We start from the raw sequence: 61,041 nt of genomic DNA, 5'->3' as shown, positions 1-61,041 counted from the left end.
ACTTTTCCCCGTATCACCAACACACTTTACACCCACCCTCTCCTGAACTTCTCCCCGTATCACCAACACACTTTACACCCTCCCTCTCCTCAACTTCTCCACGTATCACCAACACACTTTACACCCACCCTCTCCTCAACTTCTCCACGTATCACCAACACACTTTACACCCTCCCTCTCCTCAACTTCTCCCCGTATCACCAAGAGACTTTACACCCACCCTCTCCTCAACTTCTCCCCGTATCACCAACACACTTTACACCCTCCCTCTCCTGAACTACTCCACGTATCACCAACACACTTTACACCCTCCCTCTCCTCAACTTCTCCACGTATCACCAACACACTTTACACCCTCCCTCTCCTCAACTTCTCCCCGTATCACCAACACACTTTACACCCACCCTCTCCTCATCATCTACCCGTATCACCAACACACTTTACGCCCACCCTCTCCTCAACTTCTCCCCGTATCACCAACACACTTTACACCCTCCCTCTCCTCAACTTCTCCACGTATCACCAACACACTTTACACCCTCCCTCTCCTGAACTACTCCCCGTATCACCAACACACTTTACACCCACCCTCTCCTCAACTTCTCCCCGTATCACCAACACACTTTACACCCACCCTCTCCTCAACTACTCCCCGTATCACCAACACACTTTACACCCTCCCTCTCCTCAACTTCTCCCCGAATCACCAACACACTTTACACCCACCCTCTCCTCAACTTCTCCCCGTATCACCAACACACTTTACACCCACCCTCTCCTCAACTACTCCCCGTATCACCAACACACTTTACATCCATCCTCTCCTGAACTACTCCCCGTATCACCAACACACTTTACACCCACCCTCTCCTCATCATCTACCCGTATCACCAACACACTTTACGCCCACCCTCTCCTCAACTTCTCCCCGTATCACCAACACACTTTACACCCTCCCTCTCCTGAACTACTCCACGTATCACCAACACACTTTACACCCTCCCTCTCCTCAACTTCTCCACGTATCACCAACACACTTTACACCCTCCCTCTCCTGAACTTCTCCCCGTATCACCAACACACTTTACACCCACCCTCTCCTCATCATCTACCCGTATCACCAACACACTTTACGCCCACCCTCTCCTCAACTTCTCCCCGTATCACCAACACACTTTACACCCACCCTCTCCTCAACTTCTCCCCGTATCACCAACACACTTTACACCCTCCCTCTCCTGAACTACTCCCCGTATCACCAACACACTTTACACCCACCCTCTCCTCAACTTCTCCCCGTATCACCAACACACTTTACACCCACCCTCTCCTGAACTACTCCCCGTATCACCAACACACTTTACACCCTCCCTCTCCTCAACTTCTCCCCGTATCACCAACACACTTTACACCCACCCTCTCCTCAACTTCTCCCCGTATCACCAACACACTTTACACCCACCCTCTCCTCAACTACTCCCCGTATCACCAACACACTTTACATCCATCCTCTCCTCAACTTCTCCCCGTATCACCAACACACTTAACACCCACCCTCTCCTGAACTACTCCCCGTATCACCAACACACTTTACGCCCACCTTTTCCTGAACTACTCCCCGTATCACCAACACACTTTACACCCACCCTCTCCTGAACTACTCCCCGTATCACCAACACACTTTACGCCCACCTTTTCCTGAACTACTCCCCGTATCACCAACACACTTTACACCCACCCTCTCCTCATCATCTACCCGTATCACCAACACACTTTACGCCCACCCTCTCCTCAACTTCTCCCCGTATCACCAACACACTTTACACCCACCCTCTCCTCAACTTCTCCCCGTATCACCAACACACTTTACACCCTCCCTCTCCTGAACTACTCCCCGTATCACCAACACACTTTACACCCACCCTCTCCTCAACTTCTCCCCGTATCACCAACACACTTTACACCCTCCCTCTCCTGAACTACTCCACGTATCACCAACACACTTTACACCCTCCCTCTCCTCAACTTCTCCACGTATCACCAACACACTTTACACCCTCCCTCTCCTCAACTTCTCCCCGTATCACCAACACACTTTACACCCACCCTCTCATCATCATCTACCCGTATCACCAACACACTTTACGCCCTCCCTCTCCTCAACTTCTCCCCGTATCACCAACACACTTTACACCCACCCTCTCCTCAACTTCTCCACGTATCACCAACACACTTTACACCCTCCCTCTCCTGAACTACTCCCCGTATCACCAACACACTTTACACCCACCCTCTCCTCAACTTCTCCCCGTATCACCAACACACTTTACACCCACCCTCTCCTGAACTACTCCCCGTATCACCAACACACTTTACACCCACCCTCTCCTCAACTTCTCCCCGTATCACCAACACACTTTACACCCACCCTCTCCTCAACTACTCCCCGTATCACCAACACACTTTACATCCATCCTCTCCTGAACTACTCCCCGTATCACCAACACACTTTACACCCACCCTCTCCTCATCATCTACCCGTATCACCAACACACTTTACGCCCACCCTCTCCTCAACTTCTCCCCGTATCACCAACACACTTTACACCCTCCCTCTCCTGAACTACTCCACGTATCACCAACACACTTTACACCCTCCCTCTCCTCAACTTCTCCACGTATCACCAACACACTTTACACCCTCCCTCTCCTGAACTTCTCCCCGTATCACCAACACACTTTACACCCACCCTCTCCTCATCATCTACCCGTATCACCAACACACTTTACGCCCACCCTCTCCTCAACTTCTCCCCGTATCACCAACACACTTTACACCCACCCTCTCCTCAACTTCTCCCCGTATCACCAACACACTTTACACCCTCCCTCTCCTGAACTACTCCCCGTATCACCAACACACTTTACACCCACCCTCTCCTCAACTTCTCCCCGTATCACCAACACACTTTACACCCACCCTCTCCTGAACTACTCCCCGTATCACCAACACACTTTACACCCTCCCTCTCCTCAACTTCTCCCCGTATCACCAACACACTTTACACCCACCCTCTCCTCAACTTCTCCCCGTATCACCAACACACTTTACACCCACCCTCTCCTCAACTACTCCCCGTATCACCAACACACTTTACATCCATCCTCTCCTCAACTTCTCCCCGTATCACCAACACACTTAACACCCACCCTCTCCTGAACTACTCCCCGTATCACCAACACACTTTACGCCCACCTTTTCCTGAACTACTCCCCGTATCACCAACACACTTTACACCCACCCTCTCCTGAACTACTCCCCGTATCACCAACACACTTTACGCCCACCTTTTCCTGAACTACTCCCCGTATCACCAACACACTTTACACCCACCCTCTCCTCATCATCTACCCGTATCACCAACACACTTTACGCCCACCCTCTCCTCAACTTCTCCCCGTATCACCAACACACTTTACACCCACCCTCTCCTCAACTTCTCCCCGTATCACCAACACACTTTACACCCTCCCTCTCCTGAACTACTCCCCGTATCACCAACACACTTTACACCCACCCTCTCCTCAACTTCTCCCCGTATCACCAACACACTTTACACCCTCCCTCTCCTGAACTACTCCACGTATCACCAACACACTTTACTCCCTCCCTCTCCTCAACTTCTCCACGTATCACCAACACACTTTACACCCTCCCTCTCCTCAACTTCTCCCCGTATCACCAACACACTTTACACCCACCCTCTCATCATCATCTACCCGTATCACCAACACACTTTACGCCCTCCCTCTCCTCAACTTCTCCCCGTATCACCAACACACTTTACACCCACCCTCTCCTCAACTTCTCCACGTATCACCAACACACTTTACACCCTCCCTCTCCTGAACTACTCCCCGTATCACCAACACACTTTACACCCACCCTCTCCTCAACTTCTCCCCGTATCACCAACACACTTTACACCCACCCTCTCCTGAACTACTCCCCGTATCACCAACACACTTTACACCCTCCCTCTCCTCAACTTCTCCCCGAATCACCAACACATTTTACACCCACCCTCTCCTCAACTTCTCCCCGTATCACCAACACACTTTACACCCACCCTCTCCTCAACTACTCCCCGTATCACCAACACACTTTACATCCATCCTCTCCTCAACTTCTCCCCGTATCACCAACACACTTAACACCCACCCTCTCCTGAACTACTCCCCGTATCACCAACACACTTTACGCCCACCTTTCCCTGAACTACTCCCCGTATCACCAACACACTTTACACCCACCCTCTCCTGAACTACTCCCCGTATCACCAACACACTTTACGCCCACCTTTTCCTGAACTACTCCCCGTATCACCAACACACTTTACACCCACCCTCTCCTCATCATCTACCCGTATCACCAACACACTTTACGCCCACCCTCTCCTCAACTTCTCCCCGTATCACCAACACACTTTACACCCACCCTCTCCTCAACTTCTCCCCGTATCACCAACACACTTTACACCCTCCCTCTCCTGAACTACTCCCCGTATCACCAACACACTTTACACCCACCCTCTCCTCAACTTCTCCCCGTATCACCAACACACTTTACACCCTCCCTCTCCTGAACTACTCCACGTATCACCAACACACTTTACACCCTCCCTCTCCTCAACTTCTCCACGTATCACCAACACACTTTACACCCTCCCTCTCCTCAACTTCTCCCCGTATCACCAACACACTTTACACCCACCCTCTCCTCATCATCTACCCGTATCACCAACACACTTTACGCCCTCCCTCTCCTCAACTTCTCCCCGTATCACCAACACACTTTACACCCACCCTCTCCTCAACTTCTCCACGTATCACCAACACACTTTACACCCTCCCTCTCCTGAACTACTCCCCGTATCACCAACACACTTTACACCCACCCTCTCCTCAACTTCTCCCCGTATCACCAACACACTTTACACCCACCCTCTCCTGAACTACTCCCCGTATCACCAACACACTTTACACCCTCCCTCTCCTCAACTTCTCCCCGAATCACCAACACATTTTACACCCACCCTCTCCTCAACTTCTCCCCGTATCACCAACACACTTTACACCCACCCTCTCCTCAACTACTCCCCGTATCACCAACACACTTTACATCCATCCTCTCCTCAACTTCTCCCCGTATCACCAACACACTTAACACCCACCCTCTCCTGAACTACTCCCCGTATCACCAACACACTTAACACCCACCCTCTCCTGAACTACTCCCCGTATCACCAACACACTTTACGCCCACCTTTCCCTGAACTACTCCCCGTATCACCAACACACTTTACACCCACCCTCTCCTGAACTACTCCCCGTATCACCAACACACTTTACGCCCACCTTTTCCTGAACTACTCCCCGTATCACCAACACACTTTACACCCACCCTCTCCTTATCATCTACCCGTATCACCAACACACTTTACGCCCTCCCTCTCCTCAACTTCTCCCCGTATCACCAACACACTTTACACCCACCCTCTCCTCAACTTCTCCCCGTATCACCAACACACTTTACACCCTCCCTCTCCTGAACTACTCCCCGTATCACCAACACACTTTACACCCACCCTCTCCTCAACTTCTCCCCGTATCACCAACACACTTTACACCCTCCCTCTCCTGAACTACTCCCCGTATCACCAACACACTTTACACTCTCCCTCTCCTCAACTTCTCCCCGTATCACCAACACACTTTACACCCACCCTCTCCTCAACTTCTCCCCGTATCACCAACACACTTTACACCCTCCCTCTCCTCAACTTCTCCCCGTATCACCAACACACTTTACACCCTCCCTCTCCTCAACTTCTCCCCGTATCACCAACACACTTTACACCCACCTTCTCCTCAACTTCTCCCCGTATCACCAAGAGACTTTACACCCACCCTCTCCTCAACTTCTCCCCGTATCACCAACACACTTTACACCCATCCTCTCCTCAACTTCTCCACGTATCACCAACACACTTTACACCCACCCTCTCCTCAACTTCTCCCCGTATCACCAACACACTTTACACCCACCCTCTCCTCAACTTCTCCCCGTATCACCAACACACTTTACACCCACCCTCTCCTCAACTTCTCCCCGTATCACCAACACACTTTACACCCACCTCTCCTCAACTTCTCCACGTATCACCAACACACTTTACACCCACCTCTCCTCAACTTCTCCACGTATCACCAACACACTTTACATCCATCCTCTCCTCAACTTCTCCCCGTATCACCAACACACTTTACATCCATCCTCTCCACCCGAACTTTTTCTGCACAAACTCCTCTTGACCCACTCCTGTTCTCATCGCATACAAAGGACAACACAGCAGTAAGAACTATTGTATATGTTTAATGGCATGACTGATACAGAAATGTTAGTCAATGAATTAGCTATACATAAACAAGCCGGAGCTAGGTGACTAGGGCATACAATCAACATTCGCTATCTACATGCTATATTAATCATCAGCACTGCCAACATTGTATCAACATGATAGAAATGTACAGGCATAGATACACATTTACATTATCATACAAGTAGAGAATGTTTCCCCTCTAATACGAGGCCAATCTTCATCCTAAAGTTGCTCAATAATACCTTGGAGACACAGGACACATCATAGTTAGCTTGAATAACATTACTAACAATATCAGTTAAATCAGCTTGACCCCTTAAGTCCCGTAAGATATAAAGATTACACTGATCACACCTAGTCATCTTCGATAAATAATTGAGTGAGTTTGATATTACGCCGCTTTTAGCAATATTCCAGCAATATCACGGCGGGGGACACCAGAAATGGTCTTCACACATTGCTTCAATAAATAAAAACAATCAACAGGTAGATTTTGGTTATCTTATGAGTTCCATACCTAGCTCAGGAGGCTGCATAGTGTTAGGACTTGCATGGTATAGGGTAAATACCAGTACAATCGCGCCATTCCAGAAAGCGAACTAAGCTCGACAATCAATCAATAAGTATTGGAGTTATGAATGCCTTTGCGCTAAGATCGCTTTCTGGAATGGTGCCGAGATAAGAAATGATTTATCATGCCAGAAACATTGTTCAAAATTCAAATAAGACTTGGTGCCTAATGATTCTAGTTTTAACTGATACTTTCAGCCCTTACTCAGTCAGACTATCCAGCCAAATGTACCCAGGGTTTATTATGGAACAACAAGAGATCAATATGACCTGGAATCATGAGGATGGGTGTCTGGTTACACCAGAGGAATCCAAGAAGACGCATCACTGTGCTACAGGAGTAACTAACACCATGGGTTAAATCTGTGCTGAGAGTTGACCGATCCATCATGTCGACTCCTATGACCAGCCAAGGTTGAAGGAGACCTATGCAGACATGTAATCCACATGGGGTCCAAAATGGGGGAACAGAACCGAGGAGAATCCTTAAAACATTATTCCAGTAGTTGTAACACAACTACAATAAGTGTTGTAATACTTTTACAACAATCATTGTAAGATTGTAAGGATTCTCCTCAGTTCCATTACGCCAGCAGCCAATGATTTACTGTGGTCCATGTGACAGCCATGTTGGCCAAGACCCTAGTCTAAACAGTCACTACCTGCAGCACAGCAACGTCATAATTTCCTGCATAACATGAGCATAATGAGCACTGGCAAATCCACAGATTGTCACAGCCAAGAGGTGCTAAGAGAAAGTATTGCAAGGTTAGAAATTAAATCTGACATTTGTAAGAAATATTGAACCACGCAACATGAAGCAAATGACATAACAAGTAACAACAAGCTATGCAAGGAACATCTAAATAATCAGCCTCTCCTCTACCATTAGGCAAACGTACAGCAATAAGCGTGATATATCAGCCCTTTGGGACAATGTGTGAATGAACAATATAGGTCATAGCACCTGTCCCATCACATAGCAACCAGGGACTGGAGCAGGTTTAGTCAACCCCATAACCATGAGATATATAACACATCGGAGTAAAAGATCTGATTTTAATGAGATTGAGGATTTAGTCAGATTTAATTTCCAATCCTGTCAGGAATATATTGAAGAATGAGATAAGAAAAGAATTAAAAAAATATACAGAATAATGCACGGGGCTATGTTGGAAGATCACAGGATGGGGACATTAATGAGATAAACAGTATAAGAAATCTGAACCAAACCTTGATGCAGGGTACAGAAATAACAAACAAACAATACCGGTACACTGCTCAAACCTGTCACTGTGCTGTCTTAGCATACAAACCATTGCAAAGCCCACTGATAATGCAGGGCGTATGGAATAAAAACCTAATCCCATCCAAAATAGTATATGATTCAGTTGCTATAAAATGCCACATTGTGTCAGCAGGGAAGAAACATTTATAGTTGTTTGCTAAAATTGTGAATTTATTGAATTACATGATTATTAAGAATGTGTAAGGTTGACGAAAAGATTGGCCCACCTGATGACTTGAAGACATCATCTACTACTTCGTTAATCTACTGTAATCTAACCATTTCTATCTCACATTAAGTTTAAATTCATCATGGAGTATTTACAAATCTAGCTCTTCATGCACACGCAAACTCAGTCATTCTCGTCAACTAATAACAACTTAAATATACAACCTCTGTAGCCATCATCACTACTCCTTCCTATATACAAACCATGTACTGTGTTCCTTCCCAGGTCACTACATCGGTCATGTCTGTCCGATCTGTCATCTGTGTCAATCTGTGTCATGTCTGTCCGATCCGTCATCTGTGTCAATTTGTGTCATCCATGTTCATCTGTGTCATGTGTGTTCATCTGTGTCTGAACTGTGTGTGTGTGCATGTTGTGTGTATGTGTTGTGTTCATGTTATGTGTGTGTGTGCATGCATGTTGTGTGCATGTTGCATGTATTGTGTGTGTTGTGTGCATGTTATGTGTGTTGCATGTTGTGTGTGCATGGTGTGTGTGTTGTGTGCATGTTGTGTGCATGTTGTGTGTGTTGTGTGAATGTTGTGTGTGTTGTGTGCATGTTGTGCGTGTTGCATGTGACTGCAGTCAACATAATCATATCTTCTAACATCAGACAACACACAGCACCATACAAATTGCATATAGCACATTGAGGATTACTTTGAAGTTTCAGTGTACTGAAAAAGGTGCTCAAGACAAACAGATAATCTAATTCAGAATCCTAACGCAAGGAAAGGCTTGATAACTGCATTGCCTGATACCCGATAAAAAAGAAGTTCTGCAGGTCTTAAAGATTCTGTGATTAACAAACTGACACAGAACTCATTTTAAACACCAAGACTTCAGTCTTAATTTTACTTTGTAAATTATTTAGCATATTATTTCCTTGACACAATGTCCTACCATCTTCCTATACTGCCAGCTACCTGATGTTTGGATACTGGCAGCACAGTACACCAATTCACGATTCAAAATCAAACATAGATCACTTTCTTCCTTGCATATGTTCATTTCAGGCCAAAATAAAAGCCTTTGTTTGGGGCAACATGCCCAAATCTGCAAAACAGCTCTAACAGAAAAAAATTAATTATTCAAATTTATTTATGTACACCCCACAAATCAGCATGTCTGTCTGTCTGTCTGTCTGTCTGTCTGTCTGTCTGTCTGTAAATCATTTCATAGCCTGGATATAAAGGAAACAAAAGAAACTGCCCACTTACCTACCATTTTTTTATATACCGTATTCAACGTAATAAGCGCCCAGGGCGCTCTTATTAGAATATAATTTTGGTGAGATTAAAAAGAAGGTTGAAAGATTGTAAATTTTGTGGTTAATGCTGACAGCCTGAAATGTTATGAAAGAAGAATCTGTGTGTATATTACACGATAGATATATTTTCGAGAATTAAATTGCCCATAATTAAGGGTGCATATAACAAACGAGTGCGTATTATACACGAATAAATAAGTCTTGTGTACATTGATCAATTGGAAAGGGTGCTAACTGGGATTGTTCACTAGCCATTATATTAGCAAATAACACCATGGGCGCTTATTAGAGCGGGGCGCTTATTACGTCGAATACAGTAACTGTCATACTGCCAGAAACAGATATTTCGAATAATGGCCCAAGACGTTTTGATAACTTGACCTACACCAACCTTCCTAATTTATTTACTTAATTTTGCCAATAGATAAACACCACACTGACGGGATATGGGATATGACCCAGCAGCCAAATGTCTGATTTCAGTCATTACTCACAAGTACTGACCAGGGCCCCATTCTACAATGCGATCTTAGCGCTAAGGTGATCGTACCTCCCTTTCTTTAACATAGTCTTATGGCAATAGTAGCTCTAAAATCCCCTGTGGAAGAGGACCCTGGGCACAATTCCACAAAGCGATCAAAGTACTCTGAAAGTGGTCGGTGTGCGATACAGTATGGAGGGACAATCATCTTAGCACTGAGGTGGCCATGTGAAACACGGCCCAGGATACGGTTGGGATTTCTTTCTCACAACAGAATCAAGAACAGGACAACCAATAATGTGAGGTAGGAGGATAGCGAAGCATACACAGGGAACCTCGTTGTCAGTGACTGACAGCAACATCTTCTGGAATACAGGGCCCCGTTCCAAGAAGTGACCTTAGCCAATGATGAGCGAAGTCTCTCTTAAAGTAAACAACTTATGAGCAGCTAATTACTAAAATAGCTTCATGGAACGGACCCCTGGGCCCCGTTCCACAAAACGATCATACAGCTACGACAGTCATAAGCCTATGTTATAGTATAGGAGTTACGGTCAGCCTAGTTCTACAATCACTTTGTGGAACCGTGCCCAGGCATATTAGACAGGTTAACATGTAGCACAGACTGAGAGTTTTCATTATCACAGACCTGTCCCTTTGTACAAGGCCAAGGCAAAGTGCTGCTTCCATACATTACCCAATGGCCATCCATCCTTAAACATATATTGATTCGTCCAATCCCATAGTGGCATTTGAGAACCAGGCAAGCAGGTCAATAATAATCACATGTTTCAACTTGGACTAGACTTCTAGTCATATCACCATGACCGATTTGTGGATACAGGCTACTTTCTGAATCCTGGTAATCCAAAAGATGTTGATCGAAAACTGAACAAATGTCCTGCAGCCGTGAAAGAATCATTCGTTTTGCAATATTACATCTGAAAAGTGATGACTCCACAAAAATGAGTGGAATTAACTAATTCCACTGTTCCTCCTACCACAATCTGTATCTGTGTCACAGTCAGTGACGTGAAGTGACAAGCCTACAAACTTGTATCTGTGTCACAGCCAGTGACGTGAAGTGACAAGCCTACAAACTTGTATCTGTGTCACAGTCAGTGACGTGAGGTGACAAGCCTACAAACTTGTATCTGTGTCACAGTCAGTGACGTGAGGTGACAAGCCTACAAACTTGTATCTGTGTCACAGTCAGTGACGTGAAGTGACAAGCCTACCATCTCATCTGTGCAGTACGTTACAACACAACACTGATTCCACAAGTGGGACTTTCTGTGGTACCTACAGCCACTTCCAAATACACATCATACTGTAACATACTAATACACCATCAACTACCACCTTGTAATGCCAACGTTGTCATTTCAACATCCTAAGCCAGACCAGGCCATCTTTCTCTTTTGTTTGTTTGTTTGTTGTTTAATGCCCCACTCAGTAATATTCCAGCTATATGACGGCAGTCTGTAAATAATCAAGTCTGGACCAGACAATCCAGTGATTGATGTCATAAGCTCCTGGTTTGGTTTGTTGATTAACACCGCACTCAGCAATATTCAAGCTATATGACGGCGGTCTGAAAATAATCGAGTCAGGACCAGACAATCGATTGAGTGACATCATGATGTCATTAGCATTAGGATACGATGCCATGCATCAACCAAGTCACAGAGCCTGACCACCCGATCCTGTTAATCGTCTCTTACAACAAGCATGGATTGCTGAAGGCCAATTCTAACCCAGATCTTCACAGGCCATATTCTTGTCTTTCATAAATGAGCTGACATTAATGACGCTTTATTTCATTGAAAATATTGGCAGGAAATTAACCATGATTCAAACTCATAAACCCTTGTGTTTAGGCATCTTCTGTCTCTTGGTAAATTACACAAGAAAATCTGTAAAACTGGCAAATAATTAGGTCTGGCCTCATGAGTCAACCCTCTGGATCCCAACTTACTTAATGCACAATCAGTTTGATCATTGTTGCAATACTATATTTGTAAGCATCCAAGTGAAGAAGCACAAAGACCGCTGTGTTTCACATAGAAGCAGGTTGGAGGGGGCTTGAGAGTGACATATAACTTGCAAGCAATGGACTAGCCAAGGTATCTTACATAACAGATTCACTAGAAGTGTGAGAATAGGAAGATATTGTTCCAAGAATCAACAAATCCCAGAGTTAGGGTCATTATTCTGGTAGTTCTGAGTATAGTGAAAATTTGGGTTTCCTTTTTAAATTCGTGAACCACAAGTCAAAAACAAGCTGGAGACTAGATGGATTTAACTTGTGGTGTCTTCCCCTGAAATATACCAACACGTTTCATGTTCCAAAGCATACATCATATTGTTTATGCTAAAGACTGCTGACAACTAACATTTTCAAAGAGTGAGTGAGAGAGTTGGGTTTAACGCCACTTTTAACAATATTCCAGTTATATTGCGGCGTGTCAGCTTAATGTGGGAGGAGAGCCCGAAGTGATGCACGTTGACCACTTCTGTGGAACCCACAAGCACGGGTATGGTGCTGACAAACCTAGAAACATAATCGGGGCGAACCGGGATTCGAACCCACAATCATAGGTTTCTGGCGTGCCCAAGGGACGCAACTCTGCACAGCGAATCGCGGAGCCTTAGACGACTGGGCCACCCGTGCCCCCACATTCTCAAAGAAACACATGTTGTCTAACAGCACACTCAGCAACATTCTAGCTATATGACTGTACTCTTTAAATAATTGAGTCTGGACCTGACAATCAAGTGATCGATATTGTGAGCAGCGATCCATGCTGCCAGGGTACAAAGACATGAAATCATCCAAGTCACCAAGCCTGGCCACGCGATCCATTTGGATGCCTCTTAAGATCAGCATGGGGTGCTGGGGACATGTTCTAACCAGGATTCCCCTGAAGGGCATGATGAGACTGACGACACCTAGACAACTCAATAATCAGTGTCAAACCTGTTATAACCAATTCACCATGCTAACCTTAGCTTATCTATCAAGACCCGTGAAGATCCGGGGTAGAATAGGTCTTCAGCAACCCATGCTTGCCTTTAAAGGCGACTATGCTTGTCGTAAAAGGCGACCAATGGGATAGGGTTGTCAGGCTCGCTGACTAGGTTAATGTATGTCACCGTATCCCAATTGCGTGGATCAGTGCTCATGTTGTCAATCACTGGATTGTCTGGTCCAGACTCGATTATTTACTGACTGCCGTCATATAGCAGTAATATTGCTGAGAGCGGTGTTAATCAACAAACAAAATGTATCTTTCGAGTTTCGACATAATAGTCATGTAAAACTTACAAATCGAGAAGAATTCTCACTACTCTCTGTTTCCCGACATGTGCAAAAAATTCACAGTCTGCTTCACATCAACACTAAGGTGAACAAGAGGTGACGGGTACACCTGCACTTATGCCCTATTACCCTTGGAACAAAATCTTCCCATTTCCACACCTCGGAATGCCTGCCATATTGCACAAGAGGCTGGATTTAAACATCCGTCTCCGAATCCACCTGAGAGGATAGTTTGAACTTTGAGTCAAGTTTTGTCCTGGACTTTGGGACAGGCTGCTGCTGCCCATCGCCTCCTCCTATCTGTATCGTCCTCTCCTCCGCGGTCTTGTTCTCCCATGCATCATCGTCGACAGTGAACTGTCAGGGAAACACAGCGTTACCATGGTTACATGCAAACAGAAACATCAGCCGACTTCAAGCCAGGATAATTTGAGCTCACTTGAAAATACTTTGTGTCAAATCTTGGGGCATCTTTCAAAGGTACATCCACTGAGAGAAAGGTATGTACCCGGCACAAGATCACGCTAAGCCCTCACGCCAGTTACCTACATTTGTATAATTCGTGACAAATGCACACTTTATGTTTGTTGATACATCAATAGAAAATAACCACAGTCGAATAATGATGTTTGCAAGAAAGTTGACAGTACATTCAACATTACAAAAGACTTGGCAATAGTCTTATTACAAGTTAGATTAGTTGCAATCCATTTCCATTCCAAATATTCCTTAAGTCTAATATATTTACCATGCATCAATGCCACATAATATTCCTTAAGTCTCATATATTTACCATACATCAATGCCACATAATATTCCTTAAGTCTCATATATTTACCATGCATCAATGCCACATAATATTCCTTAAGTCTCATATATTTACCATGCATCAATGCCACATAATATTCCTTAAGTCTCATATATTTACCATACATCAATGCCACATAATATTCCTTAAGTCTCATATATTTACCATGCATCAATCAATGCCACATTATATGGCTTAAGTATCAAACATTTATCATGCACTCTTCATGTTCTGAGAGGAGTGTTGAAGTTGATACACATGTATTCATAAATAACATCAAAATCTGCAATATGAACATAATACGCTTCCTCTTGTTAACTCGGATACACATAAAGAGTTACTGATATTGACATTCTAATACTTGTGACCAGTGACAAAGTAGGGAACATACATTTTCAAACAACACAATGATCCTTCACAATTTCCTAATACTGTGTTGAATACAACAAATTATTGTAAACATATAAATCTGATGATGTCTTTGATTCTTATTCTTAATTTACAATACAACAAATGTAACAATATGACATAAATATGAAATAAATTACATGAAACTACTGTATTTACAGTAAAGCCAGACGCATTTACCATGTTTACCTGTCCAAGAGATAGCAGAACAGTTAATGATAAGTAGGATAGATTTCATAAGTGAAGCTGTCAGAGAGAAAGAGATCTTAAATGTTAAACAATAAGCAAAATTAAGCTTGCATCTTACACCAGTGAAAACAGGGTGTGCCTACAACAGGAGTCTGTGGCTACCTGGGGTTTGAACTGTTCAGCTTCATAAACAACAGCTCACACATAGGCCAATGGTGACTTGCCTTAATTAGGCTGACATACAGTTCTCTCTACAACAGACTGACATGCCTTGAGATGCAAGTCGCTATCTCCTTTTCGCCCGCAACCCATCAAAAAGATGCAAAACTGACAAAACAATTTTGTTGAATCTTGAAAAAACACAAGTATTTATCTTAATTTTCATACCTTCTCCCAAATCATGTACCTATTTCTCAGTGACCCAGTTCGGGGACAAAATTAATGACGGCACCGCAACCATGGTAACCACAGGCGCTGCTGTAGGCAGAATGTGCATACCTTAAGTCTCCAGAGGTCAACCCAACAGCAAACATGGCAAACCGGGCACCACAAATGTAACAATCAAGATGTTTCAGATATTGGTATATAAGGTACTACCGTACATTCATAACAAACAGAACTGTTTTGAGGCTGGAGAGATTACACCGCTTAACTTGACATCACAGTCTCCATGACAACTGCCTCTGCAGATGTTCCAGCAAATTTCTAAACCCTGTAACTTTTTCTTTACACCAGAGCATCCATATTCGCACCCAGATGTTTGTATAGCAGAAGGAAGAACAGATGTTACATAATCACATTTGGCATTTTCGATTTACAAAAAGGGCTGTCCAAACGGTCAAGTGTCGTAGTTGAAGGACTGAGTGATACGTAAGTCATATTTTGTTACACGGAGGGCAGAGCGCCCCTTGGCGGGCGTGTCACTGGGTTGCCCACGCCGACTTGTCGTCTTCAAACTGCATGGTCGGGGGAGAGAAGCAGAGAGATAGGTCATTAGGGTGTACACAAGTACCTACACACTCACTGTACATGCTGGCTGGGGCTAACCCGTTCACAAACACATCATGGCCCTACGACTCTTGCAGGTCAATGTTAAAGGATGGGCGTTACAACAGTCGTAGAGCTACATTTGTTTTACGAAAAGTGGTGGAGAATGTTTGCATGGCAACTCATATTCTTTCATATTATTTACAATATTTCAGACATTGCCAATCGGAATGGTTAGAAAATTAAACAGTATGATGCATCAAACACATCAAGTGTTATCTAATCTGGTGGAATTTTTTGAAATTTTCAGAAGTGATAAAAGTCGGAGGATGTTGCGTCTTTCTTCAGAAACAAATATTTTTATTCGTGACGAGGGGTAGCCGACCATTATCATTTTGGCAGAATTATTTCGTTAACAGTAAAATATATACAAATATCATAGTGGCTGACATGGCCTACCGTTCCAGCAGTGTTTCATTAAATGGCATTACTCCCAAAACCAGGGTCACCCAAGGCCACAATTTCATTAGTTCCAAAACAGGCGAAAATCCAAAAGGACTACTTGTTTTCTCCCAAAATGTTATACCACTTGTCTGAATGAAGCCGTGGACTGGGATTAACCTATGGTGTCAACAACCTCTGCTGAAAGACATACAAGATAAGAGTCAATATGTCAAAAATCCAAAATCACAAAATCTTGGAACTTAGAACCGAAAAAAATAGACGATCATTTGAAGCATCAGTGATGCATGTTCTAAGTATGTTAATTGGACAGGAAGATGTGTTTGTGCTTACATGTCAGAGTGATATATTCCAGTTATAGCCCGATAGTTGGGAATATTCCCACAACAAGCATGTACCTGTGAGTCTGGAGGGGAAACACACACATGTAGGACTCAGATCTGGGGAAGGTCTCTCATCCACGGAGGATGCCTAGCCATGGCCCAAATGTTTAATGCACAATCCCAATGGCACGAAAGTGTGTTTGTTGCTTAACGTCACACTCAGCAATATTCCACCTACATGACGGCACACTGTAAATAATCAAACTGGACCAAACAATCCAGTGATTGATATTGTGAGCAATGATCTATGCCATCGGGGTACAATGACGTGCAATTAACCAAACCACCAAGTCTGACCACCCAATTCATAAAGTCGCTTCTTCCAACCAGCATATCAAAAGTTGAGTAGTATGATAAACACTATCTAACCTTTTGTCATTGTGGACCAGGGTGCCGTTGTACAAGACAACCTTAGTGCTACGACTGTCGTAAGTCCATGTTAAGGTATAGGAGTTACGATCACCTCAGTGCGAAGATCGCTTTGTTCAATGGCACCCTGGAACATATATCTTTTCCATAGACAGGTGACCAGTGTAGATGCGGGGTGGAATAGGCCTTCAGCAACCCATGCTTGCCGTAAAAAGCGACTACGCTTGTTGTAAGAGGCAACTAACGGGATCGGGTGGTCAGACTCACTGACTTGGTTGATGCATGTCATCGATCCAAATTGTGTGGATTGATGCTCAAGATATCAATCACTGGATTGTCTGGTCCAGACTCGATTATTTACAGACCGCCGTCATGTAGCTGTAATATTGCTGAGAGCGGCGTTAAACAACAAGCCAACCAACCATAGACAGGCAGCATGCCACATGAACGAGATCCTGTTCAGGACCTGAGAGCTGCCATGGATCGGAGTCTTACATATATATTTCCACACACTAGTATTGAATACTGTATATTATATAATTTCACGACGATCAACTTCCTAGGTGACATTTCAACAAATTGTCACAAACTGTCCCAGTTGATCATCATGAAAGAAATTCTCTATCAAAGCCCTTGTGGTTTAAATTAATGCCCCATATTGAACTGAAGCGATGGTTGTGCTATACAATGCTGTATCTATGCATCAAGTAGATGGTTTTCTTACATAGAAGCTTTTTTCCCATATATAGTTCTATTGAATAGAAAAGCATGACAAAAATAATAACAAACAGTGAAGATTGTTAATGGGTTGTTCAAATTAAATTGATTGAAATGAAAGGTGCAAAATTACTCATTACATATGTTAAAACCTTTCTCCATTAAATGAAAATTACGCCCTGATCTAAAAGCAAGGGAAAACAGACCGGCGAAGCAAGATCAGCTAGGTTCAGGAGAAGATTGGATGAGGGCTTTCAACTGAATTTGCTTGTATTTTTTCTTTGTTAATTTGTCTACTTTTCTTTCTTTTCTACCATCAACTCTTCCCTCGTCCAAATCTTCCCCAAATCCTGCACACACCAAACAACACGGATGGAAACCTACCCACACCTGAAACCCCTTTCAAAGGAAAACTAGGATGTGCTTGTCAATTATCTTACCTTTCCTGGACTGAAGTCAGCGAAATTGGCAAAGGGATCACCAGCGGTGCCCCCCCCTGTTCCAGAACTTGCAAAAGGATCCGTGGCATTGGCAAATGGATCGCTTCCAAATCCAGGAAATGGATCCACCTTGGGTTTGTTGGCTCCGGTGGGTAAGGGACTCTTTGACTTGGGTGGGGCAGGCCGTGGGGGTGGCTGCTTTTTGGATTTAGGAGGAAGGGCGGGAGCTTGTCCCGGAGAATCGGTTCTCTTCGAGGACTTTGGAGCAAAAGGATCAGTACCAAATATATCGTCGCTTCCACCCTTCTGGAAGGTAAAAAAATTTATTTAAATGTTTATTGACTATCATCTTGTTAACAATGAATAATACCAAACCTTTTTGTGTTTTAACTTGCATTTATCATCAATAGCAATTGCAGTCAAGAAGACATTTAACGTGAGCAATAATATGGCTGAAATATTGCTGACGCTGACTTCTTTTACTAGATTCTACAATTGTTCCCCACAGGGCTAGATAATTGGTACTGTCACAACACTTTGTTCCCGATATTATCCCTGGAGACAGAGATAATATTGTTGGGGACTGACATACCTGTTTACTTGAGCTAGTGGCACCAAATGGGTCCAAGTTACTTTGTTGTTTTTGACTAGAATGAGATGGAGAGAAGGATCCTGCAAATGGATCTTCACTGCCAAATGGATCACTCTGAAAGGCAAAATCACTGCAGTATTAATGCTCTGATGGTGAACTTATGTTATTAAACTTGTTATTTAAAGCCAAACTCTGCAATATTCCAGCTAAACTATGGTGGCCTATAAATAATCAGGCCTGGGCCAGAGAAATCATTGATAAGTATATTCACTATGAGAACTCAGGGTCTCACACAATGCAGAAATGTGGGTCCTATACACACAAATGTATAGAATGTACACAAAGAAAAGAAATACTAAGTCCCAAGGGACCCACAACAATATTCATTGTACCAAATTCTTGATAAGAAATATAGAAGTCCTCTACTTGAAAGTAACAATCAAGTTTTACAGTAAAGTACACACCATTATGTCATTACTTTACAGAATACTCATGTTTCCTGTAAGGACCCTTGAAATTAATTATTGGGGGGACAGTTTACAAATCAAGGTAAAAGCCCTGGGAACTCCATGGGAAATTGCTATCAGGGAATCCTGATAAACAGGGGCGAGTTACATGCTATACTAAACAAGACATTTTGTTTTGTACTTCTCTGTCACTCATAAACATTCAAACTACCCCAGGTTATCTCCACACCATGAGTAAGGGAGCGAGTGAGTGAGTGAGTATGGTTTTATGCCACTTTTAGCAATATTCCAGCAATATCACGGTGGGGGACACCAGAAATGGGCTTCACACATTGTACCCATGTCGGGAATCGAACCCGGGTCTTCGGCGTGACGAGCGAACGCTTTAACCACTAGGCTACCCGACTGCCCCTTAAGGGAGCCAGTGAGTGAGTGAATATGGTTTTATGCCACTTTTAGCAATATTCCAGCAATATCATGGTGGGGACACCAGAAATGGGCTTCTCACATTGTACCCTTGTCGGGAATTGAACCTTAGCGACCCCCCCCCCCCCCCCCCCATGAGTAAGTGGTGGGGTACACCAAGTGTGGGAATCGCACAGTGTACCCATTTGAAGATCTGAGCAGGACAAGCAATCACTCGATACACCAGGCCACCCCAGCAAAACGTACACTTCCCTACAGACTGAATCTTTACTTATATATAATCGGCAGTCGATCAGAAGATGAAGCAATATAGCTGAAAGTTACCTTTGACGCAGGTTTAGAACCAAAGGTATCTTTAAATGGGTCTTCAGCAGCGAAGGGATCAGCCTGGAAGCCATCAGAGGATTTGAAAGGATCACCTGGAAAATAAATCATGAATCATTGAACTGCCTCCGCAAAGGCAAAGGATGTAGATATACATGTTTTGTTTAACTCCACACTTTGCAATATTCCAGCTATATGACTAAATAACATGTAACATGTAAATAATTGAGTCTGGGCCAGACAAACCAGTGATTGATATTATGAGCAACATCTCATGTTGTTGGGCCACAGTGACATGCAATCAGCTGCCTCCTACAACTAGCATACATTGCTTTGGAACCAATTCTAATTCAGAATCCTCACACTGCATTTGGATGATGTGTGCGACCTGTTAGACGGAATTACAAACATTCTGTTTCTCAGTGAAACATTTCAGTGATTTCCTCTCAAAAGTATATGTTTGTTTTTATTTGTTAAAAACCAGGCACAAGTTCACAAATGATGAGTCAACTGTTTAACATGTTCATCATTAAAAAAATGACCATGACATTGAAGAATCCTTGATTTTGATTGGTCAAAACAGTATCAAAATCAGGTATCAACTTCCATTTGATACCTCTAACTTAAACCTGTACATGCACAAAAACGTGTGTATGAATACATTGATCTATCGACAGCCTACATCAGTGAGTGAGTGAGTGAGTGAGTGAGTGAGTGAGTGAGTGAGTGAGTGAGTGAGTGAGTGAGTGAGTGAGTGAGTGAGTGAGTGAGTGGATATGGTTGTATGCCACTTTTAGCAATACTCCAGCAATACCGCACCAGCAGACACCAGAAATGGGCTTCACACGTTGTACCCATGTAGGGAATCCACTCAAGGTCTTTGGCATGTTGAGCTAAAGCTTTCACCACAAGGCTATCCCACCGCTCCAGATGTAATCTAGGAACCAAGCAACATAATAAAAGAAAGAAAGGGATGTCATCTGTGGACTTACTGTCTTTAAATGGGTCATCATTCTGGAAGGGGTCAGCCTGTGAGGGCGGGTCGCCGGAGTTACTGAAGGGATCCTTGCCCTTGAAGGGATCCTCCTTGAAGTCATCAGTCGTAGATCCCACACTGAAGCCGCTCAAGGTGCTCACCGGACTGCTCCCGATCTGAGAAGAGGTAGGCACATGGCAACCATGGTAACACAAACACACAAGTGTGCCGTACACTATTACCTTGCATGGTCTTGACCATTCCGCTTTTCTAAAACACTAACACTAGTTTGGTAGGTATATGTGTTAGTATTAGTAATGATAATTAATCATTCTTAATGAGAATAATATACTTTCAACACGTGTCAACATAAAATAAAACCACATTATATGAGACATTACAACTAAATCGTACTCGATACAGCATGCATACACGATAGGAAATACTAGTACTACCATTGTACAACTACTACTGAACAAAACCAAGACCTGCGTATGTAACTGATACAGATCTATCTACGTGCGGCTGCGAGACCCCAGCTACCCTTGTCCAGATGCTGCGCAGCACTGTGTCTGCAGTGACCCTCCCACTGAGGCAATATCAGTGAAAAACATTTTTAGTCCACTAGCCCTTAAAATAATAACCTATGAGTCCAACCATGAGATAAGGGACCTTATGGGGGGAAAAAAATCACATTTTGACTTTTCATTATATTTTAAAACTACAGCATCTTCAGACCACAAACATACAATTTAAAAGCTTCAATTCATATTTATTACAGATACAACACATCACACATCTTGATACTGACAGAAGTAAATTGACGTCAAACATCTTTATGACGTCATAGCACAACTGTATCCTAGCAACCATAAGGTTCCTTTTCTCCTGGTTGGTCACATGAAGCAAAACTCCTAAAATGGCAAATATCTACTAGTCCCTATGGTACTTAACTATTGGGCAGTTTTGCAAGGACTATAGGACTAGTGCCAATTTCTATCGCTGATATACAGAAATATGCTCCTACATCCATAGGACAGTTGCTAACATAACATTCTCCTCAAAAGCATTGCATAATAGACAGACAAGGTGATATTGATAACAATATTTTCTTGCTAGCTTGACATTAACATATTAAACTTATTTACATGTTTAATGACAGCATTATTGCATATTTTGATGGCATGTACTTTTGTCTTAAGTCCAAGTACACTGAGCAGACAAGCATGACATGATACACTTCCTCAATGTAACCCAATTTACGACAGACACGATCAGTCATCTCTGACAATGCCTTCATCGCTACATGTTTCAATTTATTAATTTTGATAACTAAATCTGGTCAGGACTATCCTAAGCTTCTAACATGTGCAATCACACTGACGTAATTTTCAAAGCCAAATGTATGTCTACAACTACAAGATCTGTAGGTTTTACAACTAGAAAATCACCATGCCAGTCTGGCTCAAATGAGGAAAAGTTGAAAACATCCTACATCCTACTGTGATATGGCTCATGCTTTATCAAAAACTTACTCCAGTTGCAACACTCAGATCAGTTCAAGATTATTGTAAGTCTGTGATAAAGTGTTGGTATTACGTACAAGATAAATGAACCTGTGTTAATGTGTTTGTTATGCCACAGTCGAAGTCTTCTTGTATAATAGCTGACCAGGTACCAGCATATCAATAATATGAATTTTGATAACAATCTCATAAACAATATTGATCTCAATCTGACTGTGTTTACAATTGCTAGTCTAACAATGTTGAAACCTAACCAATGCTTGAAAGCAGTGAAGGCCCAATCCGAACGATAAACAAAGTGAAGCACTGAGCCAACATCAGACACTTGGTCTGATGAGGATTCTGTCCCAACCTTAAAGTTGCATCATCTTCAAAGAAATTCTGAGTTTGAGCTACCAAGGTTACACTGTACTTCAATCATTCTTGTGAGTTCGGTTGTATTAAACTTTTAGCAGCAAAGGTTCTCAAGACATTCTGTTAACATTCCTTGCATAAAATTTCAACTAATAGCTCCTGCATTTCTACAAAAACAAACAGCATTATCAAAATTCCTGTACTAGATTCTTGTAAATGTTTTCTACCTCTGACATTCCAATACCGTGTACTGAAAGAAGTGAATCTTACAGTTGTTCTTGTGCTGAACTGGTCGCTGTCCCCGTATCCCGCGACATCCCCATTGAGTTGGGAGCTATAGCCAGCTATACTCTGGGCCACGGCCCGGCGCTGGTCTCGGAGGTGGGTGACGCGGGCACTCGTCTAGTCAACAACACAACAACAACAACACTGTACCGACGGAAGGGTGCGCTACACACAACTAGTTGTTCAGTGCGTGTGTGTACAGCTGTAGGACAACAACTCAACTCGTACTCAAATATACTACAGCAGAGGCAGATCTAGAATGAAGTCAGAAAGTCAAGTGAGTCCAAGACAAGCAACACACCAGTTGGCAAGCAAGGTGTCTGTAAACAGAGGATTTATCTCGGATTCCAACTAGGTGCCTTTGGAATCAAATTGGGAAAAAATTGTCATCTTGCTCAAAATTTGATTTTTTTTAATGTTCTTATGTTTGTAAATTCTGATGTTTTGGGATTTTTCATAATTCAAATTGGGAATTTTTACTATCATTTACTGTAGATTTGGGGCGAATGTTGGCCTCTGACCAGCTCTTTGCACGTCCTGCCCATCCTTTCACGTCCAGCTAATCCCACCCACCTTCTGGATCTGCCAGTGCTATAACACAAATCTCATTAAAATCAGATCTTAGATCAGACTTTCACGTTTGCAATATCATAAGGGATTGTCTGATTGTTTGTTTTGTTTGTTTGTTGTTTAACACCGCACTCAGCAATATTCCAGCTATATGACGGCGATGGTCTGATTGATCGGATGAAAGGTCGTTATGACTTAACCTGTAGCTATGTGTTGTAGTAGTGAGAACTAAGATCAGATTTCAATGAGATTGAAACAACATGTATCGGTACTTAATTATGATATACTTATAACCAAAAGGTCAGCATTGGCATATTTTTTTATTCACTTCACTATTGTAACATCTGCACAATAATACAAACCAAGTGTTGTATATGTGAAATTCATTGTTGATGATCCCAAACCTGACCATAACACTGTTCAAACCTACCAGATGAAACAGAATGAAAACAAGTCAGTTGGAGTGGGCATCATGTTGTAGAATTTCCACATCCAATAAAGTATGGTTGAGCAAACAAATCTGTTGCATTTTGTGGCCGATTTTTAATTGTTGTTTATGCCGCACTTAGCAATATTCCAGCTGTATGCTGACACCCTGTAAAATAATCTAATCTGGACCAAACAATCAAGTGACTAAGATTATGAGGAATGGTCCACAACATAGGGGTGCGATGACTGGAAATCCACCAAGCCTGGACACCTGGGACCACTTGCACAAAGCAATCTTACCGCTACGACTATTGTAAGCCTATGTTAAAGTATGGGAGGTAAGATCATCTTAGCGCTAAGATCGCTTTGTGCAAGTGGGCCCTGATCCTTCAGTCTCCCCTTACGACCAGGATAGGCTGCTGGGTGCCGATTCTGACCCTGAATGGCTGTGGCTGATGGATGTGTTCACAGGATCAGTAAGACACCATAAAAGCAATATCAGCTGTTGACATGATGCACTTAGAAACTTGATGTCTCATTGCTCTCAGTAGCGAGGGGCGGTGGGGTAGCCTTGTAGTTAAGCGTTCACTCACCAAGCCGAAGGCCTGGGTTCGATTCCCCACAAGGGAACAATGTGTGAAGCTCATTTCTTGTGTCCCCCGCCGGGATATTGCTAAAAACGTCATAATTTCTCTCACTCACCCCGCCGTCATATTGCTAAAAGCGGCATAAATCCACTCACTCACTCACTCAGTAGTGACTGAGTCCCCTTCCTCTCTGCATGCTCCTGCCCAAACTGTGCAAGTACTGATGTGGCAACCAGTTCCAATCCCCACAAAAAAGTCACAAAACGGTAAATCTTTCGAGCTGCCAAATGACATTTGGCCTACAATATCACTCAAAAAACTTGGCTGTGCTTAGATTTGGTTATCAGTTTATGATTCGATAACAACAATTTCTCTCCCACATTTAAAGGTTTAGTGTAAATAATATTCAATAAAATTGAAGTATTGATCTGAACATAAAACCACATCTATGTTGGACAACATTTCTGTTAAAAAAATAATTTTTGACTAACCTGCACAGCTAGTAAGAAATAGACCAGATCTCACCACGAACACTTTTGTATGACATGCATATAAATACATACATGGTACAAGTGTGGGAACACATACAGCTTCATCACACACAGACTGACATAAACAAACAACTGCTTCAATACTAATATAACAAAGTCATGCCACCAAACCACCAGATACCAATTCAAATAAGAATGACCAAGAATTTCATTCACAAAAATTTCCACGGGAATCATCTTCCCGGGACAAGGGAATTAACTGACTATAGAAGTCCACTTTCCACCCATTGCCAAACTGGGCAGGAATTTTGTGGCTCTATTGTAGCGCCACCAGTAGCTATTACGAGTTTTGTCCCAACTAGGCTGTAATTCCGGAGTTATATTTTGGCTGGACTAACAAGTGTGTGCCTTGTCAAATGAAAATCGTGTGAAGAACTAGACACCTGGTTCGTAATCAGCATGGATTTCAAAGTGCAGGTTTCGGTCGACTGCAGGATTTGCAAAGCATGAGTACCGTTAACTGGGCATCGACAGATATTTGCCAAAGCTTTTTATGTTTTTAATCTGGGTGCTCAAGTGAGATGATGCACCTCGTGAGACCCATTTTATTACACTATAGAGATCTTGATTACCGATCAGATTGCCTTGACTGGGTGCCGCAATTTTATTTGAAGCAAATGCAAGTGATATGAGATATGGAATGTGATTGGTCAATAGGAGGACATAGAAGGGGCATAACTCATAATAGCCACGGGTGGCGCTACAATCAAGACACGAAATTCCAGTCTAGTTCAGCAAGGGTGGAATCTGGACTTCTATAGTCAGTTAACTCCCTTGCCTAGGGAAAATGACAGGAAGTAGAGTACAACTTATGCATGTTATGTGCTAAGATGAATTACATGTTATTGGAAACGTCTGTCAAGAAGGAAATATTTAAGCATGTACTGTGGAAAATTATACATATATACTACTCAAAAGAAGTAATGGACCATGCCATGACAAATTAACTGTAGAAATATGAAAGAATTGGGTGGCCCCTAACTTCTTTTAGGCAGTATAAATACATATAATTTAAACCCATAAGGCTACAAAGGCACCACTATGTGTACAGCAAACTGAAACATGGCTATACTAGTGGTATGTTTGTTTTAACGCCACACTAAGCAATATTCCAGCTACGTGACGAAGGCAAATAAATAATCAACTTGACAATCCATTGATTGATATAATGAGTAACAATCAACATTGTCGGGGTATAATGACACGCAATCAACCAAGTCCCCAAGCCTGACAACCCAATCCATACAGCTGCCTCTTACAATTAGCATAGGTTGCTGGACCTATTCTAACCCAGAATCCACGAGAGTGAAAAGGGCCAAATCATCCAAATGTCAGGTCAAGGCAGAAGCTAATCAGACTACAAACAGATGACCAGCCTAACGTGAGCAGGAAGGGCAGGGAGGGAGTGAGGCCAGCCAAGAAACTAGATCCCATGATCCCATGCCTACAGTGATCTGGGTGTCATCGCTGTCTTCATGTTAAAGGCTGCAGCTGAAAGACCTCAAATCAATATTTGGTTGATTTAATGATTTGTAATCTTTCAAGTATGCTAAAGTCCTAGTTGTATCTACCTGGATCATTACAACTGGATGATAACACCTTGATCATAACACGTGGATCATAACACCTGGATCATAACACCTGGATGATAACAACTGGATGATAACACCTGGATCATAACACGTGGATCATAACACCTGAACCATAACACCTGGATGATAACACCTGGATCATAACACCTGGATCATAACACCTGGATGATAACACCTGGATCATAACACGTGGATCATAGCACCTGGATCATAACACCTGGATCATTACAACTGGATGATAACACGTGGATCATAACACCTGGATCATTACAACTGGATCATAACACCTGGATGATAACACGTGGATCATAACACGTGGATCATAACACCTGGATCATTACAACTGGATCATTACACCTGGATGATAACACCTGGATCATTACAACTGGATCATAACACCTGGATCATAACACCTGGATCATTACACCTGGATCTTTTTACCTGGATCATTACAACTGGATCATTACACCTGAATCATTAAAACTGGATCATAACACCTGGATCATTACACCTGGATCTTTACACCTGGATCATTACACCTGGATCATTACACCTGGATCATTACACCTGGAGGTGTTCATTGGTTACTGATGCCACAGGTCCTACTACCTAGCGACATTCAAGTGAAACCCATGCTAACAGGAGCATGACATATCAATGGAGACCTACGTACCTCTGTCTAACACAAGTACACAAGGGTATCTATAGTGAAAGATGAGAAGAAATCTCACCTGGTTGACTTGAAGGTCGAGGTCCTTCTGGGACTTGACGAGGGACTCGAGCTGCTGCTTGCCTGCTTCCACCTGCTGCTCCAGGGACGACTCATCCTCCCTCAGCTTATTCAACTCCACCCGCAACCGCCCCAGGTCAGACTCCTGGTCCTGCACAGACGACGACAACATCATCATCAGGAGCATCACCATAACAAATAGCATCATACAAGGATATCTATCATCATCATCATCATCATCATCATCATCATCATCATCATCTTCTTCTTCTTCTTCTTCTTCTTCTTCCTCATCACATCAACATCACCACTATTACCACATATCAATCTTTAAATTGTTTTTAGAATTATCCCATTTCAATTACCTTCAAATACATGAAATTTGCAAAACATGTTTTGTTTTTTTCTGGTCATAAAACAGTAGAAGCATTCTCTTATATGCACATTTTTCTATTCATGTGTCACAAGTAAGCGTCACTCAAACTTTAATTTTCCACTGAAGAAAATTACAGATATGTATCCAAATCTGACCATGAAAGGTTTGTCCAATGTTTGCAACGTCCAGCACCTTCAGAAAAGATCCCAATCCTAGCAAAAAATCTGATTGACAGGTAGACCTTGTTTCCACTGATATATAGATTGAACGTGCCTCTGAAACTATAGGTTTCAAACTTACTTTGACTGACTTTTCTTGATTTGATATTTGTCCCCTGAGTTTATCCACCTGTGAATCAAAAGCAAAACACATTGAACTATTTTCAAGAAAATGTATATTGCAAAAATAATTAACAGATATTCATTAAATACTATCGTATTTCTGGTAAAAATGCAATCAATTAAAAGAAAAACAAGTGATATAAACATATGTTATTCAAAAGGCATTCTTACCTCTGTTTGTTCTGTCTGACACTTCTCTCGTAAATCTTTCACATTGTTTTCCAAGTCTGATCTCTGAAATCAACAGAAAGAAACTTAGGACCAGCTTAAACAACTGTCAACACAGCACTGAAAGAATAGTGTTAGGTTTCTGAAGGACATTACAAGGGTGGAAAGTTCAAATCTTGTCTGCCCTTCCAGCTGATGTAGGGTGCACAGAGTTACCTACCTTGTTAACAAGCTCGACCAGGCGTTTCTGGGCCTCCTTCTTCTGCCCCTCCAGCTAATGCAGGCTACTCAGAGTTACCTACCTTGTCACCGAGCTCGTCCAGGCGTTTCTGGGCCTCCTTCTGTCCCTCCAGCTGATGCAGGCTACTCGGAGTTACCTACCTTGTCACCGAGCTCGTCCAGGCGTTTCTGGGCCTCCTTCTGCCCCTCCAGCTGATGCAGGCTACGCAGAGTTACCTACCTTGTCACCGAGCTCGTCCAGGCGTTTCTGGGCCTCCTTCTGTCCCTCCAGCTGATGCAGGCTACGCAGAGTTACCTACCTTGTCACCGAGCTCGTCCAGGCGTTTCTGGGCCTCCTTCTGTCCCTCCAGCTGATGCAGGCTACGCAGAGTTACCTACCTTGTCACCGAGCTCGTCCAGGCGTTTCTGGGCCTCCTTCTGTCCCTCCAGCTGATGCAGGCTACTCAGAGTTACCTACCTTGTCACCGAGCTCGTCCAGGCGTTTCTGGGCCTCCTTCTGTCCCTCCAGCTGATGCAGGCTACTCGGAGTTACCTACCTTGTCACCGAGCTCATCCAGGCGTTTCTGGGCCTCCTTCTGCCCCTCCAGCTGATGCAGGCTACGCAGAGTTACCTACCTTGTCACCGAGCTCGTCCAGGCGTTTCTGGGCCTCCTTCTGCCCCTCCAGCTGATGCAGGCTACTCAGAGTTACCTACCTTGTCACCGAGCTCGTCCAGGCGTTTCTGGGCCTCCTTCTTCTGCCCCTCCAGCTGATGCAGGGTGCTGGTCATAGCGTCGAGTTCCTTCTGCAGCATCTGCACCTCCCCCTGTCGGATCTTGATGTCCGCATCTCTCTGCACCTTGTCCCTCTCAATCTGCATCTTCTCCCTTTGCAACAAACAGGATTATTGAAGAAAAAGGACATCTCTTGGCACATGTTGTCTACTAGATCTGGTATTAAAGGTACCAAATTGTTAATGGTACATCAGGAGGGCAAAAGCTTGTTGGGAAAATAAACTCATGCATGAAGGAACAGAGTTAATTCTTGCTGTCAAAAATGTAAGGGCCTTTGGGCTCATCAGTGACAAAAAAGGCATCAGAACTGTGAGTAAAAAAATCCACATGACCCATCCACTTCAGTCCCTTCATCGTGAAGATCCGGGGTAGATTAGGTCTTCAGCAACCCTTGCTAGAGGTAAAAGGCAACTATGCTTGTCGTAAGAGGCATCTAATGGCATCGGCACTAATTGTTAGCATCCCAATTGTGTGGGTCAATGCTGATGATATCGATCACTGAACTGTCTGGTCAAGTCTCGATTATTTACAGACCGCCATCATATAGTTGGAACATTGCTTATTACTGAGTGCAGCGTTCATCAACAAACAAACAAACAAACAAACAACAAGCCTCAGTTGCTGTACTACAGAAATCCTTCATGACTCAGCCTTTGAAGAACCGACAAATTGTCAAATAGTAACACTTTTGATACGCGCCAATAATCAACCTGTTTTAAATACTACTATTAAACACAGCAATACTGCTTACTGCACTGTTCTATGAGAGGGTATTGAAGTGGGATGGGGCTTGCTTCATATATTGCCCCAAGTTCACTTCCAATGTAAACATACGGCCATGGGATGCACACTTATGAATATATAAGAAATAAAAGACGAGTAGGAGTTGTTTATCCGACATCCTTTCTGGAGATTTGAATATGTGCTTGCAACTTGATGACGTCACATATTGGACGACGTTTTTTTTCAGAGGGAAGTGTCAAGTGAGTTGTCCCCAATAGATGTAGCCGGTCTATGTAGCTTTGGCAACATTCAGTCAACAGTACATCGTCATACCATGGTTCACCTACAGAATACAGATACCTGTCTGCCATGTTTGTTTGAAGCTAGTAATACATGTATAGCAGCACATGACAGCATGACTATTTTTAAGAATAGGGCGATAAACCTCAAAATAAGCAGAAAACATGACTTTGCTTGCATTTGTATGGTTTAATATGATAAAACCTCAAAATAAACAGAAATGCAAATCATAAACATCAAAAACTGAACATCAACATATTACTTGAAAATAGAAGTTCCATAATGGCGTGCGGCAAACTTATCAGTGACATCCATCGGAGACACATTTCAACTAACACGTACTATTTTCTATAAACTTTTGGAAACTAAAAATGACATTAACTTACACTAGCATTTGCTTCAAGTTGTTGTGTAGGGGGCAAGCCCCCTAAACTACCTGTTATTTAGTGAGGTAGCTAAAAATGGCAGCTAGAAACCGTTACTAAGAAAGAAGTTTGTGCACATTCCTTACCAATAAGGTAGAAGGTGTCTGGTATTCTGCATTCTACTGTATTCATACTATCAACACAAGACATGCAGAAATATAATTCACTGGATACGTCACTAACATTAACAACTGTAAAATACCCAGGGTCAAGAATGAAAATAAAAGCACTTCACATAGGAATCGCATACATACCTTTTAATTTCATCAATCTCTTTACTGATGAAGTCTAGTTCTTTGATAGCAGAGAAATCAGCTACATGACTATACGGGCCTGCATTCGTCCCGTCCTGAAAAAAAAACCCAGTTAATAAGTACATGTATTTAAACAATGTACCTAATAGGATGCAAAAAATAATGTAGTTATCACACAAGTGTGTTTAAGTTGCACAATCCAGTGGTTTTCCTCCTGTGGCCCCTGACACAGGAAGCAGGCAGAGTCAGGTGTGGTGCTCCACCACTTCCTCCAACAGGTCAGGTCACTCAGTGAGCCAATGGCATGCATGGCGGAGGAGGATCATGAACAATATATGCACACAAAAAACAGTTTAATACTGACAAGAAGGCAGAGTTATTCATACACTTCACCATCCTTGCATGCTTAATAATAATAATAATAATAATAATAATAATAATAATAATAATAATAATAATGTGTGTCCGTATATTGCACTAGCCTCGAAAAACACTTTGGTTGAAGCTCAAAGTGCTAACATTACTACCCCAGTCAATGGATCAGTGTGCATGCAGTTTATATTTTCAGCTCCCTGGGGAGTAGACAACTCATGCTGCTTTGTCAGGCTCAAGAAGGTAAACAGCCACACTGCCATCTCATCCTACTGGGTACCCATTTTTACTGCTGGGTGAACAGAGGCATGTTTCTGACAAAGCCACTTGCCATAGGAGACTCTACATGAGCTGCAGTGTGGAGCATGACCAAAACCCTAGAAACTCTCAAGAGTCAAGCTGCCAAACAAACCCGTGAAGATCTTGGTTAGAATAGGTCTTCAGCAACCCATGCTTGCCGTAAGAGGAAACTATGCTGGTTCAGACTTGATTATTTACAGACCGCCATCATATAGCTGGAATATTGCTGTGTGCGGCGTTAAACAACAAACAAACAAAGCAAGCTGCCTAACTCAGTCACCCATCCAACTACTCTCCAAGATCATCAAACAATAGTTATCATTGTAAATAATTCTTGTGAATACCTCAACTCTATCACATCAGTGCCATAAATTCCTGACATTGCATAACTTCACCTGATTTGTGACCTGTGACTTGTGCACACTTGCGGAAATTGTGAAAAAACAATCTGAGATTTCTGTCAAAACAAGCTTAACCCATTTGAAAAGTTTCATTGAGAATACTGTATGGTTTGGTACTGAAAACAAACCCTATCATCATTTGAATTTGTTGCCTTGGAAAAAAGCAATAGAATTTTTTTTAAATATTCCAGAATATCAAAGACACTAAAAAGAGGAAGAAAAATAATAACAATATTTTTCATTTTTGGTAGACATTTTCTTTGAACATAATATAAAAAATCAGTCTCTTAAAAAAAACTGTTTCTGTGATTGTTTGCATCATAACTTGTCTAGTCAACAAAACTGTCAGCAAAACAATGGCCAGGGTCATCCTCATAATAATTAAATTTTCGTTGTGTTCATAGAAATTCCTGCATTCTGATTAGCCGAATGGGTCACATGTTATTGCATTCATTTCCCAATGAATGTAAAAAATTAAGCCACGCCCACCGCGGCCCACTACTTTTATTACTGCGGAATGTCGGGGAATCCCACTATTACAGTCGAGGGAATTCCCTTTCTGCTCACGTGTATCGTCATGCACAGGCCATTTAGCAAATTTCATGCATATTTATTGTCCAAACTACCCTTTGAAACCAAAGGCCGAGAATGAATGAAACAGTAAACGTGCAGGCTCGCTCGCCTGTTTTTTTCCCGCTCGCTTCGGTTCAACTTTCATGTCTTTGGGTTTCATTTCTAACTAGCATTTCTCCAACTGTGTTTTACCGTAATCAGGGAAGTTATGTTTGAGTCACGCAGTAAATGACAATGTTATTTGAAACAGCCGCCTTCTCTTGGACATATTTCTTCCGGTTCATTACAGTCTGACTGTTGCAGTTCTTTTCGCCTCTTGCCTTAATTGACAGGTGCAATGAACATTGTTTGAATCCCACTCTCCGTTGATTGGCTACTGACTGTGTAGGCGTGTCAAGTTATGTGCATAAATTAAACGATCACCTGATTCATGTCACGCCACTGTATGTATTCCTTCACCTGGAATGTTTATCAATGTCGTCATTTTTGTCTGTTTTGATATATGCAACTGTTGTGGGTTAAACTGTTGTAGATAAAACATGTTTAACGTTGTCAAATTTAATTATAAGCATTGACTGTGTATTTTTTTCGGTTCATTGAGGTATGAATAAAAAAAACGATGTGCAAACTTTTGTAAGAATCCGCTACGCGGATTCATACAGTTTGCACATCCGTTTTTCGATTCATACCTCAATGAACCGAAAAAAATACACAGTCAATCCTTAATTGAATAAACCTCACACACCAATGATAATATAAAGTTGGACATATTTCTATGGAATTCTGACCCATGTGCCACTTAATCAACTGTTTTGTTTTTTGTTTGACTCAATTCAAAGAGATGTCCTTCTCTCTCAAACTGACTAATATTTAAAAAGAATGAAAAAACACAACTACTAAAATTTGCATACTAAGACAATGGTTTTCAAAACAACCATGATGTCATAACAGTAAATACAATGGACATGGTTAAACTGTGATGTAATAGCTGTCTATTCAGAGAACAATGGTATCCTAGCAACAGTGATGTCATACTTGTCAACCATGATGCCATGGCCTTCTGTTCAGAGAACAATGGTATCCAAGCAGTGATGTCATGTTGCAAGTACACAAAGGATCAATGGTATCCTAGCAACAGTCACATGACAGTCTCTGACACCAACTGAAAGCTCCAAAGTTCAAATTTGAATGCTGCCCAAACAGCAGAAAAGAAGTATGAACATCTTCTTCCCATTTACCATTGTAACACTTCTAACAGTTGCAGAATCAAAAACTCTAGCAGATGACGGATCAAAGACGATGGACTGGAGAACAAAGATTTCAAAAGCCAGAGAGAGGACGAGAAGGGCTGTGGGATCCGAGTGGAAAATGTCCCGCTCTGAGGCAAAGGAAATGTTTCAGCAGTACTACAAATGCCTGAGAGAGAAGCTAAAAATTCTCAAGTATCAAAAACAGAGCATCACTCCTATCATCTCACATATTGGCCAGACAGTCAAGTTGAAATGTCTCATTTGGTTGGTCAACACTTGCTACTGTTTCTCATACTCTGACAAACCTGTGTCGATGGTTATGCTTTTGTTGTTTTAAAACATCAGTTTTGTGCAGCAAGGTGAAGAAAAGATTTTTCAAACTGAAATTTCTTGATGTCAACACTTGCCAATGAGCGCATGATACTGAAAAAAACTTGGGTCTCATAATAGACACAGTATTGGAAAATTGATGAGCGCCTGATAAGAAGAAAACTGAACTCTTACATTAGAGATAATTGATGAAAACAATCTTCTAAATTGAAGCTAACATATTAACACTAAGCTGTTTCACACAGATACTGCAACTCAATTTTCCACATCCGTCTGTGATTTATTTATCCTTCCAGTGTCAGGCCTGACCAGATGGACTCCCAGATGGTTTCCTGGCAGTTCCTGAAGAGGGCGGACGCCACCATAAGCGTCCTGGACGCTGGCAAGCACCTGCGCATCACAAAGCAGTGGACACTGGTCATCAAGGAGTTGGGCATGGCCGATGTGGGTCAGTACTTCTGTGTTGAGGGAGGGGAATACATGGCCGTGTACCAGCTGGATGTTCTCACTGCCGAGACCAGGAAAGTGGTGAGTGTCATGGACACAGCAGTGACTATCACCCCTCATTCCTATAGAAATCGCAGAACTAACCATGATACCAGGGCAAAACGTTTCAGACCAAATATGGAGTTAATTCAAATTTATTATTTTTGCACTATTTTTTAATTATTTTGCACTAAAATAGAAATATATGATGCATTGGGTTAAAAAAGAAATTCATCCAGTCTACATTCAAATTCTCTCAATTACAACAATTTATTAAATTCATTAACGTTCAGTACACATGGAATAGTCTGTGCTCTAAGTCCATGTCCATTGAGAACAACTTGAGAACAAGAGTCATCAGAAAGATGACATATCCCCCCGACAGCTGTCTGTAAAGTAACCACAAGTAAATGTGCAATGTATGTAATGAGTCAAGAGTTGAATGTTCTTTAAGAAGCATACATTGTTTACCAACAAAAGATCCACCATGGTTGCATCCATATGAAATGGAAAGTAAAACATGTGTTTTCTGTGGGTTTTTTTTATGCAAACAAATGACAAATTACAAGAAACAAGCGTATAGTCAACGAAGTCATCTATATCCCCCACCCATTTTAACACGTTATGGTCCCAAACCAGGTAACTGACCCAACATTTCTCTCAGCCCATGTCAAAATAGCTGCAATGGAAATTCTAAAATAAACATTTCTAAAACTCCTTAATATCAAATGGCACCTGTTCAGTATGTACTTTATATATGGACATGCAATGTTTGGCAAGGAAATATTTAACAGTTTATTTGTTATACTTCATTAGTGAACCCACCCTATATGAAAACTTAAATCCAACTTGTTGCCATGGAAACGTAAAAAATAAAAAAATAAAAATTCCTAAATAGCAAAAGGCACCAGTTCAGTATGTGCCTGGTAGACATGCAAAGTTTTGTAAGAAAGTATTTAACAGTTTTTGAGTTACGCTCCGGAAACGAACACCACCCTTATAGAACCTAAGTCCAACTTGTTGCCATGAAAACGTAAAAAATAAAAATTTCTAAAATTCCTAAATAGCAAAAGGCACCAGTTCAGCATGAGTCTGATAGACATGCAAAGTTTTGTAAGAAAGTTTTGAATAGGTTTTGAGTTATGCTCTGGAAACGAACTCTACCCTATAGAACCTAAGTCCAACTGGTTGCCATGGAAACGTAAAAAATAATATTTTTTTTTTTTACTAAATAGCAGAAGGCACCAGTTCAGTATGTGCCTGGTAGACATGCAAAGTTTTGTAAGAAAGTATTTAACGGTTTTTGAGTTGCGCTCCGGAAACGAACACCGCGCTCCGGAAACGAACACCACCCTTATAGAACCTAAGTCCAACTTGTTACCATGGAAACGTAAAAAATAAAAATTTCTTAAATTCCTAAATAGCAAAAGGCACAACTCCAGTATGTGACTGATAGATATGCCAAGTTTCGATCAAATACACTGAATTATTTTCGAGTTCTGCTCCGGAAAAGGAAATGATTACGGACGGACAGACGGACAGACGGACGGACAGACCGACTGGCTGATCGTTATATCCCCCTGCATTATATGCCGGGGGGATAAAAGCAGAAAATACAGAAATAATTAAGTCTTTGAAAGGCCTCTAGAAGTGATACACACAAGAAAGAGAATTTATGGATGTCAACTTCTTTATTATAAGGAACACAACGTTTCGGAGTATATGCTTACTCCTTCACCGGTTGAGGGAGTAAGCATACACTCTAAAATGTTGTGTTCCTCATAATAAAGAAGTTGATATCCATAAATTCTATTCCTTTCAGAAATAAATGTCACTGAGTTCTGCAATAACCTAGTAGTTTAACTCCAAGTAAGATGATTGCTCTCAAAGGTGCTGGAGAAAGACAAAGGAAATCTACTGCCAACAGTTGCGTTGTACAAGTCCAACCTGAAGCTGTTGACCAGCTGGACGGAATGGAGCCAGTGCAACCATTGCGGCAAGCCTGGCCTCAGAAGGAAGATCGGGCTCTGCATGGTGAAGGTGAGCCAAGCATGGGACTTTAGACCGTTAAGAAGGACAGTTAACAAAGTTAACAAAACCAGTGGTGCTGGCATTGGACTGGAATTGTCCCAGTAGTGTGTCTGGTCAAGGTGCTGTAGTCAGTATTGTCAAAGTAAAATCAAAGAATAGTTATCATTGTGTATAATTCCAGGACGTAATTCTAAGGTAGTATTCTTAGTATTATAAACAATGATATCTATTCTTTGATAATTCCTTAGTATACCCTGCCCCTATTAAATCGGGAATTAGTCCCTCCCACCACCCCAAATATCTGCATCGACTTGATGAGGGTTATGGGTTGAAAAAAATGATGATTTCCCGCCTTGTGCATACTCAGTTGCATTTACTGCGGAGAACGTCTGTCGAAAAAAAATTTATAGTGTGATTCTCAGCCTAAAGAGGTAGGGTAATTGAAGGAATCATACAAAATACTTTACAACTAAACATTTACACAGAGCTGTATATGTTAGATAGATTTCAACTTTATTTTCGCATCAGAAAATCTGGGCGGGTCAAACAACAAAGCCTTTTGACTTCCCACTGTTGGCACTGTACAAGGATGGCGTCCCTTGTCGCTCGACAGCTCTTCCTAAAGCCATTTCGCGCCTTCCGGGAATTGCTAAGAGACCCAGCGAGGTTCTGCTGGGTAACTGCCAAGTGCCTTGCCCAACCCAGCCGCCCCCTCTCAACATCACAGATGCAACAGGGAAAGTTGTGGAGGTCATTGAACCAGGATTCTACTCCATCAAAACTCACCCCAAACTGCCTCCAATTGTCAAAAGAATAGTTCAGTACCACGAAGCAGGGATCCATTTGGTGCTCAAATGTCCTAGGTAAGTAATGTTGAAGCTTGGCAGAACTGATCAAATCTTGCATGTTGATCTTTCTCCAAAGGCAGTTTACCTTTATCTACATCTTGCTCTTTATCATGTTTATCAACCTCGATTCGGCTTCAGTAGCACCATGTTGATTTAAACTCCCATTATTTTGATATATTACCTACGAGGGCAAACACATCGGGGTTCATAAAAATCATATGTGCCCTAGGGTGATATCAGGTCACAAGACAACAGTGTATTGGCTCTGTCATCCGGACAGCATTGTTGACGTCATTCAAATCTTATAGTGACATGAGGTCGGAATGACATCACACTAGAAACGAGGTCATAGTTGTAGATTGTTAATGTCCTTCGACAAATTGTGGTTCGGCTGCTGTTGCAACTTGTGTCCTTTTAGGCAAACACTTAAATGTATCTCTTGATGTAGACATCTTCTATGGATATATATAGAAAATCAAATTCGTGTTCATGTCATACCATGTTTACGACACTCGTGCCTAATTCTGGTATTTCCTGAGTGAGACACTCATGTCCTGAACATAGTATGACATGAACACGAACATAAAATCCTCTATATAATCCTATGGAATCTTTGTTGGCACACAAAATGTAATGTGGGCATTTGATGTGCGCCACAAGTAACTTGATACACATAATGGTCCTCAGGACTTCATTGTAATTGCAATGAGCGTATCTCTCATATACTGTGAAACATTTCAGTGATGAAGATGATGAAGGGGATGACAATTCAATAGTGAGGTGGCAGCGAGGTAAGCGGCAGATTGATCCCCTGAGCATCAAGAAGCAGACGCGAGGCAGGGTGTTTGTGGACCAGGAGAACAAGCTGCACATGAGGAGGCTCTTCACTTCAGACACAGCGCCATACAAGTAGGTCACTCAGACACAGCACCATACAAGTAGGTCATGTAGACAGCCATACAAGTAGGTGACTCAGACACAGCACCATACAAGTAGGTCACTCAGACACAGCGCCATACAAGTAGGTCATGTAGACAGCCATACAAGTAGGTGACTCAGACACAGCACCATACAAGTAGGTCACTCAGACACAGCACCATACAAGTAGGTCATGTAGACAGCCATACAAGTAGGTGACTCAGACACAGCACCATACAAGTAGGTCACTCAGACACAGCACCATACAAGTAGGTCATGTAGACAGCCATACAAGGAGGTGACTCAGACACAGCGCCATACAAGTAGGTCACTCAGACACAGCGCCATACAAGTAGGTCATGTAGACAGCCATACAAGGAGGTGACTCAGACACAGTGCCATACAAGTAGGTCACTCAGACACAGCGCCATACAAGTAGGTCATGTAGACAGCCATACAAGGAGGTGACTCAGACACAGCGCCATACAAGTAGGTCATGTAGACAGCCATACAAGTAGGTCACTCAGACACAGCGCCATACAAGTAGGTCATGTAGACAGCCATACAAGGAGGTGACTCAGACACAGCACCATACAAGGAGGTGACTCAGACACAGTGCCATACAAGTAGGTCACGCAGACACAGTGCCCTATAAGTAGGTCGTGTAGACAGCCATACAAGTAGGTCACGCAGACACAGTGCCATACAAGTAGGTCATGTAGACAGCCATACAAGGAGGTGACTCAGACACAGCACCATACAAGTAGGTCACACAGACACAGTGCCCTATAAGTAGGTCGTGTAGACAGCCATACAAGTAGGTCACGCAGACACAGTGCCCTATAAGTAGGTCATGTAGACAGCCATACAAGTAGGTCATGCAGACACAGTGCCCTATAAGTAGGTCGTGTAGACAGCCATACAAGTAGGTCACGCAGACACAGTGCCATACAAGTAGGTCATGTAGACAGCCATACAAGGAGGTGACTCAGACACAGCGCCATACAAGTAGGTCACGCAGACAGCCATACAAGTAGGTCATGTAGACACAGTGCCATACAAGTAGGTCATGCAGACACAGTGCCATACAAGTAGGTCATGTAGACAGCCATACAAGGAGGTGACTCAGACACAGCGCCATACAAGTAGGTCAGGCAGACAGCCATACAAGTAGGTCATGTAGACACAGTGCCATACAAGTAGGTCATGCAGACACAGTGCCATACAAGTAGGTCATGTAGACAGCCATACAAGGTGACTCAGACACAGTGCCATACAAGTAGGTCACGCAGACACAGTGCCCTATAAGTAGGTCATGTAGACAGCCATACAAGTAGGTCATGCAGACACAGTGCCCTACAAGTAGGTCATGTAGACAGCCATACAAGTAGGTCATGCAGACACAGTGCCATACAAGTAGGTCATGCAGACACAGTGCCCTATAAGTAGGTCATGTAGACAGCCATACAAGTAGGTCATGCAGACACAGTGCCCTATAAGTAGGTCATGTAGACAGCCATACAAGTAGGTCATGCAGACACAGTGCCATACAAGTAGGTCATGTAGACAGCCATACAAGGTGACTCAGACACGGTGCCATACAAGTAGGTCACGCAGACACAGTGCCCTATAAGTAGGTCATGTAGACAGCCATACAAGTAGGTCATGCAGACACAGTGCCCTACAAGTAGGTCATCTAGACAGCCATACAAGTAGGTAATTCAGACACAGCACCATACAAGTAGGTGACTCAGACACAGCTCCATACAAGTAGGTCATGCAGACAGCGCATTACAAGTAGGTCATGCAGACACAGCGCCATACAAGAAGGTCACCTAGACAGCCATACAAGTAGTTGATTCAGACACAGCACCATACAAGTAGGTCGCGCAGACAGCCATACAAGTAGGTTACTCAGACACAGCGCCTTACAAGCAGGTTACGCAGACAGCGCCATACAAGTAGGTCACACAGACAGCACCATACAAGTAGGTCATGTAGACACAGCACCACACAAGTAGGTGACTCCGACAGCGCCATACAAGTAGGTCACACAGACAGCGCCATACAAGTAGGTCACACAGACAGCGCCATACAGGTAGGTCACACAGGCAGCGCCATACAAGTAGGTCACACAGACAGCGCCATACAAGTAGGTCACACAGACAGCGCCATACAAGAAGGTCACGCAGACACAGTGCCATACAAGTAGGTCACACAGACAGCGCCATACAAGTAGGTCACACAGACAGCGCCATACAAGTAGGTCACGCAGACAGCACCATACAAGTAGGTCACGCAGACAGCATCTTACAAGTAGGTCATGCAGACAGCGCCATACAAGTAGGTCACACAGACAGCGCAATACAAGTAGGTCACACAGACACAGCACCCTACAAGTAGGTCACGCAGACAGCGCCCTACAAGTAGGTCACACAGACAGCGCCATACAAGTAGTCACACAGACAGCGCCATACAAGTAGGTTACTCTGACAGCACCATACAAGTGGGTCACCCAAACAGCGCCATACAAATAGGTCACACAGACAGCCATACAAATAGGTCACTCACAGACGGCCATACAAGTGTGACTCAGACACAGTGCCTACAAGTAGGTCACTCACAGACACATAGAGAAAAAACTTGCCAAATGCTTGTCGTAATTACGCACCTTTGAGGGATGATCAACTTTCACTTTCATTTCAAATAACCACTAGAAAGGGTCAATGATTTGACTTTTCAGCTGTTGGATCCTCAAACGCCATGTCGCCACAATAAAGGTCATTGTGATAGAGAAGTTTGATGCCAATCTCAAGGACTACATATCTTACGGTGGGTTCATCCTCACTGCCATCGCTGTTGTACTGGTGTGTCTCTGCGTGTGCTGCCGACGCGGACAGAAGACAGCCAGGTGAACAGACAATGCACAGACGAATAGACATCAACATTCACTGATGTGTGTCCTAATGTTTTGCCGATGAAGTCAGAAAACGGCCAGTTCACAGACAACAGACATCAGTACTGGAAGATGAGCATATGTTTGTATGACCAATGTTAATAGAAGACAGTCAGGAAAAGGACTGCTCTCAGGTCAGTTGCCATGGTGAATGTATCAGTCCCACCGGGTGTGGTTGCTCCAGGACTGATGCCAGCTGACCGGCTGAGGCTCTCACTATACTGGAGTATGGAAGACTCTCTCAGGTCAGTTGCGATGGTGAATGTATCAGTCCCACCAGGTGTCAGAGGTTGCTCCAGGACTGATGCCAGCTGACCGGCTGAGGCTCTCACTATACTGGAGTATGGAAGACTCTCTCAGGTCAGTTGCGATGGTGAATGTATCAGTCCCACCAGGTGTCAGAGGTTGCTCCAGGACTGATGCCAGCTGACCGGCTGAAGCTCTCACACTACTGGTCATCTGTGTGTTGCTGGCACAAGGTTCACCCCAGTACATGGAAATAACCCGCAACCATGACAATCAAGTAATATGTGCAATTAATTGATCCTTGACAAGAAAATGGTGTTCTTAGAAAATAAAGAATTATGTCATCATATAGAGGATATTACTATTCTATCTTGCTTTCTGTCATATTTCTCTCATCACGTATACATGATATGGGAGAAAGGCACATAACACAACACAAGATTAGCATGTTAGTAGGTAAGACAGTTCTACGTCTTGTAATAACTACATATACAATGTGTAAAATTCATATGATTTCCTTCTTACTCTGTCTACGAGCTGGCAGACGCACCATGGAAGCAGATGACACGAGCCATTGTTTGCAGATGTCACTGGTCACTCTCCTACCCAGAGTTCATTGGGTAAACCTGATACCATAGTGCAGTGGGATGTGATGATTCAACACATCTTAAATAGTCCATTCAACAAATTATCTATCTCATCATACATGTCTCTCATAAACAGTCGACACATTTAGATAAACATATGCCATGAAATGGTTAACTTTCACTGAGCAAAACCATTTAAAATTTGTGTATACAGCCTACGTGAACAATGGTTGTATGGTCCATGTTGGTGTGTGCGTGTCTGTATCCATGCGTGCGTGAGTGCGTGCGTGCGTGCATGCGTGTGTGTGTGTATGTTTGGTTTGTTTGTTGTTTAACTATATAACTGCGGTCTGTAAATAATCAAGTCTGGACCAGACAATCCAGTGATGGATAACATGAGCATCGATCCAAGCAAATGGGATCGATGACATGCATCAACCAAGTTAGCGAGCCTGGTTTGTGTGTATGTGTGTGCATGTGCATGTGCATGTGCATGTGCATGTGCATGTGTGTGTCTTCTTGTATTACTTCAAACCAATGCTGGTTTTAATATGCTAGCCACTGAAATATCATGCCACAGTTTAACATGAACAGCCTACACAGACACAGTGTACTGACTCCGAGCTGACCAGTCCTTGCTTTATCCCACCAATGCCAAGTGCAGGGTAACAACAAGTACCATCTTTTAACATCATTTGGTTTGACAAGGCAAGGGATCTAACCCCAAACCTTCGGCTCTCCGAGCAGACACCCCATCCACTAGACCACAGAGGTGGTCCTATAAACATGAAAATGTGGCACTCACCATGACCCCAAATGCAGCGGGATCAGCTCCCGTCTTGGGTCGCAGTGACGGCGGGATCATCTCGGGGGTGAGCGTCGTGGGCGGCTCCACTCCCTTCAGCTTCTGCTGCACCAGGTACATGGACAGGGCAAACTGCTCTGTGTTCAGCTTCCCAACACCGTTGATGTCAGACAGGTTCCTGCAAGTCAATGAGTGGGGATCAATGCTGCTTTGAACAGTATTCCAATATCACTGCATATCAGGGGGTCCTTGAGATTTGCTGGGGACATGATGACGACCCCTTAATTTGGATGCTTAACTTAACAAATGTGTGTGTGTGTGTGTGTGTGTGTGTGTGTGTGTGTGTGTGTGTGTGTGTGAGTGAGTGAGTGAGTGAGTGAGTGAGTGAGTGAGTGAGTGAGTGAGTGAGTGAGTGAGTGAGTGAGCAATATTCCAGCAATATCACAGCGGGGGACACCAGAAATGGGCTTCACACATTGTACCAATGTCGAGAAACAAACCCGGGTCTTCGGCATGACGGGCGAACAATTTAACCACTAAGCAACCCGACCGCCCCGGGTGTGGGAGGAAAGTAGGAAGTGACTTTGTCACACGACAAGTGGAATGACAGACCAAGGATAGTAATCGGGTCAAACAGCAAACAAACACGCTCTCCCCCACGTTTGTAAATGACACAACTGCTTCTCACCATATATGAGCCAGTAGAGGATTGGGCAGGTTGCTCTGTACCAAGATGCTGCGCACCTCTGCCCCCGTCACGAAGCCGTCCATGTCTGTGTCCAGCTTCATGAACATCACGTCAGCGTTGGCCTTCTCCGCAGCCGTCACCACCCACGGCTTGCCCCCGGCCTGTCAGACACAAGGAGAGGAATCACTGACATGGCCAACATTGTAACACACTGCTGGGACAAGCCCGTTGGGAGGAAATAGTCTCAAAAAGCAGCTTTAAGGAAGAGAATTTATGGATGTCAACTTCCTTGTTATGAGGAACACAACATTTCGGAGGATATACTTTCTCCTTCATCAGGTGAATGAATGCTATGAGGCAGAGAGCAGCTTTAGTGTTAAGGGAATCTCTGCCAATTCCTCAAAAACAGGAAGTCATTTCTTAACAAAATTGTTCAATGCCACTTCATAGATTATCGTTATTATTACAGCATGATAACAATTTCAACAATCCCGTTTCATCACCAATTATCAGCGTTACCATGGTTATGTGATGTGTGATATATAACAAACGAATGCTCACTCCTGGCCCATCTTTCTGTGGTGGTGTGGCCCGTCCAGTTTCAACCCCGGGGATACCTGGCATCACCGGCACAGCCCCTGGGAGCGTGGAGCCTGACTTCCGCTTGGATGGAGGGATGAGCGCTGGGGGTATCACTGTCGGGGTGGGGTCGTTCTCTCGTGCACGGTACACCAGATGCATAGTCTGCAGACAGTCACATCAAGTTGTATCAGTACTCCAGAACAAGACTCAGGTTACATGTTTACATAATCAATCAAAACCAATCCATATCGGTCCAGAAATTATCTGATAATAATCATAAGGATCATCATTATACGCAAAAATATGTCTCGTACACGAAATGTGAAAACGATAAATCTATGACCTTCTGGTCGTCATGCCACAACCTCTTTGCATAACCATACTGTATCGACAAAAGAAAAGAAGAAATAAAGTGATAAAAAAAATAAAAAAATTATCATCAATATTTAAGGAAAAAACAACATCCTCAACTGAACGGCAACTGTGTAGAACCACTCACAACAGCAAACTCATCCTTATCCAAGTATCCGTCCTTGTCGATGTCACTGAGGTCCCATATTCGGCCCAGCACGTCCGTCGGCAGCTTGGAGTTGAGCAACACCTGCAACACGGGCAGAATTTCATCATGAGGGGTAACACAGACACTACTCTCTTCCATACTCCCTCAAAGTACATGTGTTCTCTAGTGAGGAATGGAGAATCTCACCCTTGTGTCTGTGATATCAAATATAGCAACACAAGTCAATAAAAGATAAAAACTCAAGTTTGACAAAAACCAAGTGTGTATGTACCTATGGCTCTGAAACATATCATGTGAGTCCAGCATTGAGTAAAATATCTACCATCAGCGTTCCCGTTTACTGGTAATTACCAGTATTTACCGGTAAAGTTAGGCTTGGACCTGCCAGTCCATTGACTGTAAGTCCCTATGGACTGGCAAATAAAGTACCTTATAAATCTTTGCTGTTGAACAAAACATCAGTGATATTCATACAAGTACATTTTTCGAACAAAGTCAGCTTGTCTGTTACCATCAGGGTTTCCCCATGTCTATTTCTAGGTGAAATATCCATTTGTAGTGACTTTGTCTCGAAATATTAAAAAAAAAGAGAAACTTGTGACTGAAGTTTTGGTGAATGAGGTATAGATCTAACTAAGTTACTTCAGACATGACATCTTTGCACTGAACATGATGCTGAAAGAATTAAAACCAAATAATTTTCATATGTTTATTATTTGTTAAAAGTTGGGACTGGTAAAATTTAGGGGGGGGGACTGATAATTTTTAGAGTTGCCAGTCCACAAGGACTGACAGTTTCAAAAGTCAGCCGGAACACTGTACCATGATCAGGTTGTCATGGACTAAACGGGGCGGTCGGGTAGCCTAGTGTTTAAATCGTTCGCTCGTCACACCGAAGACCCGGGTTCGATTCCCGACATGGGTACAACTTGTGAAGCCTATTTCTGGTGTCCCCCGCCGTGATGTTGCTGGAATATTGCTAAAAGCGGCGTAAAACCATATTCACTCACTCACTCTTGGACTAAACATGATAATTTTTGTTCATGTGTTGTGTTGTTTAAGGCTGCACTTCGCAACATTCCAGCTATATCATATGATGGCTGTCTATAAACAATCGAGACAATCCAGTGATTAATATCACAAGCACTGATCCATGCAACTGGGGTATAACGGTGCATTATGGCCCAGGTCACTGGGCCTTGCCGCCCGATCCTGTAATATTCTTACCCGGAGAGTGTGTGAGTGAGTAGTGTTTTACGCCACTTTAAGCAATATTCCAGCAATATCACGGCAGGGGACACCAGAAATGGGCTTCACACATTGTACCCATGTCGGGAATCGAACCCGGGTCTTCGGTGTGACGAGCGAACGCTTTCACCACAAGGCTACCCGACCGCCCCCATACTTACCCGGAATGACTGCAGGTCAAACATGATGATAGCTGACATCAAATACTGTGAATTTAAGAAATAAATGCCCCTCATGGTTTATTCTCCCTGCAGTGTTTTATTGTTTGACAAACAACAACCACGAGTCGTTTTTTTCTTATATGAGATCTCATCATCATGGACACCTTTTTTAAGCTGTAAAAAAATATTTAAAAATTTTAATAATGACGACTCCCTGAATAGAATCCGACCTCGGAAATGTTGGACAAGTCCCTTTTACGAACAGGTCGGTTAAGTTTGGTATTTCCTGCATATTCTCACAAATCATCACGTTGATTATCTGTACTTTTTCTCCTAATACCGGTTGTCCTATCCCTCCCACTTTTGGACGCAATCATTCGGCCACTGCGTTTATCTGCGTAGCCCAGCTACATCAATGGGGAACAACTTTCTAGACACTTCTCTCTCATAAATACCGTCGTCCAATATATGACGTCATCAAGTTGTGAGCTAATATTTGACATACACATAAGCAATGACCATGTTAACTGGCCCTTCTTACGAGCACGTCTATCGCTATTTTCACAAACTCCCCTGTCTACAGGAAACACAAAGAGTTCACCCCACTTACCGGCTTGACCTTGTCCCCTGAGAGAAGGCCATTGACCGGGCCAAGACTGTCAAACACTTGATCATACTTCGACTTTTCTGATGGCTATAAAAGACAATACAGCAATGTGAGTGTGCTGCGACTTGATTGGTTATAAAACTGGTCACATGAATATAAGCAGTGAAATCTTGTAGACTAATCATGAACATGATGAATAGATTTCTTTCAACATGTTCAAAACTACCAGTTAGCTTTTTTCTCAAGTTCTCTAGCTCTTCCTTAAGATTTTTCAGTTTGAAAAAATGTGAAAAATGTAGTACTAACTACAATCTTGTATTCATTCCATAGAAAATCTTGCCTGTATATTTTCTGCATTGTATCATTGAAGCTGTGCAGTTGTTTTTTCTTGTTATGAATACAAACAACAATATCCAATTTCCAATGACATCCTGTATTTTCATCAACTGTTGAATGATGCCCAGGAAGTTTGTCATTTGACAAAAAATTCACATTAAAAAAACCTGGTGACATACACTGCAAATCTGAAAACTCATTATGCTTATCTCCAAGTGAACAGCGTTTCAACTCACAGTGGGACAAAATGCAAAATCAAGTTATTCAATCATGATTTTCGTCGAGCCATGTCATGTCATGTGCTCACTGACATTTTTTTACATCAAACCGGTGACACACACATATCTTGCAGGTTAACCATTATATCATGGTTTCATGGTCACGATGACTATCAAACTGTTACCATGGTTACCCACCTTTACAACCCAGGCAGAATGTGTAGGACTTTCAACAAGCACTGGTTCAACAGGACCCTGAAACAAACAGTCACAATATCACCATGCATCATCAAATGATACTCAAATGAAACACTTGTGGATACGGTGAAACATAATGAAATCAACAGAGTTGGAAAAAAACAAAAATACACTTTCTAATTTTTGTTTCTCTTTGCAGAATAAATAACATGACAGTCACAACATATGATGTCTTCTATCAAGTCAATACGTGTAATAAAAAAGACATCCTCCACACATATCATATGACTATGAGACATCCTACATATAACATACAAATAACTCTTCTTGACCAGGGCCCACTTGCACAAAGCAATCTTAGCGCTAAGATGATCGTAACCCCCCATACTTTAACATAGGCTTACGATAGTCTTAGCCCTGGTAAATATGGGAAAACAAAGACACAAGGACCCGACAGCTGGGGTGGTCTGACCGCCGTAGGGGTCAGGTCTGGGTAATCCTTCGGGTTATTATCAAGAGTAATCATTCGTTTTGTTGCACCGAAATTCACCTTAAAGTTTCTGAAGCCTTTAAACCATCATCTGTTTCCTTACAGTAACTTAGCTGCGGACCATGGAATGGTAGTACCAGACGCCATCTTGTTTTCTAGCAGTCACATGATCCTGGGGTTCTACATTGATATGTATTATTTTGTCACGTGGTAAGGAGTGAGTGAGTGAGTTGGGTTTAACGCCGCTTTTATCATTATTCCAGTTATATCACAGCGTGTCAGCTTAATGTGGGAGGAAAGCCCGAAGTGATGCAGGTCTCAGACGTTTTCCACTTTGGTGAAACCCACGAGCACGGGTATGGTGCTGACAAACCTAGAAACATAAACGTGGTAAGGAGTGAGCGAGTGAGTTGGGTTTAATGCCGCTTTTAACATTATTCCAGTTATATCATATCGTGTCAGCTTAATGTGGGAGGAAAGCCCGAAGTGATGCAGGTCTCGGTGAAACCCACGAGCACGGGTATGTAGCTGACAATCCTAGAAACATAAACGTGGTAAGGATCAAGCAGTGGAATTTCAAGATTCTTGACAGAGGTATAACAATGCAAGATATCGGTTATCTAGCAGGGGCCAAACATGGACAAGGTAATTTCACTATTATTGGAAAGACACAAAAAGTACACATCAGTCGTTTCTTTGTTTGTTGTTAAACATTTCACTCATGAAATGTAGAGCTATATAACGGCAGTCTGTAAATAATTGACTCGGGACCACACAATCCAGTGATTGATATCATGAGCATCGATCTACGCAACTGGGATACGATGACATGCATCAACCAAGTCAGCGAGCCTGACCACCCGATCCCATTAGTCTATATGATATGGGACTTCTACATGTGAGACATTCACCACATAAATGATGTACACACGACCTCCTCTTGAGACAGGGTGTAACTAAAGACTGTACTACTCATCTGGACTTACAAGATTCGGCGGCGGTGTATCTACAGTGATTTTAGAAATGCTGAGGTCCTGCCCATTCTGAACCAGCGCTATCAGTTTGAGGGCGATGAAGAATCCGCTCTTCTCCAGATACCCCTTCCCAGTGGGGTCGGACAGATCCCATACCTACAACATGAAACACACCCTGCACTGCAGCAAAACCACTGACAAACCAGTCTGAACAGTGAGTGAGCGAGTATGGTTTTTCGCCGCTTTTTAGCAATATTCCAGCAATATCATGGCGGGGGACACCAGAAATGGGCTTCATACATTGTACCCATGTCGGGGATCAAACCCGGGTCTTCGGCGTGACGAGCTAATGCTTTAACCACTAGGCTACCCAACCGCCCCTCCAGTCTGAACAATGCTCTACAATTACACATTGTAGACCAGTCTGAACAATGCTCTACAATTACAAATCAATTTACAAGTCTTGGCATAGAGTGATGTGAACTTTAGAATTAATAAACATGCTTATGTTTCAAATTATAGAACAGCTGGATCCCTAGACTAACATCTAGTCTCTGAAATGAAAATATTTTTTTAGAAAAACTGTTGTTAAATTATCTTAATGAAATATAACAAACACGATAAAAAAGAGCCAAGAGACACTCTTCACTTTAACTGAAACAGTAATCGAAACTTGCTAACTATTTTAGACTTGCAAGGACTGTATTGGATATACTTGTTTCAGGGTCTGTAATGACTGGCTATGGTAACCCATGTGGTGAACATGGCGGCCACAAACAAACGACAAGAAACATCAACAAACTTGTTCTCATCATTGCAAATCTTCATGAACTTACTGGACAAATCTTTGTTCAAGTGCATCTTATTATATAGTTACATGCATAAAGTGGAATTTATATCAAGTTATTGATCTGATAGTATCCATACTGATAATAGCGTTTCTAAAATTGATTTACATGTGTCTGGAACCTAAGCTTAAATTACAGGCGACAAGAGCAATATATCATGCAAGTTGGCCGTCGTAGTGACACTTGCTGGGGATTACGTAACCTTTACACGCTAAAAACCTCCAACCCACCACCAGGCAAGCAAGATCAATAATGTTCCAGATAATGGGCTTGTGTCAGGAATAAAAGCACATTTATGGCAGAATATACACTCGTAACTTGTGAGTAAGGCGCTGTCATCCTGTTGCAAGAAATGATATATCGGCTGACAACTGTCTCAGCCAGCACCTAGCATGCCGTTGTGCATGTTGAGGGAGATCCAGTAATCGGAGATTATCTGTCCCAAGCAAAAGCATTCACAAGCTCCTCACAGTGACAGCCCCTTCTCGATACTATCACCGCCACACTTCACAGCTCCCCACTGTGCTAGGCGGCCTGCAACCACGCATGGAGTAAAACTCGCAAATAGTTTACAAACAAGTGATGACTATCAAGACACCCAATACACTTCCCCCAGTTAAATTATTTTAATGTTTGTCAATTTGAATCCAAACTAAAATCTCACCTGAGACAAAATAGTGTCTGTGAGTTTTGACTTCTTGAGAAAGATAGCAGCATCGAGAGCACCTACGCTTCCTGTACCTTTGGGGTCAGCCTGGAGGAGAGAAGTACAATGTGCTAACATGGCATTTGCTGCTACTGACTGCTGACAGGCATGGCAGGGAGACATAACACAACACGTATGTGCTGGAAGGGACCAGACCACAGACTGGCATCAGCTTCAGTCCACACTAAGGGTGTGCGGTATTATCAGTATATCGGTAAATTGAGGTTCATTCTTTCCACGATACATATCACAATAGCACTTTTTTATGCTCGATACATCGGGTGATGTCAAATAGCGATTTTTATCATGTGTTTAATGTTACATACTTGCCAAATGCCTTCACTGCCCCTGAACGTGCATCAGGAGCCCAAAGATGGCTGCGTATTTATTGAGTGAGCATTTTGTTGAACCAGCATCTTGTTTTGCTCCACTTATGAACTTCAGTTCACACCTTAATGTATCAGATTGATTCTGAGTTCAAAAATTAGAATTATACAATATATTGTGATACATATCGCAATACGGCCTTGTGCATCACAAATATTTCGTGTGCAAAGACATGTAGTGACAGGCCTCAAAGTTGCGACTAAAACGGTCGCCAATTCGACCTAAATTTCAATTTGACACTCTAAAATTCGGAGGTAGCCAAATGACTACCTTGAAAAATATCTTGTGGCAACTAAATTCTATTGCTTCACATTTTAAGACACAAATGGGGCATTGATCAATTGATTAATGATTGATCATGACAGGGAATTGAAAAATCTCACAACGAAATAACTCTTCTCTGTCTCGCCGTGGCCTAGTGGATGGGTGGATAAAGATGTTAAAAGATGGTACTTGTTGTTACCCTGCCTGGCACTCAGCATTAAGAGGATAAAACAAGGACTGGTTGGCTTGGAATCAGTATACTTTGTCAGCGTGGAGTATGAATGTTAAACTGCAGCATGGTATATCAGTGGGCAAGCACCATAAAATCGGTAGTAGTCCAAGCTGCTAAAACACACACACACACACAGACGAACACACACACACACACACACACAGACACACACACACACACACACACACACACACACACACACACACACACACACACACACACACACACACACACAGAGACACACACACACACACGAACACACAGAGACACACACAAACACAGACACACACAAACACAGACACACACACACAGACAGACACACAGACAGACACACACACACGAACACACACACACACACGAACACACACACATACACACACAGTCACTATATAAGTGCAATAATCTTAAATACAACATTAAACCCCGTAGCAGCTCAGCTCACGTCACCTCCCTGTAAATCATCTTAAATTCAGTTATAAATAAATAAACAAAATTCCCCAACTGACCTATTAGTATTACCAGCATGCCATGTACCATACACGGTTATGTGAGATGCACATATCAGAGAACCATTGCATACAGTTTGCTTGGTTCACCTCATTACATATTCAACAACTTCAAATGTCAGCTAAAGCTGACAAAAGATAGCTCCTATATGCATTAATATTCTAATACCAGCTTCCAATGCTGTGCTTCCAGAGCTCCAGATAACTTTTTGAGCAATTGAGTTTTTACTCCAGGGTTTCTATCTTAATTGGGTTTTTACATTTTTCATTGGGTAACCAATATTTTTTCACTCATCTATTCATCACTCTATTGGGTTTTTTCCAAAGTTAGTGAACATTTTAAGATTAAAAAAAATATGAAATAATGTTTTAGATATATGTATATAACTGTTTTAAATATATAGACTTGACTCGGTAGAAAAATTAGCTCATAATTGTCAATGTGTTTTGGAAATTAGCTCCATTGTACGCATGCTGAAAAAGCTTCATTGGGTATTTATGCGTGCTGTTTTTATACATCTGAGTTTTTCATTAAATGTATGAGTTTCTGTATGCAAGTTAATTGAAAGTAATTGGGTTTTGAATATTTTGGGGGGTATTTTATGCAAATAGCTCTGTAGCTCTGTCTTCACATGACTAATCCAGGTATCCACTGCCATTGTTAACATGAGAGCTTTAACAAACATCTTCAAATTTTGAACTGACAAATTTCTGGCAATTTTCTAGAACGGGTGATTCAGGAGAGGGGAGATGAAATGGGGTTGAGGATTATTGCACTTGTATTGCAGAGTGCAAAGACGTGTAGTGACAGACCTCAAAGTTGCGACTAAAACGGTCGCCAATTCGACCTAAATTTCAATTTGTCTACTGTCTAAAATTCAAAGGTAGCCAAATGACTACTTTGAAAAATATCTTGTGGCAACTAAATTCTATTGCTTCACATTTGAAAACACAAAAATAAATAATAGCTGATTGTGGAAAACATGTCTGCTAATAACATGTCCTAAAGTCGACAATGAAAGTCGAATGCTCACTGGATCAGCAAAGATATACCTAAATAATCTAGTAACATAAATTGCATCATTGTTGAGTCACAAATAACAAAAATCAAGTACAGTTTCCACTAACATACAATTTCAAGGCTAGTGCAATGACTTGTACATATCATAATAGTTATTTGATAAAAGATAATTTCAAATGCTTTTGGCTACCTACAATATTGGCTTGACTTCTTGATTTTACCACTGGCTACCTGGAAAAAAATACTTGTAGCCATATGGCTACTTGGTAAAAATTTAAACTTTGAGGCCTGAGTGAGTGTGTGGCTGCTTGTACTATTCCGGACTTAAGCAGGTTTTATTGTCCTAGCCATGTCTCAGATACCATGCTGCAGTCTAACATGCTTAGCCCACTCAGACACAGTATTCTGACTCAGAGCCAACCAGTACTTATTTTAGCCCCTTAATGCAGAGCACCTGGCAGGGTAACAACAAGTACCATTTTTTAACATCTTCTGTTATAAAGCGGCCAGCCTCGCATCAGAAAACCACCACAGAACACAAATATACTCTCGACAGTATACCCTCCTGGGTGAAGGTCATGCTAATGGTGCTCACGACAGGAACCATAAAATACCCACAACAATAACATAGTGCAGCTTTAGGTTTTTGCATTCGGAACTCGATTATATTCATTTTGAGATAAAGAAATCAGATATGCTTGTCAGGATGATTCACTCACTCATATCATAAAGTAAGAAACCTTGACGCTTATTGGATAATTGAGTTCACCTTAAGTGACCTCCTAGTCCTACGTAGGTGAGATCTTCATACAGAAAGATATTGTACTGGAGCAAAAGATAGGAGATTGACATGTACTTAACTTTCATAAAAAATTAATACTATTAGCACATTGAGATACCATGTCACAGTTTAATATGAATACGCCACTCAGACATAGTATACTGACTCCAAGCTGACCAGTCCTTGTTTTAGACACTTAATGTCGAGCGCCAGACAGGGTAACAATAAGTACCATCTTTCAACGTCTTTTTGTATGACTCGGCCGGGGATCGAACCCCGGACCTTCCGCACTCTGGGTGGACCCTCTACCACTAGACCACTGAGGCGGTGGGTCATTAAATGTGCCAAGTTGGGTATCTTTCCATGGCATTGACGTAAAGGCAGATAAACATTCTCTTATTTCCACTTGGACAGTGCCGAACAGTTGTAAACATGACAACTGCCCTAATAACCATGATGAGCATGCAAACACTTCACATGCTTAAGACCCAGTGGATTAGTCTAAATAGCCAAAAGGTTTCAAATATTTCTAGACAGCAAGTTTAAAAAAATGAAGCATCAGCTTGTGCAATGATCAACACCACTGGGGCTGGGATAACACAAACTGCCATTTCAACACCATTGCCATGGTAACTAAAGTCAGCATGGCACGGTCATGGTCAGAACTTGAGAGTATATCCATGGATCATCCATGCAAAATTTCATCACTTGAATGATTTGGAGTGAAAAGTGCAGACTGCACGTGCACTGCGCTTTCATAGTGCTGACGGGAAACATTATGATGGGAAATCCGAAACACAGAGATTACCAGAACGAGTGAAAGGCACAGTCGTCGGTAATTAGGTATTTTGCCTGTAAGCAAAATTAAACATTTGGAGAAGTATACAATGTAAAACATTTATGGTGAACAAGGAAGTAGACGGCAGATAACTAGTGACAACGGAGAAAGGTTGTTTGTCACTAACCTGGTGGTAGTAGCCTTCATACACTCCAATGTGACTGCCCACGATCTGAAAAGAATCACATTCTGTTATTATAACCAAGATAACAACAAATATTGTCAGGCCATACAAAATACAACAAGTCTAGCGCTTAACTATATCAAGTGAACAGCTGTAAAATTCTACAATACTTACATCATTGTATATGTGAATTTTGTGACAAATTTCTAACGTTACAGAGTTTTTCCTTTCCACTTCCTACCACTTCCCATCATGCCCATTCCAGGAATAATAGCTTTCTTCCTTTTTAACACAGCCCTCTTCGTTATAGGAAGGAACGAGGGGCGGAGCCAATCCATGCTCTTACTGCCCTAACAACGAGTAGGTGGGTGTGTTGTAAGTGACTTGTAGCACGGGTTACGACGGTCATTCCAAAATTGCGCGAGTTTGTGTAAAATTTAGTGACGTATAATATGACGTTAAATATGACGACACATGCTTTCTGCCTTCGAACCGTTTTTAACTTTTAATCTAATTGTTAAATCAAGTGAAAACTTTGGAATTTTCAAAGGCACATTAGACATTACAAATTTCAACTATTAATTTTCCGAATTTAGCAAAATGCGTTCTGTGTCCAGTTGTTTTTATGTTTGACAGTTACATTGTAATCTTTTAATAAAGTTATAAACATTTCTATTGTTTTTTGTTGTTTATTTACGTTATCACTCTTGAACACTGTGTACAACACTAAAGAAACATTGTTGTAAGTTTGAAATTTCTCAAGCCAGTAGGCGGGGTTTGCTGATCTTGGCATCAGCCAATGGTAATAATCTTTAACAAACCGTGCTCTTACTACCATGATACAGCACGGGTAAGATCAAAGGTACCGCTCGCAACCCGTGCTACAATTTCACATATGGTTGCTCATCATGTCGCAGAAACTCGCTTTGGAAAAACAAAGTCAGCAAGTATGGCTGTCATTTAGAATCCATTTAATGCACCCTCTTTTAATTTAAAAATTGAGGCTCTTGAATAATGGCAGACCCATCCCATATTCCTGTAAATTGAGGCAATGTCGCTGATTCATTGCAATTTGCAAAATCAGCTATGTTAGCAGAGAGTAACTTGTGAGCAACTGTGCACCAACAACCAAGTTAGTTTGTGAATAAATATGATGATAATGATGTTAACCAAATCTATTGTTCTACATACATCAACAATATTATGTACCATACGTCATTGTACATATCATAGAGTAAAGATCCACACAATCAATCGTGCAATGATCACACAGTCATGTGGATGCATGGTGTGATTTATCTTCAAAAAACACATTGAAACTACTTAGTGCTACATCTGTCCAAAGAAATGTATGTCTATGTATGACAGATGAATGATGATTAATAATATTACCATTGGCTGACAAGCATCAAACCAAGTATGTCATCAATGTATATTTATCTACAACGTTTACTTTATTTGAACATGTATTTTTAAGATGGGTCTGCTTTTGTCAATCTGTGACCAGTATTGGGATATTTTCGCCAAACTATTGCAGCCGCTTTCACCAAGCCAGGATCATTTTCACACAACCATATCATGTTCATGCAACTACCAGACAGTCAAGCTTTATGAGAATCACATCCATTAAATGTTCACAAATGTATTGAACAGTTCATTGGATAAATATATACATAAATAAATGATTCCAGGTTCACAATATTGAGGGGCGGTCGGGTAGCCTAGTGGTTAAAGCGTTCGCTCGTCACGCCGAAGACCCGGGTTCGATTCTCGACATGGGTACAATGTGTGAAGCCCATTTCTGGTGTCTCCTGCCGTGATATTGCTGGAATATTGCTAAAAGCGGCGTAAAACCATACTCACTCACTCACTCACAATATTGAAAGATTTGGGTGAAAATCTAATAATTATATTATTGTGGCCTTACAAACCTAAACAAAATGTTTTCCCCAATGCATGAACACATTTGAATAGTCAAAAGTCAGTGTTAAGTCACACACAAATCCATCGCAATATACAAATAATTAAACAAACATAACATTTTGACATGCTGGTGAGGTAAGAAATCCGAACAGCCAGGCCTACTTTTGGGCCCTTCTTTTAACACAACATATCTGCAAGTGAGGCCAAGTGAGACATGCGTTGAATACAAGCGTTATTGGAAACAAGACGATAACTGAAATTAGAACAGCGAGACAGCTTGACATTTAGTTGAGCATCTTGAGTATGAAGGATATTTCAGTTTCTACACTTGAGCAGACGAAGTGACATGACTGACAGTGACAAGAGCCTACAGTATGTCATTAGTGAGCAACATGGCGAAAATAACTTCAAGTTTCGTGTCATTACCGCTTAAATCTTACAGAATATATGCATATACAAAAACGAAGAAATAAATATTATCAATAATCCAAAGAGCTTATTTACTACGCAGAAATACCGCATCACGAACTTAGATGACACTCGAGATGATCGTCCTCCAATTTACCGTTCAAATTTCATCTAATCGCTTGGCCTCATCAATTATGAACATGTCATCAGACGATCTGATGTAAGGCAAATTCAATTTCTACTTAAGCTCACAAGGTGTCTTGACAGAATCACGTGCATATGCATGGAGAATAACCATTTAATACCACTATCAAATCGTACGAACCTGAGCAAGCGGTGGGACGGCCGCCATGATTCTTGCCAGTTAAACTGCATAGAATAAATGACGATTCGTGATTGGTCAAACAATTGGAAGGTCAAAGGGTAAAGGGAGGCGTGTCAACTGTATTGGGATTGAATAACAAATAGTCATTTTAAATAACGTTTCCCTTTCATGGTATTTTCTGCTGCTCACATACAGATATACCAGGAATAAATCTGCCGACATCGCAACAGATAATAAATTAGATATGTTAATACCTTCATCGCGACGAACTGATCGGACCTCATCTGTGATCGATGATCTGTTTATTATCAACCACACCCTGTGTGTCTGTATTTTTCCCGCCCCCAAGTACGCAGAGTCTGTTTACGAAAGTCCATTGTATACAGGTGTTTATTAGTCTCTAATTCAGGCATCATTAAAGAACCAATTTCAAAAGTCCGTTAAGCTATCTGGGATCTGTGAATGCAATACTCTGTCATTTCGCAGAAAATATTTCTCTTATTTGACTGTACGGTTACTGGGTCGCGAATCACTGTGTTAGTTGTTTAAATGGAACATGTCACCTAAATGATCAACTCTGTTGAGAGTGAGTGAGACAGCGTCATAGTTACGAGTGACGATTTACCGAGTGAGTGACCGCGTGTGGGGTTTTTCTTAGTGTGTGTTTTGTTTGGATTGTTGTTTAACGCCGCAGTTATCACTGGTGAATATTCCACCTATATGACGTCGGTCTGTAAATAATCGAGTCTGAACCAGACAATCCAGTGATTGACATCATGGGCATCATCTACGGATTTGTAAGTAAGCGAGCCTGACCATCCGATCCCGTTAGTCGCCTCCTTCGACAAGCATAGCTGCCTCTTACGAGCAGCATGGGTTGCTGAAGACCAATTCTAATCGGATCTTCCCGGGTAGAGTGACTGGATGTGTGACTGCGCGAGTGCGACATAAAGTAAAACCAACACCAAGTTCAACATAGTACGTACAAGAAATCCAGTACAAACCAGATCATGTAGAGTGATCATCCACTGAGCTTCCTCTTCAACGTGAAGGAAGGAAGTTCTAAGTGTGTTAAACTGCATATCACCCTATACCACTGCTTCAACATAGAGGGGTATACAAGTTATCCTGTACTCTCTCAGACTGAATATATGAGTTTTGCTATCCGTGGTACATTATGCGAATAAAAAGGTACTGCCACTCGAAATGTAACCATTCGAAGCATGTACTGTAAATCTTGAAATTTACGCGAGCCTGAATTAAATGCGAAAAATGGGAGTGGTCTTTGTTCGCATTAATAAAACTTCGGATTTATGCCTCCTAAATTACACACTTTGGTACTGTGCCGTACTTCAATTGATTTTTTGCAATACTTTTCGGCATACTTTTACACAAGAATAGACTGCTTGCCATATAAAACAACTTTACATACATGTATTTACAGATAATTATCAAACACGCATTTTCATGTAAACAGTTCACCGATATCTGGTTAGTGAACGTGTTTGCCTGCATGGACGAGGGTCATATAGTCCATGAATGGGTTGGATAATTTCAGTTAATTCACATCGAGAGTGCTTTGTCAGCATTAGTACTGATTAGGTGCTGAGAAAAACAAGGATCACAATCAGGATGAATTGGGATTCGAATGGACAGTTACAGGATCCTGACACGCCTAAGGGACGCAACTGTGCAAAGAGAATAGTGAAGTCTTAGACCACTTGGAAATCCGTGCAAAACGACAAAAAAGCTATTATATAACTAATACATGCATAACACCATATGAAACATTATCTATATATACTGAACCAAATTAAAAACTTCACAATCCTAAAATTTGAACATTTTGACCCCTTATTGTGTATTTAAACAGTAATGGCCACTATAGTCTTCAGATAACACCCGTTTTTGTGCAGGTGAATCGATCAAAATCATGTGGTTTTTCACGTGCAACTGGTCACGTGGCCATAATACCGCACGTGTTTTCAGCCATACTCTTAGCAGTCATTAACAAAAAAAGAAAAACACAAGAAAACAAAAGTCTTTACGGCCATTTGTCATGCCACGCCTTTCAAATGTGCAACGTGAACGTGCCATCGGCATGTTGCAGACGGGAACGTCCGTAGCTGAAGTCGCAAGGACGCTGGGTTGTAGTCGACGGACTGTTTATGATTTACAGACGCGTCTACAGCAAACGGGTACCAACGCTGATCGCCCTCGGCCAGGTCGACCACGTGTGACGTCACATGCAGAGGATCGTCAGATTGTCTTACGTCACCTCCGTAACCGATTTTTGACGGCTACATCAACCAGAAATGAACTGTTTAGGGGTAGACTGAGTGCGCAAACTGTTCGAAACCGTCTGACTCAATTGCACAGACGTCAACGTCAATTGTTGGCACAGCGACACTTACGATGGACTCAGAGAAATTGGAATCAAGTCGTCTTCAGTGATGAATCCCGATTTAATCTTCGATTTGCTGATGGTAGGGCGAGGGTGTGGAGGCGCCGTCATGAACGTTACGCCTAGTGTTGTGTACAGGAAGTTGACAGATTTCGAGGCGGAAGTGTCATGGTGTGGGGTGCTTTCTGTGGCAATGCACGTTCCAGGCTTCTTGTCATCCGTGGCAACCTCAACGCTGCTGCTTACCGCGACCAGGTACTGGCACCAGAACTTCTGACCTTTTATGGCAGCAGATGGACCCGGTTTGACCTTCCAACACGACAATGCCAGACCCCACACAGCAATTTTGACAAGGAATTTCCTTCAGAATGCGGGAGTCAACGTCAAAGACTGGCCGTCAAGGTCTCCCGACCTCAATCCCATCGAACACGTCTGGGATGCTCTTGGCAGAAGTCTGCGCACTCTCCAGAACCAACCACAGAATTTGCAAGATCTTGGCACCATTTTGCAGCAACAATGGCGTCGTCTTCCCAATCATGTGTTCACAAGCATCACAAGGTCCATGCGGAGGCGTTGTGTGGCAGTTGTCAACGCACATGGTGGCCATACACGCTACTGAACTTGTGTGCCGTCAGATTCTCGTGCTTGGGACTTATGATTTAAACTGTTGATGTTATTACCGAATACCATAGGTGCTTGGAACAAATTATGGTTACCACCGTTAATTTAAATCCTTCTTTGGACATTAATGATTAAAAATTTTCTTCTCTGATA

At 42.3% G+C, this 61,041-nt stretch overlaps 2 protein-coding genes across 4 annotated transcripts; one reads left to right on the top strand and one right to left on the bottom strand.

The window, feature by feature from the left end:
• Positions 1–13,452: 13,452 nt before the first annotated feature.
• Positions 13,453–57,902, bottom strand: LOC124114516 (epidermal growth factor receptor substrate 15-like 1). Of its 3 annotated transcripts, XM_046475124.2 has the most exons (22): positions 57,864–57,902; positions 55,211–55,255; positions 51,013–51,102; positions 49,513–49,656; positions 48,037–48,093; positions 47,288–47,371; positions 45,248–45,349; positions 44,728–44,910; positions 44,167–44,327; positions 43,479–43,656; positions 31,376–31,470; positions 29,595–29,766; positions 28,664–28,726; positions 28,452–28,499; positions 27,777–27,926; positions 23,302–23,433; positions 21,168–21,327; positions 20,176–20,270; positions 18,959–19,072; positions 18,367–18,672; positions 17,934–17,960; positions 13,453–13,960 (listed from the first exon to the last, which is right to left on the bottom strand). In XM_046475124.2, the coding sequence occupies exons 1-22, from the start codon at positions 57,888–57,890 to the stop codon at positions 13,799–13,801; spliced, it is 2,595 nt and encodes an 864-aa protein (XP_046331080.2). In that variant the 5' UTR covers positions 57,891–57,902; the 3' UTR covers positions 13,453–13,798. The 3 variants fall into 3 exon arrangements, with proteins under 3 accessions (XP_046331080.2, XP_046331081.2, XP_046331083.2); XM_046475125.2 differs by lacking the exon at positions 17,934–17,960 and having other exon boundaries at positions 57,864–57,892; XM_046475127.2 differs by lacking the exons at positions 13,453–13,960; positions 17,934–17,960 and adding an exon at positions 14,328–15,964 and having other exon boundaries at positions 57,864–57,892.
• On the top strand, positions 34,060–42,435 carry LOC124114517 (Ig-like V-type domain-containing protein FAM187A). The gene is made up of 6 exons (XM_046475128.2): positions 34,060–34,535; positions 34,898–35,129; positions 36,978–37,127; positions 37,647–37,981; positions 38,708–38,875; positions 41,628–42,435. Exons 1-6 carry the CDS (start codon positions 34,210–34,212, stop codon positions 41,797–41,799), a joined length of 1,383 nt encoding a protein of 460 aa, XP_046331084.1. The 5' UTR covers positions 34,060–34,209; the 3' UTR covers positions 41,800–42,435.
• Positions 57,903–61,041: the final 3,139 nt, after the last annotated feature.

The sequence above is a fragment of the Haliotis rufescens genome, unplaced genomic scaffold (genome assembly GCF_023055435.1).
Source record: "Haliotis rufescens isolate VD_foot unplaced genomic scaffold, xgHalRufe1.0.p SCAF_2, whole genome shotgun sequence".
Lineage (NCBI taxonomy): Eukaryota > Metazoa > Mollusca > Gastropoda > Lepetellida > Haliotidae > Haliotis > Haliotis rufescens.
The sequence above is the reverse complement of the archived record's forward strand: the minus strand, read 5'-3'. Positions and strand labels throughout refer to the sequence as shown.

Coding starts and splice junctions, on each gene's coding strand:
- LOC124114517 (XM_046475128.2), top strand. CDS start 34,210: ATGCTGCCCAAACAGCAGAAAAGAAGTATGAACATCTTCTTCCCATTT. Junction 34,536..34,897: donor AAGTTGAAATGTCTCATTTG/GTTGGTCAACAC, acceptor TTATCCTTCCAG/TGTCAGGCCTGACCAGATGG. Junction 35,130..36,977: donor CTGCCGAGACCAGGAAAGTG/GTGAGTGTCATG, acceptor TTGCTCTCAAAG/GTGCTGGAGAAAGACAAAGG.
- LOC124114516 (XM_046475124.2), bottom strand. CDS start 57,890: ATGGCGGCCGTCCCACCGCTTGCTCAG. Junction 44,328..44,727: donor CACAGAAAGATGGGCCAGGA/GTGAGCATTCGT, acceptor TGTGTCTGACAG/GCCGGGGGCAAGCCGTGGGT. Junction 28,500..28,663: donor GTCAGACAGAACAAACAGAG/GTAAGAATGCCT, acceptor TTTGATTCACAG/GTGGATAAACTCAGGGGACA.